Raw genomic sequence first — 70,842 nt, forward strand, 5'->3', positions numbered from 1 at the left:
GCAGCCTTTTCACACATAAATCCATGGTATGCTCACATCTTGAATAGTGTGTGCAGTCCTGGTCGCCCCATCTCAAAAAAGATATATTGGAGTTGGAAAAGGTACAGAGAAGGGCTACTAAAATGATTAGGCATATGGAACAGCTTCCATATGAGGAGAGATTTAAAAGACTGGGGGACTTTCAGGCTTAGACTAGACTACTACGGGGTGGATATAAAATCTTGACTGGTGTGGAGAAAGTGAAAAGCTCCCTCACATAACACAAGAACTGGGGGTCACCCACTGACATTAATAGGCAGCAGGTTTAAAAAAAACCAAAAGGAAGTCTTCACACAACATACAGTCAATATGTGGAACTTTTTGCCAGGGGCTGTTGTGAAGGTCAAAACTAGAACAGGATTTAAAAAAAAGAACTAGATAAGTTCATGGAGGATATGTCCATTAATGTCTATTAGCCAGGATGGGCAGGGATGCAACACTGTGCTCTGAGAGCCTCTGTTTGCCCGAAGCTGGGAGTGGACGACAGGGGATGGATCACTCAATAATTGCCCTGTTCTGTTAATTCCCTTTGAAGTACCTGGCACTGGCCACTGGCAGAAGACAGAATACTGGGCTAGATGGACTATTGGTCTGATGCAATATGGCCATTCTTATGTAAAAAATAATTATAATATAATAAAAATGGTTAGTACAGAAACTCCAAACACCAGCCAAAATTGATCACTTGGGCAACACAGTTCTGTCTGCTGGATACCTAGGCAGAGTAGGGGAGTTCATGTAAATACAATCTGGTCCTGAAGCCTTCCCCCAACCCGTCTCATCATTGGCTGTCAGGGAGACCTCATTCAAACTGTGACAGTGTACCCCATAAGGCTTCATGGGAATATGCTTATGAATGTATATATGATATAACTGGAATATGTTTTATGCTACATATGCCATGTAACATATCTATGTAAAGGTTATGATCTACTGAATACATTCCTCCTATTTGTATGCTGTAACAAAGTTCCTCCTCTATCTTGGTGGGTCCTGCACTTATTGGCAGATTTTCTTGCCTCAGATATTCACCATGTGGGTTGGGGAACAGCCCAGAGACCTTCCCCTCTGGAAGAACCCACAGTCCAGGTCAATTGGGAGGTTTGGGGGGGGAACCCAGGCCCGCCCTCTACTCCAGATTCCAGCCCAGGGCCCTGTGGACTGCAGCTGTCTATAGTGCCTCCTGTAACAGCTGCATGATAGCTACAACTCCCTGGGCTACTTCCCCATGGCCTCCTCCAAACACCTTCCTTTTCTCACCACAGGACCTCCCTCCTGGTGTCTAATAACACTTGTGCACCTCAGTCCTCCAGCAGCACACTCTCAGCTCCTTACACCTCTTGCTCCCAGCTCCTCACACTCACACCACAAACTGAAGTGAGCTCCTTTTAAAACCCAGGTGCCCTGATTAGCCTGCCTTACTTGATTCTAGCAGCTTCTTCTTAATTGGCTCCAGGTGTCCAAATTAGCCTGCCTGCCTTAACTGGTTCTAGCAGGTTCCTGATTACTCTAGTGCAGCCCCTGCTCTGGTCACTCAGGGAACAGAAAACTACTCATCCAGTGACCAATATATTTGCCCTCTATCAGACTCCTGTACCCCACTGGTCTGGGTCTGTCACAATGCATGTATCATTTTTGTACTTGAAGTTAGGAATATTGGCTGTATACTTGCTTGATTTCTATCGAGAAAGGAATGTGCAAATTAAGTGCCCAATCAAGAACCACTTAAGCCAACAATGAACTCAAAGACGCCAATCCACATCGGAGCTTTCCCAGAAATGTGGCTTGGCTGGTAAGAAACTCAGTCATGAATGGACATGTGACTTGCCCATGTGACTCCAAAATTCCATCTTGGAGCTGGACTCTGCATAGGAGAGAGGAGGGGGTCTCCACCCACAAGAGACAGTCTACTTAAACCCCTGGGAGACTCCTCCATTTGGTCTTCAGCTGGCTAAAGAGATAGCCTCTCCACCTCCAATAATACCTGAAAGAAACTGGAACAAAGGACAGTAACTACAGGGGATGTGATTGATTGCTGGACCCAGACTAGAAGGAGGCTGGTCTGTAAAAGGAAGCTTACTGGAATTCCTCTAAGGATGAGGTTTTATCTGTATTCAGTTTTCTTAGACATAGACTTGTGTGTTTTATTTTATTTTACTTGGTAATTCACTTTGTTCTGTCTGCTATTACTTGGAACCACTTAAATCCTACTTTATGTATTTAATAAAATCACTTTTTACTTCTTAATTAACCCAGAGTATATATTAATACCTGGGGGGGCAAACAGCTGTGCATATCTCTCTATCAGTGTTATAGAGGGTGAACAATTTATGAGTTTACCCTGTTGTAAGCTGCTTTCAGTTAAGTCTGCAGCTTTGGGGCATGTAGTTCAGACCCTGGGTCTGTGTTGGCACAGACTGGCATGTCTGGCTCAACAAGACAGGGTGCTGGAGTCCCATGCTGGAAGGGAAAGCAGGGGCAGAAGTAGTCTTGGCATATCAGTTGGCAGTTCCCAAGGGCGTTTCTGTGATCCAACCCATCACACAGACCTTGCTTATAAATCATAATTTTAAATTCTAAGGTTGGCCAACATTGCCAAAACCAATGCGCCAACACTGTCAGAAAAAACAACAGCTGTGTGAGGAAGCTTGTTTTCGTTCATACGTTTTAAACCTATTATACTTTTTCAAGTACAAGTATTTTATCATACATTGTATATGCTTTTAAAGTGTGTATTAATATTTCAATTTAAATTCAAATTTCCAACCAATGACAAAATTGGCAACACTGTTGTAACTAGTTGACCACTGGCGGCGGAGTGGGGGGTGGTGTTGAGGAAATTCAGGGCAGGGAGTGTACAGTCCCCTCGGGGGATGTAGGGAAGTGTACAGCCCCCTCGGTTTCACTGAGTTAAGTCACGTCACCTGTTGCAGCACCTCAGTAGGTTACATCAAAGAGGAGCTGCAGTGACTAGACCAGGGGTTGGCAACCGACGGCATGCATGCCAAAGGCAGCACGCGAGCTGATTTTTAGTGGCACTCTGCTGCCAGCCAGAGTCCCGGCCGCCAGCCCCGCTCAGTCCACTGCCTGGATGAACGGAACCCTCGGCCAGCTGCGGGCTGAGCAGGGCCAGCAGCTGGGACTCCAGCTGGCAGGAGCCGACAGACAGAGCCCCAGACCGGCAGCAGGCTGAGCCACTCAGCCCGCTGATGGTCTGGGGTCCTGGCCGCTGGCCCCACTCAGCCTGCTGACAGTCTGGGGTTCCGGCTGCCAGCCCCTTGCCAGTCGGGGTCCCGGCCACTGGCCCAGCTCAGCCCACTGCCAGCCTGGGATACCAGGTGCCAGCTCTGCTCGCCTCGCTGCACTATTATTTACTTTACATACAATAATAGTTTAGTTATATAATATAGACCTATAGAGAGAGAACTTCTAAAAATGTTAAAATGTATTACTGGGACATGAAACCTTAAATTACAGTGAATAAATGAAGACTTGGCACCCCACTTCTGAAAGGTTGCTGACCCCTGGACTAGGCATTCTGATGCCTGTGCCTTTAAGAACCCTGCCCTGGGAAGCTGATGTTGAGAGGTACTGTCTGAGGGAGGTGAAATAAAAAAGCCCCTCTGCTCCCCCTACCCTATTTTTTGCCAAACACTGGTGTCTCAGTCCACTGGGGTAACTGTTACCCCTTCTTCCCCTGCCTGTGCTGGGGTTTTACCCTCTGGCAATGCCTCACACCTGGACTTAACTCCATCTCCCTCCCTGATTTTGCCTTCAGCCCCTATCCTAACCCTGCTTCCAGCTACTTAACCCCCCCAACCAGTCAATTTTCACCCCCTGCTCAGACCCTCCTCTGATTTGCTAGGGTTACCGTATCTCATAAATAATAAGAGGACCCTCCACAGGCCCTGGCCCCGCCCATTTCCCCACCCCCTAGCCCCGCCCCAACTCCGCCCCTTCCCTGCCCTAACTCCGCCCCCTCCTCCCTCCCACTCCCAGCCAGGGGGAAAGGGCTGCCCCAGCACTACCGGCTTCAGGGTTTGCCGGGCAGCCCCCAGACCCTGCGCCCCCAGCCAGCGCTTCCCCAGCGCAGCTGGAGCCTGGGAGGGGAAGCGCCCAGCCGGGGCGCAGGGGCTGGAGGCTGCCCAGCAAACCGTGAAGCCGGTAGCGCTTGGGCTTTGGGCAGCCCCTATGCCTCCGGACCCTGCGCCCTCAGCCGGGCATTTCCCCTCCCGGGCTCCGGCGGCGCAGGGGCTGCCCGAAGCCGGTAGCGCTCGGGCAGCCTGGCTCTTAAACAGAGCCGAAGAATCGGGGAGGAGCAGAACCGCCGCGGCTGGAGGCTCTGCTCCTCTTTGGCTCTGTTTAAGAGCCGGGCTGCCCGAGAGCTACCGGCTTCGGGCAGCCCCCGTGCCTCCAGACCCTGCGCCCCCAGCCGGGCACATCCCCACCCGGGCTCCGGCGGCGCAGGGTCCGAAGGCAAGGGGGCTGCCCGAAGCCGGTAGCGCTCGGGCAGCCCGGCTCTTAAACAGAGCCGAAGAGTCGGGGAGGAGCAGAGCCGCCATTTTCCCGGACATGTTCGGCTTTTTAGCAATTCCCCCCGGACGGGGGTTTGACTGCCGAAAAGCCGGACATGTCCGGGAAAAAGAGTACGTATGGTAACCCTAGATTTGCTCCCTTTGCCCCTTTTTAACCCCTGTAAAAAGCAGTCAGCAGAATCTTATAGCTAATAAGGGCAGGGTGAAGGGCAGCGGCTTCAGCAGATGTTTCTGAGCATGCTCAGTTTGTGTGACCATGCCAAAAAAAAAAACCCTCTGCTTCCCACATCTTATTATTATTATTATTATTATTTTATTATTATTGCAAACACTGGTGTCTCACTCCACCGGGGTAACTGTTACCCCCTCTGCTCCTACTTGTGGCAGGGTTTTACCCTCTGGCAATGCCTCACTCCTGGGCTTAACGCCATCTCCCTCCACCCCACCCCACCCCGATTTTGCCTTCAGCCCCTATCCTAACCCTGCTTCCAGCTACTTGACCTCCCTGACCAGTCAATTTTCTCCCCCTGCTCAGACCCTGGCCACCCCCACCCCTCTGATTTGCCCCCTTTTTAACCCCTGTAAAAAGCAGTCAGCAGAATCTTAAGGCTAATCAGTGCAAGTGAAGGGCAGCGGCTTCAGGAGGTGTCACTGAGCATGCGTACAGGAAGCACTTTCTACAAGGGTCAGGAGGCGGTGCGCGCGGAATTTAACTTGTGTTGCCTTCTGTGAGCGGAGGGCCTTGCAGATGGCGGCGGAGCTGCGGACGCCTGAGCAAGGACCGAAGCCCTGGGAAAGATCGGTCCTGGACTCGGGTTACGGCTCCAGCATCCACCAGCGTTCGCAGCGCCCGCTGGACTCGCCTGAGGCGGGCGAGGTTGTGGTGGAAAAGTTCTCGCTCTCCGGAGCCGAGTGCGAGTCGGGCCCCAATAGCCCCGAAGCGGCCGCCTCGGACTCGGGCCGCAGTGGACACGTAGTTACGTCCGGCTGCAGCCTCCTGGCGAAGGATGAGGAGCCTGGAGTGCGGGTGGCTTCACCGGAACAGCGTAGCGCGGCTGGTGCCTGTCCGCCGGTGACACGTTGCGGTGAGTAGGGGGAAGGCAGCAGCTCCTTGGGGGTGACTTTCCAGCCGCCCCCCCATCCTGGTGCTGGCGGGTCTGTGGGTGGGTGTCCCGCGTGGGGAGGGCACGGGGATTCGTACAGGGTCCCCCTCGAGGACCGTCCCAGCTTAAATGGCTGGGAGTTCAATAGCTTTAAAAAACCTAGTTCTAGGAGGAGCTGCCCCTTGAAATGCCTTTAAATCTTTTCTACTTCAAACAAGGGTTTTTTCTGCTCCTGTCCTGGCTTGGAGCCTACTGCACTATGGGTACAGCTACACAGCAACACCCCCCAGCATCTACTCTTAGAGCTCCAGTCAACTGACTCAGGCTTGCTCAGCTCACACTGTGGGGCTAAAAATAGCAGTATCGATATTGGGCTAGATTCCTGGCTCCCAGACCCTCCCCACTTGCTGGGTTTCAGCCTGAGCCCAAATGTCTACATTGCTATTTTTAGCCCCACAGGACAAGCTGCAGTTAGTTGACCCAGGCTCTTAGACTTGCTGCCATGGGTCTTTTTTTTTTTTTTTTTTTGCTGTGTAGATGTACCCATGCAGACCTTCTGACTCAGGTCCATGACTTGACCTGTATCCACACTGTAAAATGACAGGGCCTGAACCCAAGTCATAGTGGGACTTGGGCTAAGACCCACCCCCTGGATGGGTCCTAGGACTCAGGTCCTGAGTGCTTGCTGAGGTGAGTCAGACAGGTGTGTGTGTAGATGGTAGGGAGGTTTGGGTTCAAACCTGAGTTTGTGCCCTGGTTTACAGTGGAGTGTGTGTGTGTATGTATGTATGTGTGTGTGTATATGTATATATATGTCTCATCAGCAAGGGAGAAACAGACTGTCAAAGGAGATATGTACAAAGTTATGGCAAATGCACAAAAAATCTGAAAAAATAGGGGGTTTTCTTCTAATCTCTGAATTCTAGTAGTTCTAATAGTAGACAAAATAATTCAGAGATGTATGAAACTCCAGTCCTGTAAATTGTTCCATGCAAGCATGGAACTTGGACAACTAGTAACTAATAGCTGAATCTACTTTTGAACTTTTTAAATGACTAGATTTCAACTAATGGTGTTTCTTTTTAAACAACAAAAAGACTGGTTTAGTGCTTCAATCTGGGAATTTATCCTTACAAGGCCGATGTTCTGTTCCTGGCTCTGCCACTGATCGAGGCCTTGTCTATACTGCAAATGCTTTGCCAATATAACTGTTCTGGTATAGACTGGCAGAGCCTGCTAGTGTAGATGCAGGATATGCCAATAGAAGATTTTTTGCCACTACCATAGTGGCACCTCCATGCATGATGTTAGCTCTCTTCTGTCAGCACAGCTGGGTCTGTGATGCGGGTTTTGCTGGCATACTTGTGTCTGCTGGGGAGGAGGATTCACATCCCTGACCTCATAGCTAGGCTGACAAAACCTAGTAGTGTAGGCCTGGCCTCACGATAGTGATCCTGGGAAAGTGCCTACGGGTATGTCAAGGGTATGTCTACACTGCAATCAGGAGATGTGATTGCAGCACTTCTTTCTCAAGCTAGCTTTGCTATAGTATGGCAGCTCAAAGCCAAGCAGTCTCTGATCTGGATGAGTGATGTAGAAGAAGTTTCTTATAGAGGGAGCAGCTTGTTCCCATTCTGCACATTGCAGCATGATATCCTCTACCAAGCAGATGGTTGGTAATATTGTGAAGATTGGTCTTCTGCTGATGTGTTGTGGCGAGGCACCTCCCATATATTTAAATCGCCATATCTCTGTTTACCCATATTTGCTTCACATGGATGTTGTAGGCCTTAAAGAGATGGTGTCTACCTGAAACTTAATCAGTTTCAAAAAAAGACTTTAAAAGTAGTTTCTGGTCCCACACTTAATCTTGAGTCCCCATGATAGTGTCTCTAACTTTACAGTTACAGTTTTCTGTTTTTAAAATGTTTTCTCTTGCTCTCTGAAAGTAACACAGGCACTGACTGACAATGAAGAGTGCTATCCCATGAATAAAATACATTGAAAAATAGAAGTAACTAAATTCTTCTTTAATTTTTCACTTATAATCATCATTGGGATTACTTGTCACAATGTTCAAACAACAATGCCACTGTTTAAAGTAGATGTAGTCATTTTAACTCCTTAAGTGCTTTGAGAACTTCCAATGGAACGTAATGTAGAAAGGCAAGGCAATCATAAGCATTATATTCAGTATAATAAGACTGGGTGCTAACTCTTCTGATTTCAGGTCAGTGCTCCAACATCGTCTGGAAAGTAATAACTGGTGTACTGGCTGTGGTTATTTTGGTGTTGCTTCTGACAGGTAAGGGCTTTAGAATAAGAGGAGAACATATCCTTGGACATTTTCATCTTCTGGCTTGTTTATAGAACTGTGGGAGTGAAACTAATGCAAATGCAGAAGGCTTAGATTCTCCCTTGCATCCTTGGTCAAAACTCCTGATGATACATTAAGTAATATATAGCACTTGCATGACACTTCATGGTTATCGGACGCACTTTTAAAATCTGAACACCTATCTCATGTTAAGTATTGGTATTTCCATTTTATTCAAGCTTTCCAACCTTATGTTTGTTCTACCCCATACTCAATTCACTAAAGTATGTTGATTTTTTTGAGATCTCTAAATTCTTACTGTAGCAGTTCCCTGTTAATTTGTATTGTGTGCTCACTCTCAGGAGAGTTCAAATTTGGCATTTTCTTTTCTTTTGTATACTTCTTTCTAAACAGCGACAGAATTCAAATTGGTTTATCAGTTCATGATCCAAAATATTTAAAGTATTCTAGATCCAACTTGAATTACTATATTTTCTTTCTCTGAAATTCCCCTCATTAGTTTAATTGGATTCAGTAGTCGTTTTGTCCCCTCTAACTGTTTTATAGTGTTCTGTGTGCAGCTAACCAGAAAGGATTGAAAACTACAAAGTTACAAGGTCTGGTAACTGATATAAAATCCTGAATCACTCACAGAAGTCACAGAATATCAGGATGGAAGGGACCTCAGGAGGTCATCTAGTCCAACCCCCTGCTCAAAGCAGGACCAATCCCCAACGGCCCCCTCAAGGATTGAACTCACAACCCTGGGTTTAATAGCTCAAACCACTAAGCTATCCCTCCCCCCCCAAAATGCCTAGAAAACAATGATAGTCTAAGAAACCAATCAAGTCACAGTTCTGCGGTCTGATAGCTTAGAAAACCAGCAAGGCTAGAGAGTTCTGCTATGTATTTTTAGGGTCGTGCCCATTATTAGCAAATGCATAAGTGGTACAATAAAGATGGAAAAAGGTTCAAAATATAAAGGAGAGAGATAAAACAGAAATGTATTAATAAAAAAAAGTCAAAAGGGCTAGGTAGACATGACACATTTTAGCCATTTGATAGCTTCAGGGTCATCAGTATGGAGTATGAAAAGTCCTCCTGATAGACCAGCAGAAGATGAACAGCCATTCAGTAGATGTATGGCGTCTCCATGTGCACCTCAGCTTCACAGATGGCTGTTCCTGAGTCCCCAGATGTGATCGTTTCCTGCACTTCACCCTGCATCTGAACTGGTTGAGCTTGCCTCAGAGATAGCATGGCAGCTCAAAGCCAGGCAGTTTCTGATCTGGATGTGTGATGTGGAAGGAGTTTCTTACAAAGGGAGCAACTTAGGCCTTGGCTACACTTGCAGATGTACAGCGCTGTGAGTTAAACCTGACTTCGTACAGCTGAGTAGGGATAGCGCTGCAGTCTGTCCACACTGACAGCTGCCCAGCACACTGTCGTGGCCACATTTGCAGCATTTGCTGCGCCATTGGGAGCGGTGCATTATGGGCAGCTATCCCACAGAGCACCTCTTCCCATTCTGGCGCTGTGGGTTGTGGGAAGGGGGCGTGGGTGCAGGGCATTCTGGATCCTGTCCCAATGTCCCGTGATGCATCGCTTCGCATCCCAGAAATCCCTTTGTTTCTGTCCACCTTTGGCGCCATCTTTCAACGGTTTCTGTGCAGCGCAATCTGTCTGCGGGAAATGGAGCCCGAACTGCTGAAGCGTATGCTGACTTATCTCGCCAGCACGTCACGTTTGGCTGTCAAACTATTCCTTAAGCTCTAAAGTGACAATGAGAGTGAGGAGTCCAATGATGCTATCAAGCCGTGTAACGTGTACGACACAAAATTGCTTGTGGCATTCACGGACATGCTCAGCACCGTGGAACGCCGCTTTTGGGCTTGGGGAAACAAGCACCGAGTGGTGGGATCACATCGTCATGGAAGTCTGGGATGAGGAGCAGTGGCTGCAGAACTTTCGGATGAGAAAAGCCACTTTCATGGGACTGTGTGAGGAGCTCACCCCCACCCTGCGGCGCAAGGACACGAGATTGAGAGCTGCCCTGCCAGTGGAGAAGCGGGTGACTATTGCAGTCTGGAAGCTGGCAACTCCAGACAGCTACCGGTCGGTCACAAACCAGTTTGGAGTGGGAAAGTCGACCGTTGGAATCGTGTTGATGCAAGTTTGCAGGGCCATTAATCGCATCCTACTTAGAAGAACCGTGACTCTGGGTAACGTGCAGGACATAGTGGATGGCTTTGCACAAATGGGGTTCCCTAACTGTGGAGGGGTGATAGATGGGACACACATTCCTATTCTGGCACCACCCCACCTAGGATCCGAGTATGTTAATTGGAAGGTGTATTTCTCTATGGTTCTCCAGGCGCTTGTGGATCACCGTGGGAGTTTCATTGACATTAACACAGGCTGGCCCGGAAAGGTGCATGACGCACGCATCTTTCGGAACACTTGGCTATTCAGGAAGATGCAGGCCGGGACTTTTTTCCCAGACCAGAAGATCATGGTAGGGGAAGTTGAAATGCCCATTGTGATCCTTGGAGACCCCGCTTACCTGTTAATGCCGTGGCTCATGAAACCCTACACAGGGAGCCTGGACAGCAGCAAGGAACGGTTCAACTACAGGCTGAGCCGGTGCCGAATGACTGTGGAGTGTATCTTTCGCCATTTAAAGGCCCGCTGGCGATCTCTGGGAAGCTGGACTTGGCCGAAAACAGTATCCCCGCGGTTATATCCGAATGCTGTGCCCTCCATAATATTTGTGAAGGGAAGGGTGAAAGCTTCACTCAGCCATGGACCTCTGAGTTTCAACATCTGGAGGCTGAATTTGCACAGCCAGAGAGCAGGGCTATTACAGGGGCCCAGCCCGGGGCTGCAAGGATTAGGGATGCCTTGAGGGAGCAATTTGAGGCTGAAAACCAGCAGTGATATCTGGTGCCCTGCAGGGGAGTGAAGTGCAGTAGTTCCAATCTTTAGGAATCAGTGTTTGCTAAGCAGACTTGCAGTGCCTGTTCATTTCCTGGGCTAAGGAGTCTTTTACTTTATGCAATAATAAAGAATGTTTTCAAAGCCAAAAAATCCATGTATTGAAAAGAAACAAAGGGGTGGAGTGGGGAACAGTACAATCACAGATTCGCCTATGTCCTGTTTGGTGTGCTGTGCAGTGAGTGCTGCACTTCAGGATAGCTATACTGCATGGTGATGGGGGCTAAGTGCAGAGGGTAAGGGTCGTGGTTTTCAGGGCTGGGTGGTAAAGATACTGGTGTTGGAGGCAGCTGGTGGCGTGAAGAACACGGAAGTTGGGGAAAATGGGTTGGAGGTGATAGTGGGGCACAATGGAAAGAGTTTTGGGACAAGGGCTGTAGGCTGGGGGGGGCGGCATTTGCGTTACTGCTCCTTCTGCATGGCTACGAGCTCCTGGATAGCGTCTGTTTGGCGCTCCAGGATGCTTATGAGCCTATCAGTGCTTTGCTGCCAGTGCTCCATGCTTTGCTGCTGGTGCGCTGCGTTTTCCTGGCGGATCCTGCTTTTTCTTTCCCTCCAGTTCTGTGCTTTCTCATTCTCTTTAATATGTTGCCGCATCACTTCTTGCAGCATGTCGTCTTTGCTTTTTTGCGGTCTCTTCCTGAGTCTTTGCAGTCTCTGAGCAGGTGATAAGAGGGACGGCTGAGGTCTCAAGTTTGATGCAGCTGTATAGGCAAAATGCAACATTTAACAGAGGCAGCATTGTTTATATCAGACAGAGTAATGATTTCCTCCGCACTTAAGGAGTAGAAAACACACAGGGTCTACACAATTGCATAATTTTCCCGTCTGAAACAGAGCACACGCATCCCACGGGAGCCTCAAAATGGTGAGTAAGGGGGACTGATTGTTTCAGGGCTGCACTGTCCTCTGGGTTTCTGTGCCTTGGGGAGAGCCAACAGCTTCAGGGGGCACCTACACTGAACAGTTAACCCCAAGTATTGCATCCAGCTCTTTGTAGAATCGGCAGGTCGTGGGGGGAGCACCCGAGCGGCCATTTGCGTCGCGGGCTTTGCGGTAGGCACTCCGCAGCTCCTTCACTTTAATCCTGCACTGCAAAGCATCCCGGTCATGGCCCCTTTCCATCATGTCCTTTGATACCTTCCCGAAGGTATTGTAATTCCTATGACTGGAGCGCAGCTGGGACTGTATAGCTTCCTCCCCCCCAAACACTGATGAGGTCCAGCAACTCGCCATTGCTCCATGCTGGGGCTGCTTGGCGCATAGAGACATGTTCACCTGGAAAGATTCGCTGATAGCACGCCACGCCATGCTGGGCTGAGCAAACAGGAAGGGGATTTTTAAAATTCCCAGGGAATGTAAAGGGTGGGTCACATGGTTGGCCACCTGAGGCCAGGGCAGTAGAGTTTGAACTGATGACCAGAGTGGCTAGAACAGGCATTGTGGGATACTGCCGAATACTTCTGGAGGCCAGTCACAGCGCATTGGGCAGCCACACTGGCGCCGCAGCGGCAGCGCAATACATGCTATTCCTCTCGGGGGATGTGGAGTACATGCAGCGCTGCAGCCACGGAGACACAGCGCTGCAAATGCCTTGCCAGTGTGGACGGGGAGTGAGCTACAGCGCTGGGGGTGGCATTACAGCGCTGTAACTCGCAAGTGTAGCCAAGGCCTTATTCCCATTCTGCTCACCACAGTGTGATAGCATCTGCTGGGGAGATGGTTGATAAAGTAGTACAGATTAGTGTTCTGCTGATGAGTTGTGACAAGGTGCCTCCCACATATCTTTGAAAAGTGGCAGTTGTGGTGTCAAAGAGGGGTTTTGCTGCAATATAATGCCTGAATTAGGTGATGGAATATTTGAAAGGACGGGCAGCCACTCTGTACTGGTTGGTCTCATAGCCCTTTTTTGGTTCTCATTGTCTGATTCAATTGCACATTAACTAGCGTTGTGCAGGGAGAGCTTAACCACACCGAAGCACAATATTCTCCAGCTGAGTAGCAGTACTGTACTATATAAACAGCATATGTTAATGGAAAGCCGGAAACAAATGTTGTATGCCATCACTGTAGATACAAGCCTTTAAATCACACGATTCATTAATATAATCCCTTTTCTTCCTAGTTCTCAATTCTGAACTGATTTTAGTAGCTGCTATGTCAAATTATCAGAGCTGGTAACCAAAGCATTATGCTACATGAAAGCAACTGGGAATTGCAGTGGAGGTATGTGGGTATGACTATGGCCTTGGCTACACTGGCAATTCACAGCGCTGCAACTTGCTGCCCTCAGGGGTGTGAAAAAACACCCCCCCGAGCGCAGCGAGTACAGCGCTGTACAGCGCCAGTGTAATCCGAGCCTGCAGCGCTGCACGGTCCCTCGCAGCCCTGCAAGCTATTCCCCTCGGAGAGGTGGAGTACATACAGCGCTGTGAGAGCTCTCTTGCAGCACTGGTGGCGCGACTACACTCGCGCTTCACAGCGCTGCCGCGGCAGTACTGTGAAGTCCCGTGTGTAGCCAAGGCCTGAGATCGGAATTTGGTCCCTGTCTCTTGCTTCATTTTTTTTCAGTGTATTCGCTTTTCTGTCCCATCTGATGCTTTCTTTTGTAACACTTTGTTTCTTTTCTTTCCTTTCATTAGCTACTTTTTTTCTCTCTCACGTTACTCTTTACTCTCCACTGTGCTTCTTCATTTTTTCCCCCCTTCTAGCTTTAGAGGTAAACTGCAAAATTAAAATAAGGGGTATGGGCACTTTATTCCCTGCTGCATTATGATTTATAGAGAAGGACTGAGATTATTTTTAAATAAAGGGGTTTGTTCTGCTTGTTTTTTTTTTTTTTTTTTTTTGTTGGTTTGTTTTTTTAAATTAAAACTTCAGATCTTACCTTCTCGGGAAAACACTGAACTCTAGGCATAAGATACGTTGCCAGAGGAATAACTTAAAAAAAAAAAAAAATTTCTAGGTTTTTATATGTCATAAGAAACTAAAGACCACTTCCCCACCCTTTTCTTTGCATGTCACCTTTAACCAGTTTTTCCTGTCCTCTTTCCCTCCATTCCTGTCCCTTCTTCCTCACTCCATGCTCCCTCCTCCTCCTCCTCTACTGCAAATGTTGTGTTCAGAGGAAAACCAAAAGCTGCTTTCCTTCTCCTTTAGTCTGTGAGGACACAAGTCAAGACTTAGCTGCAGTTCCAGGTTGTCAAATGCAGCATTTTGTTCTTTCTGCATCCTGTGTGCAGCACAGAGGGAATGACTGTCACTTAACTGCCAGCAGAGAGCAGCACTGCTACTAGCTTCAGAAGGAGAAGAGGGAGCACTATGCCACTGACTTGCTGTCTTCTCACCTTAGGGAAAATGACTTGCCCTTCTGTCTCAATTTCCCTATCTACAAAATAGAGATAATATTCGCCCACCTGCCTAGGGTTGTGAAGATTAATTAATATATGCACAGTGCTTTGAACATATAAAGCACTATTTATTAAAAAAAAAAAAAAAAAAAGCTAAGTATTCTGAAAAATTAGGCACTCTTATTCTGGAATAAGAACATCCACACATGGAGTTAATCAGGAATAGCTATTTTGGAATAACTCCCTGTGAAGACAATGTCCTATCTGGATTTTTGAAGCTATCACAAACTAGTGCTTTACAGCCTATAGAGAGAGGAATCCCTTCTCCCACCAGGGAAATGCAGCTATCGTATGTGGCAGCTGTTTAACAATACACAGCAACATTGCAGAAAATTTGGGACAGAAAGTGGGTCTATCTTTTTATGGTTTTCATAGCATACCTTATCACTGGGGTAGCAGAGCCCCTAGTGAAGAACATTGTGTCCTTTTGAAATTGCAAGACAAAGGTAGGTTGGTTGCAGTAGGTACCTATTCCAATTTAGTTTGTCCAGAACAACTGGCACTCTAAAACTTCAGCTGGAATTTCAATGATACTCAGACTAAGGTTTAGTGATATTCAGCTGTTCTGCTCTATCTCAGCAACCTGTAATATGATGGCTAAGGAGAATATAACATGTCTTAGAATGTGACTATGTTGTTTGCCTTATGTCTCCCAGGAACTCTCTCTCCAAAGGTCAGGCAGTGTCCGGAAGACTGGATAGGTTTTGGAGGGAACTGTTATTACTTTTCCACTGATACAAAGAGCTGGGATGACAGTAAGGAGTACTGCGCCTCACATGGCGCAACACTTCCTGTGATAAAAGAGAAACTGCAACTGGTGAGAATGTGAAACTATTTTACCTGTTTTAACAAACATCCCATTACTGACTTATCTTCTGTACCCAATGAAGTCTGTTCTGGAGGTTTCCTATATTGATTATTTATACAGCAATATAAATGTCTGTGGGAGAATTATAGACAAGACAATGGTAAACTAATGGTAAAATATTACATTATCATCCTCTAGAGATAGAGGGGGTGGGGAATGTTTCAGAAAGTCAGTGTGTGGCACGTCAGAGAGAGGATTAATAGGTAATTGGGATGGACCATTTATCTTCAGTCACTAGTAAAATAATGGAACAAATATTCAGAGGAGAAAATATGTTAAGCTGGGGCCCTATTCTTCCACTGCAGGATATGAATAATTCCACTTGAAATCAAGGACTTATGGGACAATTGGGGCTCAGAGTGGAGCCAATAGTAATAGAATGAACATAAAAAAGAAAGTGGAGATTGAATATTTGGGTATGGGGTATAATAGGATATGAAATAGTTTTCCCCAAGGGAAATGATGGCAACCCCATTGCTTGGAAACCTCAAAACTAGAGTTGACAAAACACTAGAAAATGAACTATAGGGAATAGTCCTTCACTGGACCTTTGGAGATGCAGTAAATGACCTAATAGTGTTTACGGGATCAGTCAACCAAGAAAATCTTTGTTATTTAAAGGGTGAGTGCCTGCTGAAAATCTGTTCTTAGCCACTGGGCTTTTCCATGTATTTATCTCCTTCCCATGCATTGGTGATAAAATGACAATCAAAGTTTATTGTGCAGACAAGAGATAAGTATGGGCAATGGGATGCAAATTTAGGAATAATGGCAGTTGAATAGGGTAAGTAAGAGGAATTTGTGGAGATGTGCAGGAAAGAATGGTAGTGAGAGACCTGAAGCTGGGGCTTTCCGAGGACTTTTAGAATAAACTGGTGACTATGTGGAAACAATCTCATTAGCCTCTCTGTTGATAGAAATGACATGTCTTTTTGTGAATTAGGGTGGAAGTTAGTTCCATACTGTGCAAGTCTTCCCCTTCAAAATAGATCTTTTTAATTCCATCTGTAGAGACCATGCCGGCCTTCAAAGACTGCATTTATCCCTAGTTGAGCTGACACGTTTTTATCTACAAGCCCTATAAAATACTGAAAAGAGTAAGGAGGAAGCAAATGGATTTCAATAGAAATCTCCTTTGGATTTAAGATTAGGAACAGAAAGAAGTTAATCCGCTGTCTTTTTTTAATAAGTAGACTACTTCGTTTGAAATACCACTTCTTCAAGTCATAATGCCAATAATCAATACATAATGAATAAGTCTGTGAGTCTTTCATGGAGGTCACAGATTCCGTGAATTTCCAGGACCTCCGGGACTTCCACAGTGGCCGATGTGGCTGATCCCAGAGCCGCTGGTCCCAGGGACTGCCTGAGCAGCGGCCCCAGGGCCTCAGAGTAGTGGGTGGCTGGTGGCAGTCAGCCCCTGCCGCTGGAGCAGGGACCAGCCATTGGCCCCCAGGACCCCCAGAGCAGCTACGGTTTAGTTATGGGTATTTGTAGTAAAAGTCACGGACAGGTCACAGGCTGCGAATTTTTGTTTATTGCCCGTGACCTGTCTATGACTTTTTTACTAAAAATACCCTTGACTAAACCTTAGTCTTACTCATGAACCTAGAGTAGGATTTGTGAGGGAGTGTCATTCCCCCAGGGATCCATAGCAGTGAGGTTGGGGGGAAATATTCCATGTTGACAGTGGCTTCTTGGATGATTGAATAGCATCCAGTGAGTTTTTTTGCTGCCATAGTTGACACGCTTTCCCCCCCCCTCCCCCCGCCCGATCCCCAGTAAAAATAGTAAGTTTATTAGCAGCTTACACAGGGAAATGCAGAGACTTAACTTGGTATTGGTTGACTCCTGCTTTGTAAATGTTCATGCACGTCTTTTTGTCAACTGCCTGGAATCTAGTTTTCTTAAGTATATTCATGTATTGAGGCCTGGGGTCCCTTTTTCCCCAAAGGAATAATTGTTTTGATGGTAATGAGTAAGGTTTTTTTTTTGTTTGTTTTGTTTTTTTTTAATTCAAATCAACAGTGAAAGCTTCTATTCCTGTCCTGTGTAGAGCAAATTGCATAAGAGGGAAGGTTCAGTTTAGGATGGGCCACGAAGAAAAATATTTTCTGCTATTCTCAATTACAGGAGAACATCAAACGCTTGAGACAGAACCATTACTACTGGATTGGGCTAAGAAAGGAAGCAGCAGGATGGCAGTGGGACGATGGATCTCTATTTACTAATGATGTGTATGTTTTTCAGCTGTAACTAGAAACGTGGTGGGGGGTATTGGCATATGTCTGAAATCAGAAAGAAAATGAGTTGCTGTCAAAGCAGAGTTGAGAGAAGTTGTATGTGATTATTTTTAATTCACCAAGACATTTAACTTCTGCAACAGCAAAAAATAGGTTGTTTGCTGATTCCTTCTGTCTTTAGTTGCATAAATCTGGAGCTGTAGAAATTATTGGTGATCCTGGCTTTTCACAAACATTTATCTTCAGAATGGAAGTGATTCATTTCCATTTATTTTTTTCTTCTCCCTAGCATCCAATTGGAAAATGAAGACGCAAAGCTGAAGTGTTCCTTCCTAAACAGTGACAAAATTGTTACTGTAGATTGCACATCTTCAAGACGCTGGATCTGTGTCAAAGAGTCCAAATGAGTCGTCTTCATCTCCAGTGAAGTTAGTAGTGCAAGGTACAAACATAATCTGATTTTTTTCCAGTGGAGTTTATTACAACTTGCTATAAATTCTAACAGGAGTTTTTAGAGAAATGTAGTAGATGGAGCTCTCCTGAATTATAAGATCTAAAGTGCTGTGATTGGAGGCCTGTTGCAAGGTGCATCGGGGTATGCCTATGGCTGATGTGCCATGACAAGCAAAATCCGGCTCCTGTGGACATCTGCGCTTATTTATTTGTGTGTGTGTGTGTGTGTGTATGTATATATATATATATATGTGTGTGTGTATATATATATATATATATATATATATATATACATACACACACACATACGTATGTGTTATGATAATGTTCAAAGTCAAGATCTGGATTATGCTAGATGCTGTATAAACTCATAAGAAGACATTGTCCTGAAGAGTCAGCACCCAAAATTGTGTTAATATGTTATAGGTCATTGAGGGCTAGTATGAATGACGTACGCGTGACATAAATGCGTGTGTTACAAGTTAGCAGCTGAAGCAAGAACTTTAAGGTCAAGAACTATTAGAACTCTTTGTGCAAAAACAATCTTATGCTCTGAGAAAATTACGGAAAATCATCAGAAAAGGAAATAACACCAGCTGGACTGATATAAAATTGTATAAGAATTGGAGGAAATGGCATGCCTTGGATCATGGCGGCCCACCCAGGATTGTCTCTTTGCAGTTGTGTGGGTAGAAGGCCTAATAAACAAAGGCAAAGACCTGATGATGTGACGGAATGGACTATGAACGGATGCCTATTTTTTCTGCAAATCGGAGTCGTTTATTGATCCAGTCTACTGTGTGGATATGGATATGATTTTTGCAGGCTCCCCACATCCTATGAGCTTATCCTGATGGAAGGATCTTCGACTGGCGATCGGGAGCATTCTGACCTTTGGACTCTGGTATAGAACATTTGGGGTGTGAATGTGGAGTGAGAGAGGTTTGTTTTGTAATCACTGAAGAGCATTTAGAGTATTCTATACCAACACTGTGTCCGGTATCTGCTTGCCCCACATCTTGTAGGGAGACCTCTATTGTGGGTCTAATGCTTAGGCAATTTACAGACACACAAAAAGAGATTACATTGTTTAAAAAAACAAACCCCAGGGGGAAGAGAGAGTCTCAGCATTTTGTTAACAGAAAAAAGTCTGTCTGGATTTTTTTCTTAATTTCTAACACTGACAAGGGATTAAGGGGAAAATAACTTTGTATTGTGAACAGCATTTTATGTAAATTAATTTTCACTCTTTTCCCAGCAATTTGTGTGGATTTTTCCGACAGCAACAGGGAGAAGAACTTTTTACTTTTTTTTTTTTTTTTTTAATTGACTAGATTTCAAGTTCCTATTACCCACTTCAATTCAGTACATTTCAGAGGTTTGGTTGTTTTTTTTTTTTTTTTTAAATGTACTTGAATCTACAGCAGGATTCCCAATTTACCACAGACACAAGAGTCTTGCTGCAGAATTCAGCTCCCACTTGCTGGGCCTTCCTTAAGTTATAATTGGTTTTCTGGAGCATTTCATGTTAAGTGCTATATCATGGCTGTTTTAAGGCAGTGGTTCTAAACTTCTATACAATTATCCTATATGAAAACAGAAACAATTTTCAAGATCCTCTTCCCATCTAGCCATAAAGAAGGGGAAGGTGGTTGCAACCCCCTGAAACTTGTTTGTGACCTGACAAAGGTTACAGCTCCCAGGTTGAAAACCCATTATCTCCGGTATCTGCCATTATCAATCTGTGTAGCCAGGGGTGAGTTCCAGTGCCATAGCAAGATATCTTGAATCTATTGTTATAATTTTTACTAATTGTTTGTTCTTTGTTCAACGTTAGATTTCTGGGTTATTTGCCAGACACACTTCGGAAGCCATGATCATGCTCCTCTGACAAGCTGGAAAATCAGTCTTAAATCTGAAAAGCCTACAACTCTAATTTGCCTAAAATCCCAAATTGCACATTAAGGCCACCTGAAAATAGATGTAGTAAGGTGTTGAGGACCTCATATTCCACTGAAGGTACCTGGCAGTATTAGACACTTCTAAACAGTTGGATACTTGAAGTTTGTATATTGTAGTGTACATGATCTAGTTTAAAAAAAGTTACAAGTTTTTCAATGTATTAATTATTTTTAATTCAGAATATGAAGCGTCTTTCAGAACAGGGATCGACAAATGGAATTATTTTAATCAAAGATTATCAGTCAGATTAATACAGGAAAAGACACATTTTACCACCTCCTATACTACACGATAGATAAGCCTAAAGGGAGTTCTAATCTGGTCATAATTAATAACATCTGTGACAACTGACAGCTCTTAATGAGTTAAACATCTTTTATTGGGTCCTTAATTTCAGTCATTACAAAAAACATTTGCTATAACAAGTACCTCTTATTAATCACAGAACGTAATTAGAGTGTAGGCATCCCTTATCAGTCACCCAGTCTTATTTGTAACATACTTTTGTAGACACTTATTAGTTTGAGGGGTCTTTTCCTTAGACATTTAGATTCCCACAAGCTTGGAGACACCAGCAATAATGAGATACAGCCCAATACTCAATCACTGGAAATTCCTGAACACAAGTCATTCACAGGCTAAGCACCAATAGTCTTTGCTAAATCCCAGAGTATCTTTGAATTCTAATATAAAAGATTCTGGGGGAATAGTTAATATGGAAATGAATTAATATACAAGAAAAAGAGGACTAAAAAGATTAATATTTACCAACAAGTAGTTGTATATAAAACTCAGCTATACAATGTCTTTGTATATATATTTTTTGTCTGTCTATGTCTTGTGTCTCTTGCTCTCTGTATATGTTTTATCATAACTGAGAAATTAACACAAATATCTTCTGCAATTTTTCTGATCCTATTCATGCTTTCTTGGAGGGCATGTGTGACGCTCTGTACCTCGGGGGAACACCCTAAACCCCCGTGTTCATCTTTATAAAATGATTGTGCAGTATCCAATGCAAAGTTTGTCATGTTGGGTATCTTCAGAAGGCTCATGATGCACTGAGCATGGTTGTTATAGTAATTGTTGCAGTAATGTTACATGAAATTATAACCTACATGTAGTTATGAGGCTGAAAATGTATTTCATGTGTACTACCAATGTATGGTTCTTCCATTCGGCCTGCCAGCAGCCCTGCGAATGTTTACAAAGTGCATGGCGGCCATAGCAGGTTCAGGTTTACCCTTATTTCATGACTAGTTGGTCAGGGGCCGGACAGGGCTCAAGAGGAGTCCAGCCAGGGGTGAAAATAACTTAAAGGACTCACCAGTACACTGGAGTCCTGAGCAGGGGACGGGGCCTCAAACGGAAGAGGCGGGCCCTTTAAATCGAGTTTTCTGGCTGCGATAGTGGGGGCTGGGAGCCCCAGGCCCTTTAAATCACTACCAGAGCGGTAGCGGCTGGGAACCCTGGGGCTCTGGCGGTGATTTAAAGGGCCCTGGGCTCTGCTGGGGTAGTGGCAGCCTGGGCCCTTTAAATTGTCACCAGAGCCTTGCTGCCAGAGCCCCGGAGTAGTGGCAGTGGCTGGGAGCCCTAGGGCTCTGACAGCGATTTAAAGGGCCAGGAACTCCTCTACGGTAGCAGTGGCTGGGAGCCCCGAGCCCTTTAAATCACCGCCAGAGCCCCAGGGCTCCCAGCTGCCACCGCTACCCCGGGGCTCCAGCAGCAGGGCTCTGGCCACTGCCAGGAGCCCCAAGCCTTTTAAATAGCTGGCCTGGGGAAGCTGCCCCCTGCCGGTACGGTTGGTGGTATACTTGCTCTTGCTGGTACATGTCACAGAGGAAGAGCACGGCTTGTACCCTGCCGGTCAGTGCAGTGCTTTCTACCCCCAAGGATACCTGAAAAAAACTGGAACAAAGGACAGTAATTACAGGGAGTGTGATTGATTGCTGGACCCAGACTAGAAGGAGGCTGGTCTGTAAAAGGAAGCTTACTGGAATTCCTCTAAGGATGAGGTTTTATCTGGATTCAGTTTTCTTAGACATAGACTTGCGTATTTTATTTTATTTTACTTGGTAATTCACTTTGTTCTGTCTGCTATTACTTGGAACCACTTAAATCCTACTTTCTGTATTTAATAAAATCACTTTTTACTTAATACATACTCTGGGTTAATTAATAATACCTGGGGGGAAAAACAGCTGTGCATATCTCTCTATCGGTGTTGTAAACTCATAAATTGTTCACCCTTTATCCTATATAAGCTTTATACAGGGTAAAACGGATTTATTTAGTGTTTAGACCCCACTGGGAGTTGGGCATCTGAGTGTTAAAGACAGGAACACTTCTGTAAGCTGCTTTCAATTAAGTCTGCAGCTTTGGGGTGCACAGACCTAGGCCCTGGCCAATGGGAGCTGTGGGGACAGCACTGTACTGTACTACCTTGGGGCTCAAGGCTTCAGCTGCAGGGTGGCAGGGGGGTGGTCAGGGCTCCAGACTTCTGACCCTCGGGAGCACCAGGGCTTTAGAGGGGGGGAGTGCTGGGGCTTGGGGTTTCAGCCCCACAGCTCTGTTCCTGACTTTAGCCCCGCGGGGGGCACCAGGGCTTGGGGCTTTAGCTACGGGGGGAGTGACAGTTTCAGCCCCAGCACTCCCCCTGTAGCTAAAGCCCAGAGCCCTGGTCTCCCCCCTGCCCCCTGAAGTAGGGAGTGGACCATGGGAAGCCCTGAGCCCTAGCAATCCCCACAAGGCTGAAACTGGGAGTGGAGCTGCGGTGCTAGCGCTCCCTTCACATCTAAAGTGCTGAGCTCCGGTGCTCCCACAGGGCAGAAGCCCTGAGCCCGGGTGCCCAAGAGTCAGAAGCCCCAACTCTGTTCCCGCCCCCCCCCACTGCCTGGAGCCCTGACCCCCTTCTCTCCCCCTGCAGCCTCCCAACCCCCCCAATGTGGCTGAAGACCATAACCTCTTCTTCAAAGTTACGGAACATTTCAGAGTTACGGACAACCTCCATTCCCGAGGTATCTGTAACTCCGAGGTTCTCACTGTATTAACTTTTTACCCACTTTTAACTTTTAGGCACCCCTAGAACGTCGGCGCCCCTAGGCACATGTCTCCTGTGCCTAAATGGAAATCCGTCTGTCTAGCCTGGCTAAGGGCTTGATCCTCTACAAAGTGCTGAGCACTCTGACCCCAATCCAGCAAGTCACTTAAGTATATGGTTAATTTTAAGCGCTGGAGTAGTGCCATGCCCTAAGTGACCAGGTCCTGATCCTGTGGACAAGCACTTGCTTAAAGTTAAGCATCCAACTAGGGTTGCCAGGCGTCCGGTTTTCGACCAAAACGCCCTTTTGAAAAGGGACATTCGTGGCCCTGGTCAGCACTGCTGACTGGGCCACTAAAGGTCCAGTCAGCGGCACAGTGGGGCTAAGGCAGGATCCCTGCCTGCCCTGGCTCCGTGGCTCCCAGAAGCAACCAGCATATCTCTCCAGCTCTTAGGCACAGGGGCAGACAGAAAAGTTCTGTGCACCGCCCTCGCCCACAGGCGCTATCCCCGCAGCTCCCATTGGCCGTGGTTCCCAGACCAAGGCAAGCGCAAGGGTGTTCGGTTTTCTGTAATCAGAACGTTGGCAGCCCTACACCCAACTAACACCACAGGCCTAGGCACCTTCTTCAAATTAAAAAAGTGCCTGTTTGCAGGATTTGAGAGATGTGAACAGTAAAGAAGGGGGGGGGGGGTATTTAGGGTGGGACCAGAAGGCTCCCATTCTGAATCTTTCTCCGCACATGTCACCGAGGAAGAGCACGGCTTGTACCCTGCCGGTCAGTGCAGTGCTCTGCTTCAGGACTCACTCTCTGCTTGGCTCCAACAGGAGCACAGAACAAGCTTGTTGGCTTCACAGCAGCAATGAAAACACCCACCAAACAAGTGCAGGGCAGATCTGCCTGTGGCTGAGCCCACATGTCACACAGGCTAACTTGGTTCTACCGGTATAGATGCTACTGCACCCTTTGCAGCCACTCCCTCTCCCCCTCCCCCAAATTACACCGATCCACCCTGCACATTCAGCACTATGGAATCAAAACTCACCTATCTTAAGGCTGTACTTAAATATCTGAAGCCCGCACGCACACAAAGGAAGTTGGTCAGGCAGCAGCCAACCTCTGAACGTGTGCACGGGAGTTCACAGTGGTTGGATTTGGAAGCGGAGGCTCATTTGAAGCAAAAACAACGAGGAGTCCGGTGGTACCTTGAAGACTAACAGATTTATTTGGGCATAAGCTTTCATGGGTAAAAAACCCACTGATGCAGATGCAGTCTTGTGGATACAGACTAACACAACTACCCCTCTGACATGTGAAGCAAAGAAACCACTGACTCAAACAGGTCAAATCAAAATGCAAGGCAGCCGACCAACCCCGCCTGCTGGCTTTCACACATTAGTTATGTCGGTGGTATGTGTTCTGCAGACTCGCCAGCTCACAGCCAGCCACGCATCCCACGCAGCACCTTCCTGCTGTACTGCCCCCAGAGCACCCCGCACACAGAACACTCAGCAACCGCACCTGCATCGCGCCGCGTGACAGCCCAGCTCTGACTCTAGGCAAACAATGCCCCAGGGCGCTCGTGAGAAAGATCGCGCCCAGGAGCTTGCGAGCTAACCCCCTCTTCGCATGGGACTGAAATTCTCCCCAGGGGGAGAACTACCATAAAGTCTATAGCACTGCAGCCTCAACCTGTTCTTCAGCTCCTTGCTGAAAGGAGCCTTCTCCCTCACACTCGCCCCAGCTTTAGAACTTCTTGTCTTTAATGGTTCACCTATCAGACACTTTCCAAGAAGGATGGTTTTGTGCTTAAGGGGCAGGCATAGGCAAAGGCAGGCCTAGGGTCTGTTTCCACTTCTAACAGTGGCCTCATTTTTCCTACCTCAAGCAGGAGCTGTAGGGTTCCTGTTACATATGCCACATAGTCACATTATACGAAAATCCTTTGTTCTTTCTTTTTTGTTATAAAAACAAGCCCTATCTTTCAGGCATGCACTAAGCTGTCCTCTGAACTCAAATACAAGCATCCTGTGTGGTTTACTTTGGCTTAAGTTCATAAGTGACCAGTCTCTCACTGCTCCTTCCTTCCTACTAACTTTCCATGGTTGCTTTTGCTGTGACAGTAAGGGTTGTTTGTTTCTCTTGGTTTCACTCTGCAAAAGAGGCTAGAGATGGAAGAGGGGGAGGATGGTTACACAGCCCTACGCTTCAAAGGAAGAAGGAAAAGATCAAATGGAGGTAAGAATAACATCTCCAGACTTTATTTCTGTGCCATGTACCACCAGATAATTTGATTTAGCGCAGTGGTTCTGAACCAGGGGTCTTGGGCCTCCTGGGGGGCTGCAAGCAGGTTTCAGAGGGTCTGGCCTGCCAAGCAGAGCTACCATTAGACTCCCTGGGGCCCAAGGCAGAAAGCTGAAGCCCCACAGCCACTGCATGGGACTGAAGCCAGGGGCCCTGAGCCCCACCACCCAGGGCTGAAGCCGAAGCACTGTAGCTTCACGGGAGCTCCTGTGGCGTGGAGCCCCAGGCAATTGCCCTGCTTGCTATCCCCTATGGCTATGGCGTTTATATGCAGAAAAACAGTTGTTGTGGCACAGGTGGGCCATGGAGTTTTTATAGCATGTTGGCGGGGCCTCAGAAAGAAAAAAGTTGAGAACCCAGGTTTTAACAGCTAGAGCAGGAAACTGGGAGTCAGGACTAGAACTGGGCAAAATTTTTTGGACAGTTTATTTGATGAAAAATACAGTTTTGGCTGACCCAAAAGTATGTGCAAATTTGGTACAAATAATATTGGCCGTTCACAAAACAGTGGAGGTTGTGGTGCTGCTGCAAGCCCCCCAACCTTTAGCCTGGGGGTGGGATGCAGGTGATCTGGCTTTGAATCCGTGCTCTGGAACAAAGCCAGAACACCCTTTATTGAGTCACCAAAAATTAAAAAAAATCAAATCCGGTTCAATTCAACCTAAACCAATTTTTTCCCGTGTGTTTTTTTTTTTTTAACTGCCACCAAACCAAAAGATCAGTTATTTGTGCAGCTCTAGTCAGAACTGCTTGAGTACATCTACATGGCAAGCAGAAACCCACAGCAGCGGGTCTGGGTCTAAAGACTTGGGTTCGCAGGGCTCATGCCACCAGTGCAAAAATAGCTGTGTAGATGTTCAGGCTTAGGCTGGAGCTTAGGCTCTTTCTACACAGCTATTTTTAGCAGTATAGCGTGAACCTGAGTCCATAGACCCAGGCTCTCAGACTTGCTGCCGCATGTTTCTGCTTGCTGTGTAGACGTACCCAGGAGCGGCGCCAGGGTTTTTGCCGCCCTAGGTGGGGGGTCCTTCTGGTCTTCGGGGCACTTCGGCGGCGGGTCCTAGAGCGCGGAAGGACCCCCTGCCGCAGAATTGCCGCCGAAGTCCCGGAGCACGGAAGGACCCCCCGCCGCAGAATTGCCGCTAAGGGCGGCAAAATGCCGCACCCCAAATTCTGGCACCCTAGGCAACCGCCTAGGTCACCTAAATGGAAGCGCCGGCCCTGGACGTACCTCTTGGGTCTTTATCCAACTCTGCCAGTGGCTTGCGGCATGACCTCCAGTTAAGCATGCTATTTAAACTTTCTGTACCTCAGTTTCCCCATCTGTAAAATGTACTTGTTTCTGGATGTGGTGAAGCTTAATATTTATAAAACGTTTTGAGACCCTTCAATCAAAAGTGCTATAAGGGTGCATAGGCATATTTATTTTCAGTATATTTTTATTTAATGAGATTTGAAAATGCCATAACCACAGATAGATTAGAATACTTTGAACAGGGAGGGCATGAGTCCTCTTTCACTCATATGACAGTGGAGTTACTCCTGATTTACACCAGAATAAGTGAGAGGAGAGTCGGGCCAAGAGTCTTAACAGTCTTACAGGAGCCCCATTTGCACATCAGATAATATCTAATATGCCTAGCCTATACCGGCTGCTTTTGTAAACACTTTTGAAGAGAATGACTAGGTAACCACTTTTCCCTGGCACAATTGAAGCCACTGATAGGATTTGTCACCCTTCCACGGGTTACTCTTTGATACATTAATATTTAATAATAATTAATACATGTTATTTATAAAGTCATTATATCAGGAAGCCATCACAAAATGGTGCCTTAACCCACAAGTTCCTGCCCATTTATGTAAACATCAGCTAAAGCTCCACAGAGAGAGAGAGAGAGAGAGAGAGAGCGTGCGGGCGTGTGCTATCCCAGTGCAGCAAAACAGAAATGTGATCCTTAAAAAATAGAGAAAAAAATTACTTTAGGGCAATTAATAACCCAAAGCTAATTACATCTTTCGCTGTTCTCTTAGGAGTGTGGTCATCTAGCAAATATTTGGGGAGGGGTTTACAGAAGGAAAGGACTGCAACTCAGTGGCTCTCAACCTTTCCAGACTACTGTACCCCTTTCAGGAGTCTGATTTGTCTTGCGTACCCTCAAGTTTCAATTCACTTAAAAACTACTTGCTTACAAAATCAGACATAATAATACAAAAGTGTCACAGCATGCTATTATTGACAAATTGCTTACTTTCTCATTTTTACCATATAATTATAAAATAAACCAACTGGAATATAAGTGTTGTACTTCCATTTCAGTGTATAGTATATAGCACAGTATAAACAAGTCATTGTCTGGATGAAATTTAAATTTGTACTGACTTCTCTAGTGCTTTTTAGGTAGCCTGCTGTAAAACTAGGCAAATATCTAGATGAGTTGATGTACCCCCTGGAAGACCTCTGTGTACCTATGGTTGAGAACCACTGCTGTAACTTATCTGATCTCTGTGTAAAATGGAAGCAAGTGTATTTGTATCACAGACCTAGAGCATGTAGAGTAAGAATTTAGAGGGTGAGGTGTGACTGAATGATTTGGGAGTAGTGGGAAATACGTTGCAATTATTTTTACCTCTAAAGCACAAGCTGCCATGCAGCTCCACCTCAGTGGATTGAATGACTCAAGGAGATAGCATACAGAAACTTTTATCTCTAGGGCACAGTTTACATCCACTCTCAGGTCATGGGGAATGGGTTAAATAGAGCCTTCACCTCTGCAGAAGTCATCTTTTCCAATGTTGCCCTATGCATGTGGAGATTGAGTAATTCAGGGGGGCTGAAAGGGGACACTGAGCCACTCAGCTTTAGGTGCCATCAGTTCCTATCTATTCTATGCAGGTCAGTAGTGAGTGATCAGAATTCATTCCCATCTGCCATCCGTTCAGTGCATTGTGTGAAATTATTTAGGGTTGCAGTCTAATACCTGATTGGACAATTGTCCACATCACAAAACCCACTCCCATGGCTGGAATTGCTTACCTTTAATTGGCTATCTCCCAAGGAATGGATGGGTTACACAGATCGAATTCCCTACTCAGCCCTGGAAGAGGGATCACGATCAAGTCACTTTGATGGGGGGGCTGATGTGTTGGAAACTTGTACTGCCATTGCTCATACTATACCTGTTTGGAGAGAGATACAAAGAGCTTCAGGTTCCTGGACTCACAACCCAGCACTTTTCACCAACACTGTATTCACTGAAAGTAAACCAACAAAGAACAAAATAGAGCTAGAAATGTCCTCTTTCTCCAACCAGGAGGCTGGTACAAGCTCATTGACTATGGGAGGCTTGATGGTATAGATTCATAGTTCAAAATACTTAGTCCATAGATTCATAGATTGTAAGGCTAGAAGGGACCACTGGGATCATTTGGACTGATCTGTATAACACAGGCCATATAACTTCCCTAAACGAATTCCTGTTTGAGCTAAACAGGAATTCATTTTTCCTCTGATGCTTCAGAGGAGATTGAAACATCCACAATGCCCCATGTGAAGCACCATTCCATTATATATACCATGAAAGGAAATTTCTTCCTGACCCCCAGGGAGTAGTTTATGCCCTGAAGCACTAGGAATGAGGGAAATATGTCACCCTTGTAGAGTCACTGCAGATGCCATTCTTATATTTTAATTCCTACAGAGCTATTTGCCTCAGTAGTAACCCAGGTCAGTGCCTTCAACTGGGCAATTCTAACTTTCTTTCCTTTCAAGTGCCCCCCTTGCCTTCTGTTATGGGTTAGGATGAATAAAAGTGCCCAGCTGGCCTTTGCCTTTGTGGGTCTCTTCCTGTTTCTAACCAGGTGTCGGCAACCTTCGCACGCACCCATCAGAGTAATCCGCTGGTGGGCCATAAGACATTTTGTTTACGTTGACCATCCGCAGGCATGGCCCCCCGCAGCTCTCAGTGGCTGCGGTTTGCCGTTCCTGGCCAATGAGAGTTGCGGAAAGCAGTGGGCCGCAGGAACGTGCTGGCTGCTGCTTCCCACAGCTCCTATTGGCTGGGAACGGCAAACCTCGGCCACTGGGAGCTGTGGGGGCTGTGCCTGCGGACAGGCAACGTAAACAAAATGTCTCACGGACCACCACCGGATTACCCTGATGGGCCACATGCCGAAGGTTGCCGACCCCTGATTCTAAACTATGCTAACAGCTCCTTCCGTGTTTGCAGCTTCTTCCAGGTCTTCTCCATTTTGCCATCCCTTGACCATATCCCTAGGAGTAGCGGTGATCATTCTGCTTGGGACTGTGACAGGTTTGGCTGTTCTGAGTAAGTTCTGGCTCCTTGTTTCAAAGCCAAGAAGGGGAGGGTAAGTTCAACAATGGGTGAGACATGCCATTTTTATGATCACATCTTCCATCCCTAATCCATCTGCACTGCATATTACACTGGAAACACAACAGCGAGAGATTTCTAGCGCTCAGCCATTTTAATTGATGGAAGGAAAACAGAACCCATTGAAGTGGGAAAGAGTTTGCATTTAGAAAAGCTTGGCATCTTCATTCACTGCTCCTGCTACTTGTCCATTTGGCCAGATGAGACAAGTGTAAAGCAATGATTGAGGCATAAAAGCAAACCTCTGCCACAGGCAATTCGGAGAGACAATCAGGCCATCTGTGGCAAAAAAAGGGCAATATTAGATGGGCCTCATTTTTCCTCTATCAGCTCATCACAGAGTGACACTGCCCTTAGGAGTGAGCAGGGCCAGTGCCTCTGTGACTCATCAGCTGTCTCCCAGTTGTTTTAAAAAAACATAAGAACAGCCATACTGGGTCAGACCAAAGGTCCATCTAGCCCAGTATCCTGTCTGCTGACAGTGGCCAATGCCAGATGCTTCAGAGGGAATGAACAGAACAGGTAATCATCAAGTGACTGTGATCCATCCTCTGTCGCCCATTCCAAGCTTCTGGCAAACAGGGGTTAGGGGCACCATCCCAAAAGAGGGCACCTGGTCTGAGAGGGAGAGAAACCTGGTGAGTCAGAGCTCCCAGAGAGCAGGAGATGGGAGGAGTTGTCTGGTAGAGCCTGTAGGGAGCAGAGAGCTCTCTGCAGGCCTTCCCTGGAAAAAGGTGGGAATTATTAGGAAGGCAGTGGAGGGGCTGGCTAGCTGACTTTCCTGAGCTAGACCAACAAACCAGGAGAGAGCTTAAGGCTGAGGGCAGCAGAGGGAGATGCCTGCTGGCTCGTGGAGCCAGAGACCTGAAGCCGAAGGAACAGAGAGGGCAGAAGGCTGGGAGAGAGGCATGGTGAGAGATGCCAGAGCCTGTGGTGAGGGACGGTGATTGATTTGATGTTGGAAATATGATTATGGGACTTGGGTTATGGGTTGTGTGCATGGGACTTTGGTAATTAACCCTGCAAGGACTATGGTTGTACTCAAAGATGGTTTGGACTATTTACTGGGGACTCTGAGAAAGGGGAAACTGAGGTAGGTGTGCCTCTCATGCTGTGGCTTGCTGTAGAAGGGCACTCCAAGCGAGGTTGCGTGTGACACAGCTACTCATTTTGCTTAATCCATTACATGTATTTATATCTCTGTGTGTTTTCTATTTAAGTCTTTCAAGGCTCTAGTCTCAGCTGCCTCAACAGTGCCCAGAATTTATCTGAGGAACTCAGTGGAAACAACCAGAATACGTCCGATGACCTTCACAGAAGTACTGTGATGATGCTGGGCAAATTAAAGGAACATTTTTGTGGGGAGGTAGAGAGTGGGAAAGCAGGTAACAGCCTCATGTGATATTCTCCTTCCTGTGCATCACTGAAGCATGCAGAGACCTGTATCTTTATTAATAATAGTTCATAGTTTTATGACTGCAGGCATTTATAAAGCCCTAATCACTGTAGTACCTTGTTGCACTTTGAATAATTTAGAGCAGGTTTAGAAACAACATTTCCCCCTCTCCCCAAATAGACAGTAAATACACCATCGCCCTCTGCAGCACCAAACTGGCTACCCAAAAAGGACATGGGGTGGACCACCTAGCGGCCTGAATGGCATTCCCAGAACCTGCACTTCCTATAAAGTCTGAACAGAGAGATGGATCTTACATCACACTTCAAATGGAGCCAGGCTCAGATCAGATATTTTTTCTAGCAGAAGTGAATTCCAGAGGTGAGGACAGGAACATCCTATCTATGGTGCCCAGGAGTAGCCCCCCTCAGGCAGGCGGCAGGAGCATTCCTGCTGAGCATAGGTGCAGTGACTGGACAGAGAGAGAGAGAGAGAGGTGGGTCCTAGAAACCGCTTTATAGGTGATGATCAATGCTTTGATGTCTTGGCACCTCAGGAAGAGAAAGGAGCATGGGTATAATAAGCTGCTGTTGCTCTGCACCCTTCAGAAAGCGGGCAGCTGCATTCTGTATTAGGTGAAGCATCTAGCTGGTTTTTCAGGGAGTCCCCAGGTAGTGTGTGTTCCTGCAGTCTAGCCTTGAGTAGACACAGGCAGGGATTGCCATGTCAAGTTCCACATCTGAGAAGAAAGGATGGTCTGTGAAAGAGAGAGGGAGCTGGATAATGAGAGGGAAAAAGGAGGGTGGAGATACTCCATTGATCTCATTATAGGACTCTTTCTTTACCCTGTAGAACATGCCCAGTGTGAGTACTGTCCACTTGGATGGGTTCTGCGCCACGGGAAATGCTACTACTTCTCAGAGAAGAAAAAAAACTGGAGTGATAGCGAGAAGTACTGCAACTCACAGGCAGGCAGCCTGGCTGTGATTGACAATGGGGAGGAGAAGGTGAGAAAACACCTCATTCACACTTCTAATGGAGAAAGGGAGAGCAATCCAACAAGGAACATAAGAAATACCATACCAGAAGGAAGTCAAATGTAGCTCACTTCCTGCCACAGAGGGTCAGACCATTGTATGGTCTGTATCAAGCTCCTGACACACCAGACATGACCAGGAGTCCATTTGTCCAGGGTCTCTTCATCTACTGCACCATTGATCTGATCCAGTAGTGGTGTAGTAGATGAAAAGACCCTGGACAAATGGACTCCTGGTCATGTCTGGTGTATCTAATCCATTATTCTCTCTCAGCTTTCGCCATAGTGGAACAGACCAAAGGCTCATCTAGCCCTGTATTTTGTCTCTGACAATGGTCAGTGCGAGATACTGGTGGGATGTATATCCACAATGCCCTGTTGTTATACTGGGGGATGAGGGAATTGCTTCCTTGAAAGTCTGTCTTCTCTGATTTTTTCACTGCGGGTCCTGTTGTGACAACTTTTGCCTGCTTAGAAAATTACCATGGAAAGTAGGTTGTTATTTTCAATTAAAAAAACTTTATAAATGGGTGTGAAAGAATCAGAGACTGGATTAGCCTAAACCAAAAAGACCACATTGATATAATCCAAGGACTGTTGAAATTATACTTGTTAAAACATTATGTGGTGCCAGATATTAATGAATTAAAAGTGGTATGTCAGTTATTAGGCCTAATTGCTGAACAAAATGATGAGGGATGGACTATCCCACCCACCATTCCTTTTGTGAGTCCTTAAAGAAAAAGACTTTGGGGGAGAATGGAGTGAGTTTCACCATCATGGCTGCCATCCCCACCACCTCCTGGGGTCCGTGGGCCTCCATTACCCTAACCTGAGGGTATGCCTGCACAGGGATAAAAACCCACGGCTGACCTGGGCTTGGGCTCCAGGGCTGACAAATTACTACGTAGATGTTTGGGCTCAGTCTGTGAGAGTGGAGGGACCCAGAGCACAGGCTCCAGCCTGAACCCAAACATCTACAGAGCAATTTTTAGCCCCATGGTCCAAGCCCCGCCAGTCTGAGGCAGCTTCTGTGGATCTTTTATCCCTATGTAGACATACCCTGAGAGATGTCCTGACCAGACTAGACCAGAGAGTGGTACCCAGATGACATTGCCACCTGTACCAGCTCCATCTGAATCTCAAATACCACCTGGGATGAAATGGGATCTCCTTTAACAGTAGCAGAATCCACTCCAGCTCATTTCAACTAACCTTCTCTTTTGCCCAAAAAAGACAGCTATCACCATCTTTAATAGCATCTAAGAGGGTGTCAGACAAGTGGATTTTCCTTCTAAACCTCTCTCCAGATAAAAGGAAAGAGAATAGAAAATGTTGTTAAATTAAAAGGTTTAATTAAATACTTTACATTTCAAATGATTTAACTGTTTTTCCTTCTCTTCTGTATCTTTTAATAAAAGGTTACAAGGATTTTTAATTGTGTATTTGCCATGGCACTAAGTAGGCTGATGTCTCTGTATGCCAAATCATGGACCTTTGTTTAACACGGTTTAATACTGGACAGTGAGTGGGTTATGCTAACACTTTTAGCCCATATATTCCATGTAAATTAATACAACAGTCCGGGGAGGCTGTATTGCGTGAGATGCTTTGTTTTCTTTTGTATGTTTTGTGAGCACTGTCGCCCATCCTGGAAAGTGTCTCCATTGTAGCCACCTTTCTTGAACTGTATTAATGCTCTTATTTTGAAAACCAATTGGGTTTAATTTTTGTAACTATTGAGCCCTGGATCCTCTCTTCTCTGTGCAGGGAAGTGAGATTATGCCAATAAGGCACCAGGTCACTTCACAAGCTAACCAGAGTCCCTTCACAATATCCTACTTCTGTCTGAGGACAAAGTACAATAATAGAGAGCTTTCTATCCAAAGCATATTAGCGTCAAAGAATCCTGGAAAGGCCTTATTATTATTTATTATTTATTATTATTAGGCTGCACTTAGTCCAGTGCCCACACCCCACTAGCCAGTGCAGTATTATTCCTTGCAACATATGCTCACTGTTGCTCTTTAACTCATTTCTTTAGAAGTTTCTAGATATGGTGGTTCAACCACTTCCCAGGGAACTGTTATGTATTCACAAGGGGAAGTGAGTGTTACACCCAATTGATATGGGCTCAGAAAGAATAGTCTTGCAGTTAACACACAGGTCGGGGGGAGTCAGGAGACCTGGATTCTATTCCTACTCTTGTCACAAGCTTGTATGACTTTTCAAATTACCTAAACTCTTTTTGGGTCAAATTCACCTATGTTCAGAAGGTCAGAAACAGTGTCTAAGCACCACTTAGTGGCATTCACTGACCTGCTGCACAGGGTGAATTTCACTCTTTGTACCTTAATTTCACCATTTTTAAAATGGGGATAATAAGACTTAGCTGATATTTATAAAGAATCATAGAATCATAGAATATCAGGGTTGGAAGGGACCTCAGGAGTTCATCTAGTCCAACCCCCTGCTCAAAGCAGGACCAATTCCCAACTAAATCATCCCAGCCAGGGCTTTGTCAAGCCGGGTCTTAAAAACCTCCAAGGAAGGAGATTCCACCACCTCCCTGGGTAACGCATTCCAGTGCTTCACCACCCTCCTAGTGAAATAGTGTTTCCTAATATCCAACCTAGACCTCCCCCACTGCAACTTGAGACCATTGCTCCTTGTTCTGTCATCTGCCACCACTGAGAACAGCCAAGCTCCATCCTCTTTGGAACCCCCCTTCAGATAGTTGAAAGCAGCTATCAAATCCCCCCTCATTCTTCTCTTCTGGAGACTAAACAATCCCAGTTCCCTCAGCCTCTCCTCATAAGTCATGTGCTCCAGACCCCTACTCATTTTTGTTGCCCTCCGCTGGACTCTTTCCAATTTTTCCACATCCTCCTTGTAGTGTGGGGCCCAAAACTGGACACAGGACTCCAGATGAGGCCTCACCAATGTTGAATAAAGGGGAATGATCACGTTCCTCGATCTGCTGGCAATGCCCCTACTTATACAGCCCAAAATGCCGTTAGCCTTCTGGGCAACTAGAGCACACTGTTGACTCATATCCAGCTTCTCGTCCACTGTGACCCCTAGGTCCTTTTCTGCAGAATTGCTACTTAGCCATTTGGTCCCTAGTCTGTATCAGTGCATAGGATTCTTCCATCCCAAGTGCAGGACTCTGCATTTGTCCTTGTTGAACCTCATCAGGTTTTTTTTGGCCCAATTCTCTAATTTGTCTAGGTCCCTCTGTATCCGATCCCTACCCTCCAGTGTATCTACCACGCCTCCCAAACTTGCTGAGAGTGCAGTCCACACCATCCTCCAGATCATTAATAAAGATATTAAACAAAACTGGCCCCAGGACCGACCCTTGGGGCACTCCGCTTGAAACCGGCTGCCAACTAGACATGGAGCCATTGATCACTACCTGTTGAGCCCGACTAGCTAGCCAGCTTTCTATCCACCTTACAGTCCATTCATCCAGCCCATACTTCTTTAACTTGGTGGCAAGAATACTGTGGGAGACCGTATCAAAAGCTTTGCTAAAGTCAAGGAATAACACATCCACTGCTTTCCCCTCATCCACAGAGTCAGTTATCTCATCATAGAAGGCAATTAGGTTAGTCAGGCACGTCTTCCCCTTGGTGAATCCATGCTGACTGTTCCTGATCACTTTCCTCTCCTCTAAGTGTTTCATAATTGATTCCTTGAGGACCTGCTCCATGATTTTTCCAGGGCCTGAGGTGAGGCTGATTGGCCTGTAGTTCCCCGGATCCTCCTTCTTCCCTTTTTTAAAGATGGGCACTACATTAGCCTTTTTCCAGTCATCCGGGACCTCCCCCGATCACCATGAGTTTTCAAAGATGATGGCTAATGGCTCCGCAATGACATCTGCCAACTCCTTTAGCACCCTCGGATGCAGCACATCCGGCCCCATGGATTTGTGCTCATCCAGTTTTTCTAAATAGTCCCGAACCACTTCTTTCTCCACAGAGGGCTGGTCACCTCCTCCCCATACTGTGCTGCCCAGTCCAGCAGTCTGGGAGCTGACTTTGTTTGTGAAGACAGAGGCAAAAAAAGCATTGAGTACATTAGCTTTTTCCACATCCTCTGTGACTAGGTTGCCTCCCTCATTCAGTAATGGGCCCACACTTTCCTTGATTTTCTTCTTGTTGCTAACATACTTGAAGAAACCCTTCTTGTTATTCTTAACATCTCTTGCTAGCTGCAACTCCAAGTGCTATTTGGCCTTCCTGATTTTACTCTTGCATGCCTGAGCAATATTTGTATACTCCTCCATGGTCATTTGTCCAATCTTCCACTTCTTGTAAGCTTCTTTTTTGCGTTTAAGGTCAGCAAGGATTTCACTGTTAAGCCAAGCTGGTCGCCTGCCATATTTACTATTCTTTCTACACATCAGGATGGTTTGTTCCTGCAACCGCAATAAGGATTCTTTAAAATACAGCCAGCTCTCCTGGACCCCTTTTGCCCTTCATGTTATTCTCCCAGGGGATCCTGCCCATCCGTTCCCTGAGGGTGTCAAAGTCTGCTTTTCTGAAGTCCAGGATCCGTATCCTGCTGCTCTCCTTTCTTCCTTGTGTCAGGATCCTGAACTCGACCATCTCATGGTCACTGCCTCCCAGGTTCCCATCCACTTTTGCTTTCCCTACTAATTCTTCCCTGTTTGTGAGCAGCAGGTCAAGAAAAGCTCTGCTCCTAGTTGGTTCCTCCAGCACTTGCACCAGGAAATTGTCCCCTACACTTTCCAAGAGCTCTAGAACAGTGCTTCTCAAAGCCGGTCTGCCGCTTGTGCAGGGAAAGCCCCTGGCGGGTCGGGCTGGTTTGTTTACCTGCCGTGTCCGCAGGTTCGGCCGATCGCAGCTCCCACTGGCCGCTGTTCGCTGCTCCAGGCCAATGGGGGCTGTGGGAAGTGCGGCCAGCACATCCCTCGGCCCGCGCTGCTTCCCGCAGCCCCCATTGGCCTGGAGCGGCGAACCACAGCCAGTGGGAGCCACAATCGGCCGAACCTGCCGACGCGGCAGGTAAACAAACTGCCCCAGACTGCCAGGGGTTTTCCCTGCACAAGCGGCGGCCCAACTTTGAGAAGCACTGCTCTAGAATGAAAGGTGTCATGAAACTGCACATTATTATTATTATTATTATATTTTATTTATGGATTATTTCCCATCAGAGCATTGGGACAACTGGTTACACGTTTTTCTTTCTTTTGCCTTCATTAATATTATCCTGTCAATCTGATTCAGTTTTGGTCTTGTGTCTTCCAGACCTTTATTATGAACAGGATGAAGATGGAAAAAGGCTACTACTGGCTAGGACTCAGTAAGGGGAAGGACAGATGGTTGTGGGTGACTGGTGCTGGATTACCAGCAGAGATGTATGTTGAATCCATTCCCTTTTATTATTATTAATTATTATTATTATTATTATTTATTAATTTAAAACTATTTGGATCAAATAAGGATTCTATTGTTTATGCAACGTCTTTACTGCACTAAACAAAAAGATCATAGGTCTGAAGAGACCCCTGGCCCATCTAGTCTGGTATTCTGTCTGTGGCAGACAAGGCCGTCCTTAGGATTTATGGAGCCCTATGCAGTATTATTAAACTGGTGCCCCTATGCCTGATTGCAGCCTCGGCTCACATGTGTATTTTAGATAAAGATGGTCTTTTGAAGGATTTATTTAAAAAACTATATGTCTGAAGATTGAAGCATTTAAGGCTAAAGATGAATACTCAGATTGTGCATCTAAAAATCTATGCAAGGATTTTTTAGAGATGTGATTTTATAATCTTCAGCAACACACTAATGAAATATTTGTAAAGACAATTTTAAACTAAGGTCCTGTAGACTAACATATTCTGAATAAAGAACAGGAGTACTTGTGGCACCTTAGAGACTAACAAATTTATTTCTGCATAAGCTTTCGTGGGCTACAGCCCACTTCTTCAGATGCATAGAGTGAAACACACAGACAGAAGATATTTATACATGCAGAGAACATGAAAAGGTGGAAGTACGCATACCAATTGTAAGAGGCCAATCAATTGAGATGAGCTATCAGTAGCAGCAGAAGAAAAAACTTTGAAGTGATAATCGAGATGACCCATAGAAGGTGTGAATAAATATTACAGTCATGCACAACTGTTTTTTCAGTAAATTCAGAAACTGACAGTATATACCTGGGGGTTGGCAAATGCCTGTTAAATGGCATCATTACCACTTGAATGGCTCTTTAACAGTTTCAGTGTTGTGCTAATAGGTCTGGCAGGCTGGAGGCTTTTTCACTTTTAAGTACTAGATCCCCTCGGAAGGAAGACTCACCAGGCTGCAGCAGCCAGCTGTGGTGGGAGCCTGCAGGAAGGGTCAAATTAGAACAGGGATAGGAAGAGGCGGGAGGGTCGACACTAAGATCCTAAGGACAGCCCTGGTGGCAGAAGGCAGTACTTGATGCTTTTGAAGAAGGTGAAAGTCCCGCAGAATGCAATCCTATGTTCAACGTTGCACAACTGGAGCAGGGGTCTGAGCATGGGAGAAATTCCTTCTGTCCCCTACAGGTGATCATTTCATGCCCTGAAACAAGATATTGAGCTACAGCTACTGTTACTGCTCATGAAATTATGCTATCTCTTTTAAAACCAGATGCATCCGACGAAGTGGGTATTCACCCACGAAAGCTCATGCTCCAATATGTCTGTTAGTCTATAAGGTACCACAGGACTCTTTGCTGCTTTTACAGATCCAGACTAACATGGCTACCCCTCTGATACCCTATTTAATTAATTAATCTACCTGTTTTATACTGCTGCCCACCACTGTAGTATCTGGGGCCAGATTTGTAATGGTATGTAGGTGCTTAAAGATGTAGGTAGGCACCTAGTCAGAATTTCAAAAGTGCCTAGGCACCTACTTCCCATTGACGTGAATGAAATTGGGTGCATAGATGCCTAGTGGGATTTTCAGAAGCACCTATCTGCATCTTTAGGTGCCAAATACCTTTAGAAATCTGACCATCAGTGCCTTCCTTGTAAGACCTATACCAAGAGCAAAGTCCCTCGTGGACTTCATAGAGTTGGCACTTCTCCCTTTTGGGAGTTAAAACTCTGCTTAGGCTTGGGGTATGGGTTTTGTTTTACATTTTGTTAATTTCCTATTTTTGGTTGGTCAGTAGGTGGAGGTTTAAGGGGTCAGTGTTTTGAGTGTTATTCTTACTGTAGAAAGGCTTTTTCAAAGAGGAAAGTTTTGCAGCATTTCCTTAACAGCCAGTCTCTTGATTTGCCTAGTCTCCTCTGGAAGATTGTTCCACAGCCACATCCCGTTGGCTCAGAATACTTTGTGCCCAGCTGTCACGTGCTTTGTTCTGGGATTTGTGACTGCATTGTCCCAGAGGGGGACAGCGATCTCAGCAGTTCATAGACCAAAATTTGATCTTTGATGGAAGCTAGGGCTTAATTCACTAATTGCTTTCAAAAATAGTACCAAGGCCATAAACTGACAGCTGAGGAGGAGCCAGGGAGGGGCTTGAATACAGGCCAGATGTACCCACAACTGCCTAAACCATGGAGAGGGGAGGCAGCCACATTCTGTACCAAACTGGAGCCTGTACATTCTCTTCACATTCAGCTATAGATACAGTGAACTACAGTAACCTGGACTAGATGCGACAAATGCATGGCTCACTATTGCCAGGTCCTCATCTGGAAGGAAGGAACTAGTAAGCTAACAGTGAAAGGGGGCAGTTTCAGATACTAATGCTTCTTGGATCCAAGCTTAGTAAGGAGTCCAACTGCCCCCCGAGCTTTTTTACCACTTTGAAGAATGGAGGCTGAGTGCCTTCATTAGAGGTGGTGACAGTGTCTCGACTAGTTCTTCAAAGCATTTTCCCTCTCCAGCCAGCATCACTTGGGTCTTGCCTGCGTTCAGCTTAAGCCAGTTGCTCTTCATCCAAGAGCTGATCTCTTGTAGACATTTTGACATTTTAGGAGTGGCCATGGTTGCATCAGTTGATATCACATCCCCATCTTAGTCTCTTCCTTCTCAAGATTATACCAGTTTGGATCAGTACTTTCTGCCCACTTATTATTTGTAGTATCGTAGCACCTAGGAGCCCTAGTCTGGACCAGGGCCCCACAGTACAAACATTGTACAAACATTGAACAAAAAAGTGGTCGCTGTCCCAAAGAGCTTACAGTCTTAAAATTCCTCCTGTAGTTTGACTTGGAAACAGGATTCTTCATTTCCTTTCCTAACCTGTTGTGTAGAGGTGCTTGGGTTTGTTCTAGATAAAGAAAACATATTGGGCCTTTGCCAAAAGTGGCCTGAAAGGGTTCTGTTTTTTGTTTTGTATTTTATTTTAAATCCCCCCCCCCCCCGCCACACACACACATTAGAAATTCAGGTCTTGTCTATCCTCTCTTAACTGAGAGACTCCGTGGACAATGGAAGAACTAGTAGGTTTATGACATCACAAATACCAAAAGCGTGAAACTTGAATAACTGAGGTGGGGGCAGGGCAGAGCAGGAAATCCTTAACCAGACTTTTTAAAACTGTTTGCTTTTTTCTGTTAATATCTATTTAACTCAAATGGTTGGGAGGAAAGCTCTCTTAGTGAAAGCTGTTATTAACATACCCAACTAACACTTCACTGGAGTAAAATCTGCTTCTCTGACACTCTCTTCCATTAGGCTTCATGTTACTGGCAGCAGTGGCAGTCATAGCTGTGTTGTTTGTGGCATGGACGAGATTCTGGCCGAGAGCTGTTTCAACCCCAACAAATGGATCTGTGAGAAAGCCACCATGGAATTTCCAACTGTGAAGAGAGCCTCACTGGATTGAAATCCCCTCACTGGTCCCAACAAAAGCTTGGTATAAATAGGGCGAGGAGCACTGTTACACCAAATACAAATGTAATACTTTGGACACAACGTAAGATTTGAGGCTAAAAGACTGAATAGGCCAGAGATTGAACTTCTCTTTTCCCTTGAGCTAGTCCCCCACAGGAGAATCCCTAAAGGTGTATGTAATGCAGTGATTCCCAGCCAGTGTGCTGTCAGGCCCAAACAGCTGTGCCTGGAATTTTTTGAAAAACTACATGAGAACAAGGGGGAAAGCCGCCTTCTGATTGGCCATCTGCCTCACTGCCCCGCCTTGTCCCGGGATGGAGCAACCAATCAGAGCTTCCTCTCTTCCCTCCTCCTATCTTGTGTGAGCAATGGATCAGCTCTTCTGCCCCTCCCCTTCTCTCCTGCAGCTGCCAGCTGGAGGTGAGGGAAAGCACTCCTGGAGATCGAGGTATACCATGGCAGAGAAAAGGTTGGGAACCACTGATATAATGTACAAGGGAGAGGGGGGGGGGGGGGGGAAGTTAGAAAATCTTGACTGAAGATGGAACCTATGCCAAAGCCTAGCTACCCAAGCTAAGAATCTTCAGGTTAATGTCTCCTACAGCATCTTTGTAGAACTATTGGTCTAGTCAACATCACATCCGTAATACTATATATTCCCAAGCTCCTTTCCAAGCAGCAGCAGCAGCGTCTGTAGCCACCCAGGCACCTTTCACCTCTCTGGCTTGTACAGAAAAATTGAATTGTATATTCCATAATTTTTCTTCCCTCTCAAAGCTTTGGGGCACAATCTGTTTCTACCCCTCCCTCCCATTGCAGGGCCTGCCAATGAACATTTCCCCTTTGTTTGAGCGGAATTCCATTTATATTTGCTGTTCAGGACCACTAACTTTTTATTTGACTGAAATAGCCAAGTACACAGGCTGTTTGTTTCAGGGAGGTCTTGTGGTGAGATCTAAGAATCAGGAGCTGGAGAGCTGGCTTCTCATCCTGGCTATGGCACTGATTTCCGTATGGCCTTGGGTCTCTCTCTGCCATAGTTTCCTGATACCTGAAACTGGAATAATGATACTTCCCTACCTCAGAGGAGTGTTGTGAGGCTTAAGTCAGAAATGGCTGCGAAGCACTCAGATACTACAGTGATGAGTGCCATAAACAGCATCCATCTGTAATTATTTTGCTCTGGAAGGGTGGTAGCTATTATTCATACAGGGCTCTGTATAAAAATTGTGAATTCTCATAAAACAAAATTGCTGTTCATTTCTCATGCACACACAAAGTATTCTTTGCAACCAGTAACATATGGGTTGAGATCCTTTGTATTAGACTGTGGAATCCATATCACTCAACCTACGACAACCCAAAATGAGGGGCATGAAAAAAATCATTCATGCAGGAAGTTTAGAATGCTGTGGGATTTGTTCCTTTTGGGTAAATACCGCTTTCTATAACCGCAGGGCAATGATTCTGTATTCCAGATGTAAGCAATTTTTCAACCATGAAAATGAGGAGACACCAGGTTTTGAGTTGTGCCAGAATGTTCCAGAATGCCGTTCTGTCACTTTTTTGCGGTGGAGTTGAGTTTGGCAGTGCACTGGGGTTGGTTGCCTCTCACTAGCTCACTCCATCCCAAGCCAGGGAAAGGTGCTTTGACGGATGCACTGGGGACTCGGCCAGAGATCCATGCTGCTGATAGATTGCCAGTGCCAGCAGGGAGCCTGTAGTGGTGTCACAGGACAGTTTTTCTACATTTTTCCCATGGCAAACAGATTTCTAGGATCCCTGCATATGACTCATACTACTTCTATAGTGCAAACATCATTTAGAACAGCGTTTGTGGGTTGGGACCCCAAAGTGGGTCTGTGACAGCACCCCCCATAAGGCTTTATGGAAATATGCTTATGAAGATACGGCTCTATGAGCTGTGGTGCAAGTGAAGTATCTGTTCTGTGCTACATATGCCATGTAACATATCTATATAAAGGTTATGATCTACTGAATCTATTAATCCTATTTGTATGCATGTATCATTTTTGTACTCAAAGTTATGAATATTGGCCATGTACTGGCTTGATTTCTAAATAACCTTAGTAGAGCATTTGGTCAGTTCCTGGAGAAAGGATTTCACAAAGTTAATTGCCCAATCAGGAAGCACTTGAGGAACAATGCATCTTGGAATGCTCCAGTCCACATAAGAAGTCTTCCTGGAGACATTCAAGATACCATGTGGGCAATGGCTTCTGCCTGTAAAAACTGTGAGTCATGCATGGACATGTGACTTCCCTAGGTGACTCCAGAACTCCATGTTGGAGCTGGACTTTGCATAGGAGAGCGGAGGGGGTCTCCACCCACAAGAGAAAGTCTATTTAAGCCCATGGGAGACCTCTCCATTTGGTCTTCAGAGAGAACCTCTCCACCCCCAAAGATACCTGAAAGAAACTGGAACAAAGGACAGTAACTGCAAGGGGTGTAAGTGATTGCTGGACCCAGACTAAAAGGAGATTAGTCTGTAAAGGAAGTAATTCACTTTGTTCTGTCTGTTACTACTTGGAACCACTGAAATTCTACTTTCTGTATTTAATAAAACCACTTTTTTACTTATTAATTAATCCAGAGTATGTATTAATACCTGGGGGTGAGGGGGCAAACAGCTGCGCATATCTCTCTATCAGTGTTACAGAGGGCAAACAATTTGAGTTTACCCTGTATAAGCTTTATACAGGGTATAACGGATTTATTTGGGTTTAGACCCCATTGGGAGTTGGGCATCTGAGTGTTAAAGATAAGAACAATTCTGTAAGCTGCTTTCAGCTAAGTCTGCAGCTTTGGGGCAAGTAATTCAGACCCTGGGGCTTTGTTGGAGCAGACGGGCATGTCTGGCTCAGCACGACAGGGCACTGGGGTCCTGCGCTGGCAGGGAAAGCAGGGGCAGAGGTGGCCTTGGCACATCAGGTGGCAGCTCCCAGGGGGTTTCTATGATTCAACCCATCACAGGGTTGCCACCCCATTTTAATGGGGTCGCCGGGACTGGCATTAAACTTGCTTGGGGCCTGGACCCGAAGCCCGAGCCCCACTGCCCTGGGCCAAAGAGCGCTGGGTTGTGGGGCTCAGGTTACAGCTCCCACTTGGGGCTTAAGCCCCTGGACTTCTGCTTTGGCCCCTCACCCTGGGTGGTGGGGCTCAGGCTTTTGCTGTGGCCCCCCACACAGGGCGGTGGGGTTCGGGGAGGTTCAGACTTCAGTCCCCCCTCCTGGGGTCATGTAGTAATTTTTCTTGTCAGAAAGGGGTTGTGATGCAATGAAGTTTGAAAACCCCTAATTTAGGGGGAAAAAAAACCCACAAAATAAATCCCATATTGTCTTTTAAATCTAGTGGATTTAGTCCATACATTTTGATTGTATAAGCATTCTATCTTCTTTAAGGCTTACACTAGAAAAAGAGACTTCATTCACGTGTAGAAAGAGAGTTTCTGAGTCACAAGGCACACAAATGTGCAGCTTCTAATTTGGGATAAAAAGCATATTAGATCATCTAGTCTGACCTTCTGTATATCACAGGCCACCAGCACCCATATACTAAACCCAACAACTGAAATTAGACCAAAGTATTACAGTCCACAGGAGTCTAAACTATTACGTGCCACAGGCAGAGAATAGGAGGGGCTGAGGTGCACCACTGCCCAAAGTCCCCACAATCATAGAGAAATGATGAAATGAGATACAGTAGACTCCTGTTTATCCAAAACCCTGTTCTCCTAATCTCTGCATTATCCCAGTCCCTTCCTAGTTCCCCAGCCTGAGGTATATGATTCAGAGGGCATGCATCTCAGGCTGGGGGACAAGGAAGGGATAGGGATAATGCAGAAGTTTGGATAACAGGGCAGAGACTCCCAGCTGGGGGGAGGGGGGGGGGGAAGAGAGAGAGAGAGAGAGAGAGAGTGTGTGTGTGTTTGTGTGTACACCACCCTGCTGCTGAATGGCTCCTGTTCTCTCAATCAGGGCTGGATTAGCCTTTTGTGGGCCTGGTGCCAAACATATTTGTGGGCCCCCATGGGTGAGGGGCCAGCTGGGGGAAATGGGGCATGGGGAAGGGGGGTCATGAGGAGGTCTGTGTGAGGGTGGGGACTGAGGGGGGGGGTCTCTTGTGTGAGGCTGGATGCAGTGGATCTCTCTGGGCTGGGCTGAGTGATTCCAGGGAGCTGTGGGGGAGGGGTGTTCTTTCTGTGGGGCTAGGCTGGTGGGGTTCCGGGCTGGGAGGTCCCAGGGAGTTGTATGTAGGGGGAGGGGCGGGCTGGGGGCAGTGGGTCTCTGTGGGGCTGGGCTGGAGGGGTCAGGTTGGGGGTCCCGGGGCAGGCCAGTCTCTCTCTCTTTCTGGGGCTGGGCTGAGGGCAGTGGGTCTCTGTGGGGCCAGGCTCAGGGGGTCCTGGGGAGCTGTGGGGGATGGTGCCAGGATGGGGCCGGTCTCTCTCTCCACAGGGCTGGACTGGGGGCAATGGGTCTCGGAGGGGGCGGGCTAGGGAGGTTTTAGGGGAGCCAGGCTATGGGGTTCTGGGGAGCTCTGTGTGTGGGAGGCATCCTGCAGGGATCTCTCTTTCTCTCTGTGGGGCTGACTGAGGCCCTGTCTGCGATGGAAGCAGCCGGGCATGGCTCTGCCTCCCGTCCGGCCAGGAGGAGGGACCCGCCACCAAGACGCTGGGGCTGGAGCCATGTCTTTATGGGCCCCTTCCAAGTGTGGGGGCCCAGCACTGTAAACCCGATACTGCTCTCAATGATCTAAACACCATATTATCCAAATGAAATCTGTGACCCTCATGCTATTCGGATAATAAGTAGCATACTGTATACCCCGCTAACTCTGGCAAGTGACCTCTACCCACAAACTGCAGAGGAAGGTGAAAAAATGCCAGGGTCACCGCCAGTCTGACCCGGGGGGAAATTCCTTCTTGTCCCCACATACGGTGATCAATTAAACCCTGAGCATGTGAGCAAGAATGAGCCAGTGAGAATTTTTGGTGTCACCTCAGAGCATTGGTCCACTCTGTCCAATGTCCCATCTTCAGCCATGGAAATTTCTAATGCCTCAGAGGAAGAAGACCAACCCCACCCCCTCCACAGAATACATTATAAGGAGGGGAGGGGAATTCCTTCCTGACCCCTGCAGATGGTTGTCTGAAGCCCTGAAGCATGAGCTTTTAGGAACATAAGAAATAAACCAGAAGTGAGCTCCAAGGCTGTTGAGCCCTGTTCCCTACCATCACAAGCAACCCCATCATTCAATCGCACTCTCTCTTAAAGCTAATTAAATTGTTTGCCCTCACAACTCTTATAGGAAGCTATTCTAGAACCTCACTTCTCTGATGACAAGAAGTCTCCTCCTAATTTCGAACCTGAATTTGTTCATGGCCAGTTTATATCCATTTGTTCTTGTGCCACATTATCCTTTAGCTTAAATAGCCCTTCACCCTTTGTGATATCTACCCCCTTGATGTATTTATAGACAGTAACCATATCTCCTCTCAGCCTTCTTTCTGCCAGACTAAACAAGCCAAGCTCTTCCAGTTTCCTCTCATAAGCCCTCCATTCCCCTGATCAGCCTAGTAGCTCTTCTTTGCACCTGTTCCAGTTTGAATTTATCTTTCTTGAACATGGGTGACCAGAATTGTAGACAGTGTTCCAGATGGGATCTCACTAGGGCCTTGAACAGTGGATTCATATTTCTGTATCTGTACTGGAAATGCCTCACCAAATACATCCTAGGATAGTTTTTGTCTTTTTATTTCTGAGACTTTAGGTTGTATTAGCTTCATACTTTTGCTTCACTGGGGACTTAGGCACCAAACTCTGTGAGGTGGTGGGGCTTAGCACACACCTCTATGGTTAGCATCCCCATTGGCAGCTCTCCACGTAGAGTGTTTGCTTTTGTGGATCCATCTCTGAGGTCTCTCTCTCCACATTCATTGTATACGGAGCTTAGGTACCTAACTCAGGATTTGTGAATCACAGGGGTATTCCTGTGACTTTCCTGGTGCTTAAAAACTAGCCGTTATGAAACTGATCATTGTAATGCCTCAGGGGTTGTCTACACTACGCAGCTTTTAGTGACAAGGCTGTGTCAACACAGCGTTGTTGCTAAAAGTCAGCATGTGTGAACGCTCTCTATCGGTATTTTGTCAGCACTTTTGCCAACAAAATACTTCCAGGCCCGCGAGTGGCCCTGCCGACAAAGCCTCGTTCACAATGCTACTTGCCTCCGCAAAACTTTAGTCTTTCATGGGGTGGGGAGAGGGAAGGGGAAGGCTGGGGCTTTTTTAAGTACCTGTGAAAGACAAAAATTTTGTCCACAACACAATGTCACAGTGTAAACAAGCCTTAAGTCCCTTTGTGAATCTAGCCCTTGGCTTTTTTTCTCACTGCTAAGAAAGGTGACATTTGTTTTGTTTAGCATGGGCTAACACTAATGTTTGGCTCTCTATTGAGATTAAAAACACAGTGAGGACAGGGCCGTTTGGTTTTAGCAGGAGGAAAAGGCATAAGAAAATAGAATAAAATCAGGGGGTAAGATGCTTATATGTTTGTGCAAAAGTGGAGAAGTACAAATTTTGTTTTGAAAACTTGATGTTTTCAAATAGACTCATAGACTCATAGACTTTAAGGTCAGAAGGGACCATTATGATCATCTAGTCTGACCTCCCGCATGATGCAGGCCACAAAAGCTGACCCACCCACTCCTGGAATAATTCTCTCCCTTGACTCAGCTGTTGAAGTCCCCAAATCATGATTTAAAGACTTCAAGTCGCAGAGAATCCTCCAGCAAGCGACCCCTGCCCAGCAAGTGACCCCTGCCCCATGCTGCGGAGGAAGGCGAAAAACCTCCAGGGCCTCTGCCAATCTACCCTGGAGGAAAATTCCTTCCCGACCCCAAATATGGTGATCAGCTGAACCCCGAGCATGCGGGCAAGATTCTCCAGCCAGACCCTCCGGAAAAAGTTCTCTGTAGTAGAAAAAGTTCTCCTCCCATTGGGAGGAGAGGGCCTGGGACCCCCTGGCCACCTGCTGTCCCCAGGTGAGGGGCAGAGCTCAGGCTGCTGTTCCCCTTGCAGGCAGGGTGCGGGGAGGTTTTTCCCTGTGCGCTCAACTCCCTTGCCCCACCTGGGAAGGAGCCTGGCCACAGATCAGTGGGGGTGGGGAGGGGTGTTTTGAATCAGGGGAATATTCTGTCCCGAACTGCAAGCACTTCTGGTGAGTGGGGAAGGGGCTCAGAGACCAGCTTCTCTGTGGCCTGGACAGGTCCCCTCTGGCTCTGCCATGCTCTGTCCTCCTGTGAGAAATGTCACTGGCCCAAACGCCAGAGCTCATGGCCCTCTGCTCTTTGGCCCAAATGGCTGAAGTTTTTCAGCCACTCTGGAGAAATTCCCCCTCCAAAACTTCCAGCTCAGGGCAAATGCTTGAAGCAGAGCAGGGCCAAGCCTTCCTGCCCTTCTGCCCCAGGCGCTCACTTCATGGGCAATCAGCCACCTAGGGCTGGTCTACACTAGAAATGTCTATGTGCATAGTTACCTCTCTCAGGGGTATGAAAAAACCACCCCCCTGAGCGACGTAAGGGTTGCAGGCATAAGCACTCAAGTGCACAGCGATATGTTGGCACCCGCTGACAGCTACCGCTACTCATTGAGCTGGTTTTATTATGTCGACAGGTGATTTCTCTCCCCTCAGCATAATGTGGCTACACGAGCGCTCTTAGAGCGACATAGCTGTATTGGTACAGCTGTGCCACTGTAAGACTGTAAATGTAAACATTCTCTTAGGCACCCACTTTTGAAAATGTTGACAATTCAAAGTCCTTATCTGACCTTTCTGGAATTCACCGATCACCACCTATCACTTTAGCAAAGAATTGTAAGGTCTTCAGGGCAGGGACTGCCTACTACTGTGTTTGTACGCTGCTGAGCACAGTGGGGCCTCATTCTTGGTTTGTCCTCAGGCACTACTGCAATAAACATGATTATTATTAATAATAATATGAGAACTGACAAACCTGTGAGGGGAACAATGACTTGTAAAAGATTGAGGCTTGAGAGAAGCAACCAAGCTGTTCTACTGAGCACATCTATTAAAAGGAGAATGGAAATAGAGAAAGTTTTACAAAAGGTGTTGAGACTCAGGACGCATTGAGTGGGGTGGGGATGATAAATCTCAGAATCTGCAAACAGGCCTTGATTCTGTGGGTGTGGAGTGATGGTGTGAGAGTATAAACACAAAGCAAACAGATGAGCTAGGTCCCCCTCTTGAGAGTGCTGCAGCTTGGCTGCCAATTACTCTAATCCTAGTAGTAAGAGTGAGATCTCAGGCTCCAATACCGCAATGAGCTTCACACATGCAGACTCCTGCACCCTCATGGAGCCAGAATCTCTTCAGTGGGCCTAGAGGGAAATGGAAGATAGATGGAACAAGGTGTGGGTGGGACTGAAGAGACCTGGGCTTACTACCAGAAAGTAATATTTAATCATTTTTTCCCCAGCAGTGCTAATGAGGTGCTTAGCTATATGCTCCTCTCTTCCGCTCTGGTCCTGCAAGCACCTCTTCACAAGTGGAACTTTATACCCATAAAGAGCTGCTTGTTGGCTCAGGGCATAAATCACACAGAGACAATACAGTTCAGGCATTTGCTTGTCTGGTGGGCTTTTAAAAAAATCTATATTCTAAATTTGGTCAGGCCAGATTTGGAATTTTGGTTTGGTCTAACTCTAGTTTCCATAGAAAAACAAAGCGGTTTTGAATGCTGATAACTGGACATGAAAAAATTCTATCTTCAGAGGCTCCCTAAAATCTTGCATTTTGTCTCAAGCTGTATTAATACTTTTAAAAGAGTTTAGAATAGTATGTACAGTATGATGCTACTGCTATAGAATGAGCTGAGGGGTGAAAACATTATCTGATACTTCTTTCAATACCTCTTCCTGAAAGCCCCATGGTTTTATTGTAAAGAAAATATTTTAATGGGGAAAGAGCATTTGACTGGTACAAGGGGAGGGAGGAAATCCCAAGCACAAGAGGTGGCATGGAAATAGACATGGAAAAAAGAATAGGAAAAGGTTCAAAGAGGGTTTCAGGAGGAAAGGTATATCAGCATATAGTAAGAACTTTGACATTCCAAATTCCCTTTTTGTTCAAACCAAAACCCTATTCCATAATTTCCCCAAGATTTGTGAAGGACAGAATTCAAAATCACAACCCACATTCAGAGCTGAATTTTGTAAATGTCCCCTAGTTTTATAAAGGGACAAACCAACATTGTGGAGGTGAACACTTTTGAAAACATTAGCATGTTTGAAATCCACATTAAATTTTTACATCTTGAGCTTGACTGTAATGGAAACTATGAGAAAACAATATAAAAAAATCTGTAATCCAAAAAATAAAAATAAATTCTTTCTGTTACAGTAGTCCAGTGGCAAAGTATCAGTACTAAAGATTCCAGCAAAATTCCAAGGGTAAAAACCTGGCCCTGTTGAAGTCAATAAGAGTTTTGCCATTAATTTCATGCCGGGGGAGGGGGATGAGAGAGATTTCACCACAAATGTTCAGGCTTTGCTGTTATTGAGATTAGTTACATTTAAAAAGAAAAATAAACTAACCTGCCAATAAGGATGCTAAGAAAAAAGCCAGCCTAATAATCTTTAATCCACAGCGATTGTTAAAGACACATGTCATGCTGTCCTTAATTGTGAGTATTTTCTAAGAATTAATATACTTATTGATGTCATATTAGTGTTCACAGTAGTCATGTAGTATGTTAATACATTGGATTTGTGCCCATTCTTCTTACTTGATTCTTGCTTACCAATAGTTACTCTTCATCATTACCAAAAATAACAATTAAATAAAAATGTTACTCGAGACCACGTGATTGTTGAAGTTGCTTCTGGAGGTAGTTGCTTTTTCCCCCATCTGGACTTTTGTTTCCTATGGGATTTATTTGCAATCTACCGGATGAGGATCTGAGGGGAGTTTGCCAGATCTGGGGCTGCATCATTCAGCACATCTGGAAGTGGTTTATGGGGCTCTTTCACTACGCCAGTGCAATGTCTGGATTCTGAGCAGCTTCTCAGAGGCAGAAAAAGGAAAGAAAAACCAGCACCGCTCCAAAGTACACTTGAAGGATTTGAAAAAGGATTCCCAATTTAAAAGCATTACTGTGGCCCTTTAAGGCTCATGTACCTAGGATTTCCAAGGGGAGTCATGGGCAAGGCAGTTTTGGCATGAGCGCTTGCAGTTTTGGGTGAGCTAGGAACCAAGTGTTGTCGCCCTGCAATTCTTCTGGAGAAAGAAGCCCTGAGTGCTGTGCTGCGTTTGAAAGGTAAAGACTAATTAAACAGGAAATATCTAAACAGTAATGTCACTGTTTCATATGCAGCTTTCCCTGCTGCCGCCCCTCATTTTGTTATATGATCTGGCAATTGTGTCTAGGGACGTCAGATTCCAGTAATCCGCGTTTAGGAAAACTAGGGGTAAATGTTTGCAGAGTAACAAGTCGAGTTCCTTTCTTTCTTGAAAAGCTACAAAATGCAGATATTAAGAATCTTTTCAAATATTGAACTAAAAGTTTTGTTATATATGAGTCTTTCCAGGTTTGGATTTTAAAGATTAAAAACTTGGAGCAATTTGGACTGTTTTAATTATGTCTGGAGCTAGTGTAGGGTTCTGACAGGCCAGCTGCACATCGCAGTGACTGCAAGTTACATTTACAGTTTGGGACAAATTCTGTAAGATCCTATTGAAATCAATGACAAAACTGCCATTGATTTCACTGAGGCCAGGATTTCACCCCAGGAGTGAGAATTTTGTCCACTTACAAAAATTACTGATTCAAATTTCCAGACTAGAAAGGAAACAATATTTGTGTTCTGTGCACAGGAGAAGATATTTCTAAAGGCAAAGCTCTTCTCTTGACTGATCACCTGATCTACTTACATATGTAAATCAAGGGGGTTCTGTGCATATGGAGAGAGCAGAATATTGGAATCTAAATAAACAGTGCAGATCTGATAAGAATTTAGCCCTAAGATAACTATTCCCTTACACTATGTTTTTTAATCTGTCTTTTTCAAACCAGTCGCAATATTTACATGCATGCAGACTGTTCTGTTTATGTGTTCTGTTTAGAATTTAACTTGTCAATCAAAATTGGAGACTGACTCGAGATCTTTCCGTAAACTCAGAATTAACCAATAAGACATAACTGTATTTTGTGACTCAGCTTTCAAGAATTCATACCACTCTAGCCTCCTCTCCCTTCTCAATGAATCAAAATGAATTATATTTAAAAACAATAAACATAATATCTGTATCTCCAGGCATGAAAATATGGAAAAAAGGGGGTTGAGATGCCAGGAACAGCTACAGTGCTAGAGGGAGAAATGTCACACACGTACATTGTTTTCTTTTTTGCCTGTGGTGCTGTGTAGTTCTTGTTTGTTTTAATTTTTGATATCTTATCTCATGTCTTCAATAACTTGTTTCCTGAAGTTTCAGTTTGCTTTCCTAGGTTTACAGGCCTCAGGCGATTGGAATGTAAAAAGAAATTCCCCTTAAACATATTGCTCCAGATTAGGACTGACCCTCCATAGGTGTAGTAGAGCGGCCAGAAGGCTAGCAGTGCTTGGGAGCCTGAGGAATGTGGGCTGGCTAGCATCAAAGGCAGCTCTTATTAGGGGCAGGAGAAAGGCCTTGTGCTCCCTGTACACAACTAATCATCCTTTTTGTTTCCAAATGTGTGCCTAGTGTGGTATTTTATTTTTAAAAAGAACTGTTTACAAGGGATTTTTTTAAAGGCCTATGTCCAGGGAAGAAAAAAAATAAGTAATATTATTTTTTTAAAATGATGCAACATAACATCTGTATGATGAGCCCATCATTAAAATCAGTGGGAGTTGTGACAGGTCTGAATTTGGACCCATAAATTTAAAAATAAATCATAATCTGCTTTTTACTATTAAAATTTTCTAAACTCGTACCGCTTAAAGTACAAAGGAAAAAGTAATTTGGCTTCTAAAATACAAGGAAATGTGGGATTTTCCCATAAATGTCCATTAAGGGAATTTAATACTTTCCTCAGAGGCATCTGATCCTGGCCACTTTCAGCGCTTGACTACAATGATAGTTTTAAGGAAACTTCTAGTTGCTCCAGCACTATAGATGATGTGGTTAAAATGCTCGTGGCCAGTCTTCACCAATGCTCTCCCCTTGTTGCTACAACCTGTTGAATTATGCTGTCCCCTGGTTGCTGCGACCAGTGAAATTACACTGATGTTATAGCAGTGGGGGAAGAGTTCCCTACAATTGTCAGTGCAGACACAGCCCAAGACAGAGACAGGATTCTAGGCTAGATAGCTCCTTTGTCTTATTTAGTATGGCAATATCTATGTTGCTGTGTGTTTGATTATAACAAGATCTAGAAATGGCATTTTGGTGTTTACATTTGTTGTTCTGCTGTATGGGGAGTCAAGGATAATTTCAATGGATTAAAATACCTACAGATGCATTTTGTAAACACATTGTATACTTGCATATGTTTTATTTTCTGTTTTACATTAAGAAAAATCTGTGTTATAAAATGTAAGTATTGCTGATATAAGTGACTGTACTGAGTTTATCGAAACATTAATTGTTTTGCTATAGTTATATAGCTTTGAAACTGGTTCATGTATTTAAAACATTTTTGCTTTTTAAATTCTGGTTTATATAAGATCATAAATTGTTGCCCAAAACATTGCAAATGTAATATGTTTTCATGAAAAGCTTTGCAAAGTTAGGATCCAATCCTGCTTCCATTCAAGTCAAAGGCAAAACCTAATGGTGCAAAATTGGGCCCATAAAATACTAAAGAAATATTCATCACTGTGTTTATAACTTCTCTCTTTCTCTCTCTCTCTTTTTTTTTTAACTACAGATTGCAGTTCTTAACCAAAGGAACATATGGCTCTGTTAAGGAAAAGTAAGAAAGATTCAGAACATTTCAATATCAAATTGATTCACATATTTTTTTAAACAGCTAGATAAAGATCATGTAAAAATTTTACAGGAGATTGCATAGGAGGGTTGCATGCTAATTTATTACTCCAATTCTGCAAAGCACTTAAACCATTCCTAACTTTAAGTTTATGATGAGCAACCCCTTCCCTGCTCAGCAAAGCACTTAAGCATGTGCTTAACCCCATTGAAGTCAATGGGAATACTCATGTACTTTGCTGTATTAAAGGCTATAATGACAGCATCTAATCCTGACACATGCTTAGCACCTGCAAATTCCATTGAAGTTAATAGGCCAGATTCAGAAATGACATGTATGTTGTATCCACCACTCCAGGTATTAACAAACTTTAACAGAACTTTATTTACAGTGGAGGTCTCTTTTCCAAGCTGTAGCTGCACACCTTGTAACTCTCCCAGTCTTGTCAACTCCTCCCCCTCCTTCCTGTTTCCTGTCCTTTCAGACTCCCAACAGCCAGTGCTCCCAGTTCCAATAATCACATGCAGCATCTAAACACCACAATGTAATGTGGTGTAAATTAGAAGTTAGTAAAAGTGGGTGAGTCTAAATTGTTGTAATTTATATACTGAGTGTCTGGTAGTAGATCCAAGAGGGAGTAAATTAAACTGTGTGGAAGAGGCTAGTTTAACATACATCTTTCTTACATTTTCCTTTTATGTGTTTTCCTGTTACCTGCCTCTCTTCTAGTCTTCGGTGTGGAAATTATACAAATATAGACTTTCTTATATCTGCTCACCGATGTGTAACTTGCATCATCTTGCACATCACTTCTGAATTTGAATCAATGGAGAAAATCTTGAGAGGTGCCACTCTGTGTTGGCGTGATTGACACTGAGAACAGTGAGGCTGTAGAATGGCTTCTCATCAGGTTCACAGTTAGGTCCGTTGAAGTTATAGAAGCTCTTGCATGTAAGCACTTCCTCCTCCTATACCCGTTTGCAGATCCTGATCCTTCTGTCTTCCTCATGGAGGAGCCATGGAAGCTACTGCAGTGCTGAGGCAATATTAAACCGTATGAAGCACTATGTAAGAGCAATCCAGGGACTGAGGCTCACTCTGAGCCCTCCAAAAAGTGGATGGTTGGGAGTTTGAAGGGGCTATGCTAGCTCCCAAATTCCAGTTTTCTTGGAACACAGAGACCCTCAATGTGGATGAGTCCTTCGCTTTCTTGGCTAACAGCTCTGTTGTGATGCTATCAGTTGGTTCCATAGGCCGATTGTTTCCCTTGTTGTCAGTCAGCTGGTGAGTATCTGCTCTCCATCTCCCATGCAGGAACATCTTGAGAGGCACTGCCTTCCACTTGACATCACTTATCAATATAGCAGAGGGGATGGAGTCTTGGAATTCTGCCTCTGGAGGAATGGATGGATCTTTTTGGGTATGGAGCTGCTCCGTGGCCACTATTGAGAAGGAGGGTTCCATACTCAAGACATGATTAATGCCTTTGGGTGCTGAGTTTAGCTTTCCTGCAGAACTCTGGTGGATTTTATGCCTTCTCAGCACCCAGGGCTGGCTCCAGGGTTTTGGCCGCCCCAAGCAGCCAAAACAAAACAAAACAAAACAAAACAAAACAAAACAAAACAAAAAGCCACGATCGCGATCTGCAGTGGCAATTCGGTGGGAGGTTCTTCGCTCCAAGCAGGAGTGAGGGACCGTCCACCGAATTGCCGCCAAACAGCTGGATCTGCCGCCCCTCTCCGAAGTGGCCGCCCCAAGCACCTGCTTGGTAAGCTGGTGCCTGGAGCCGGCCCTGTCAGCACCACAGTTAGGATTTGGCCCAATGGGATTCAGGGTTCTCAATACCTCTCAGGATCAGGCTAAAGTTAGTCAGACTATGCCCTCACTAGCTCCATGCAACCCCACTGAAGTCAATGGGTGAGATCCTCAGCTGGTGTAACAAGCATAGCTCCACTGACATTCTTGATCTATGCTAATTTAACCCAGCTGACGATCTTGCTCAAAAGATTTGTACAGGTGTAACTGAGGGCGGAATTCTATGTTCTATGTTTTTTGTATATTTTGCCCATTCTGAGAACATTTATGATGCTACATAACTAACAAAATAGAACTGAAGATGACATTCGGCAAGTTCATTGATGATGATGATGATGCTTATTTACCCTTAGCATTTCCAGTAACATCCTACTCAGTCAGGGGTGATTTATGTTAGACTGCTTAAGCATTCAGTCCAAAGCAGACTCTGGTAGAAGCTGAAAAATCCAAATATACAGTAAGGCATTTGCTTTTCACATGCTTTGATTTTGCTAAGTAAAGTACTTGGATCAAAATATTTATACCTTTGCAAATATTTTGGAACATGCAGTTTCTGTGGCATGCCGAGTTTGTTTTTGTAATGCTTTTAGAGTTATCCTCAAATAGACCTTGAATAGCTGAACTATTTCATTGAAATGATCTAAAATGCTTCACTGTTTGAAGGTCTACCCAAAGGGGTTTTGGGTAAAGGAAAGGGACAGGTAGGGTTAATTCTGAAATCCTTTGGCAATTGGAGGACCACAGGGTAGCCAGAAAAAAAGTTCCAAAATCACTTTACGTCTTTTTATACGTCTCTTACACATTTTAAAATCAGTACATTCAATTATACAAATAAAGAAAAACTGTGCACTTCTTCATTACCCTCTAGATATGTGTATTAGACTTCCAAGTGACCTCAGAATCATATTCTCTTCCTCATCCTTCCACTTTCATCCCCCTCCCTGTGTGGTCAATTCCTCCTTAGCTTAGGACCTAATTCTTCAAAGAGTTATTACTGAATGTAGTGCTTATTACCACATATACCCCAGGCTGCATTACCTTTTCCAAGCAATGTCCGCTGGGGATAGGGTGACCAGAGTCCTGATTTTGGGGGCTTTTTCTTATATAGGCACCTAAAGTCCCCCACCCCCTGTCCTGATTTTTTACACTTGCTATCTGGTCACCCTAGCTGGGGATGATGGACAGCACCCTGTCCCCCGCCTGCCTGCTGCTCCCTCTGCCCACCTAGTTCCACCCATGTTTGGGCCATAAAAAGCATTTTTTGAGGGGTAGAAGAACTGTGAGGTCAGTATCACAAAGGTGGCTGAACCACTATTCTGTGTGGGATAGAGGATGCTCATAATGGTATGAAGTGTATAATACCCCACGTTGGGGATGGAAACAGTTTGCAGCATCACTATAGAAAGTGTGCATAAGACCAATCCCCACCAAGCCTGTATCTTGCTGTCTGTAACTATGATGAAAATGGATTTGTCTCAAATACAAAAGCAGTTAAGGAGAAAATGGGGATAGAACCTATGGCTGCCAACCATTTTCAACAGGTAATTTTCCTAGGGTAAGCAGCCCTTGAATAATAGGCTTAATGATTTAACAGTTTTCCTATTTTGGAAGTACTTGCAAGCAGAACATCCTTGAAAACCAAAACATCTGGAAAGAGCTGACCACAGATTTCTGATTATACTGGACACGGGCTACAGTGCGAATTTCTAAATAAATCTTACAAGCAGTTTCTGTTTTTAATTCGGTCAAATAGCAAGTGAGATGAGATTTTCAAAACAAATACAGGAATACAGTAAATGGCAAATATGTAGCTGGTAACATAAAAATACAGGTATTTGAGCAATTAGCATTAGTTTTTATATTAACTTTTAACCAGTTGTCCTCTTTATTTCAGTTAATCAGATCTTATTATTCCTACTTCTTTTGACCATCTGTGTCATTCTGTATAATAAAGTTCACAAGGTGCCATCTACATTAAATAATGAAACAAGTAAGTAGCTCATTATTTTATTCTGTTCAGATTTCATGGTAACTGAGCACTGGTTTCTGTTCCTGCTGTAGGATAAATAGGAATTTATAACAGAATCACTTGTGTTATTTTGATGTAATCTAGGACACAGAACTTTTAATTTCTAGATCAGCTGATTTGAATAATACCAGGTCAGTAGTGGCTAAGAATCTCCATTGTGATTCAGGGCCTGATCCAACTCTCCTTGAGGCCAAAGAGAATTCTTCCGTTGACATCAATGGGAGCTGGGTCACATCCTCAATTTTTTGCAGAGCCTAACAGAGAAGTCAATTGGTAACAACCATGAGGATGTGTTTTAATGATGGGAATCTGCCTGCTTGGGAATAGACTGAGACCACTAGTTCATTTCCAACAGGCCATCAAACAGAGGCAGCAGGTAATAGCCAACCTGAGCCAGCCAACCACTGACTAAGGACTTGTCTACACCAGAAAGTTTTTCTGCTTTAACTGTACTGGGTCCAATTATACTGGTGTAAAATGTAGGGAATAAACTGTACCAGTATAAGCCACTTTTATATGGCATAACTGCTTTCACACTAGGGATTTTACCAGTATAACTATGTTGATTTGTAAAATCCCACTCCTAAATGACATAGTTACACCAGTAAAACTTTTAAGTGCAGATCAGACGTTAGGGGTGAAAGACTTCATATCGTAGTCCAGGTCTAAACTACAGACTTCTGCTGGCATAAGTCAGGGTGTGAAAAGGTGTGATTCTTGAGCAGTGTTTCTCAAACTGGAGTCGCCGCTTGTGTAGGGAAAGCCCCTGGTGGGCCGCCCCTGCGCTGCTCCCAGCAGCTCCCATTGGCCCGGAGCAGCGAACCACGGCCAGTGAGTACCGCGATCGGACGGACATGCGGACGGGGCAGGTAAACAAACCGGCCCGGCCCGCCAGGGGCTTTCCCTACACAAGCGGCAACCCCAGTTTGAGAAACACTGTTCTTGAGCAACATAGGTGTGTTGGCAGAAGCCCCTAGTGTGGACACAGTTATATTGGGAAAACCATGTTTTTAGAAGTATAGCTTGTTTAACTGGTGGGAGGTGATTATAGTGTACAAAGCACAGCTGCATCCACACAAGGAGAGCTTTGACGGTGTGGTATATTCCTACATCAATAAAGCACTTCTAGTGAAGACTTAGTCCTAGTATTTATTTTGGTATTTATGTGCACTAGTGTCAGTACTGTTAATCGTGTTCCCCAGCTCTTCACCCCTTACCAGCTTCCTGAACATTGTAACACTTTTGCTCTGTTTCTAGTTTATACAATTCAGAGACTAGGTCTGTTATAAAATGGCGCTGAATTCTGTACACTAATTTGGGTTTTTGCTATATGCAGTTGATTTGGAGAGTCCTGAGGAAATGGAAGAAGAAATTCCAGTGGTGATATGTGCTGCTGCGGGTAGAATGGGTGCAGCGGTAGCAGCAATCAGTAGCATCTACAGCAACACCGATGCTAATGTTTTGTTCTACATAGTTGGCCTAAAGAACACAATTCCACATATCAGGTAATAGTATTTACCAAAAATTATTCATTCTGCTGCTTAGTTAGGGCCTAGGGTGACCAGATGTCCCGATTTTATAGGAACAGTCCCGATTTTTTTTTTTCTTATATAGGCTCCTATTACCCCCCAACCCCCTGTCCTGATTTTTCACATTTGCTGTCTGGTCACCCTAGTTAGGGCCAGATTGTTACTGGGCTTTGCATTGGTGCACAGGGATTGGGGGAGGGCCCAGGGAGTCATTCCTCCCCCCTGTGCAAAGGCCATCACAGTCACAGATCCTGCAGTCCCCTGGGTACAGGGATTGCTGCCTGCTAGGGGCACCAGCCACCCCAGAAGGGGATTAATCTAGCCAGGTGATGGCCACAGCCCCGCACCAACCAGCAGCAGAAGGGAGGCCATGCTGCAAGATGGTACAGTGTGTGTGTTTCTCCTGCACAATCCTTCCTGAAGCTGCCTCTGGGAAAACGTGGCTTTGCACTGCTCCATAATTCAGGGCTGTGCCTTCAACTTCAGAGGAGAAGAACAGATAGAGTGGGGCTAACATAGAAAAAAGGAGAGGTAAAGGTTATAAATATGGGGTTCAACCATGGTCATACAAAATTGTAGATATTGTTTAAAGTGGGGTGAGTTGAACCCAGGTGCAGACCACGGAGGAATGAGTCCATCAATGTAGGGACCATCTCAATGAAACAAACTCATTCAGGAGTCTCTCTCTTTAGCATATTTATATAGCCTTCATTACTTTAGTTTCTTTACAATCTTTAATGTATTTGTGCTCCCAACATATCTATGAGGTAGAGAAGCACTGTTAACACCATTTTACACTGAGATCCAGAGCCTCAAAAGTATTTGGGCTTCTAACTTCCTTTGAAATCAATGGAAGATAGGATTCTAAGTACCTTGGAGGAACTGGGCCACATAGAATAAGTGACTTGCTCAGGATGACACAGAAAGTCTGTAGTGGACCAGGGATTCGAACCCAGGTCTAATAAGATCATTAAAAGGTGCAAATACCTGTCAAAATGAGGCTCAAGAAGAGAATCTCCTATAGAGCTGGTCAAAAAATGGAGTAAAAAGTTATGAAAAAAATTATTAAAAAATGTATTTTTTTTCATTGAAAGTTTTTTGTGTTTTGTTTTAAAACCAGTAGTCTTAAATATAGCCAGGGCATGTGCCATTAATCATAGAATATCAGGGTTGGAAGGGACCTCAGGAGGTCATCTAGTTCAACCCCCTGCTCGAAGCAGGACCAATCCCCAGACAGATTTTTGCCCCAGATCCCTAAATGGCCCCCTCATGGATTGAACTCACAACCCTGGGTTTAGCAGGCCAATGCTCAAACCAGCACTTTGACGTTTCATACTGATGGTCTCTGTGGTTTTCTGTAACACACTTTTATCATTTCTCTTTCATCTCAGAAAATGGATTGAAAATTCCAAACTGAAAGAAATAAAGTATAAAACTGTGGAGTTCAACCCTATGGTACTAAAAGGAAAAATAAGACCAGATGCATCACGCCCTGAGTTACTCCAGCCTGTGAGTAAGCAAATACCATATATCACCAAAACAGAGCTGTCATAGTCTCCAAGATTTTAATGCACATTGAAGACTTCAAATCTCCTCTGTGCTCTGCTCCTTCGTACAGAACCACTGGGGTATTAGAGGAGCCATACCAATTGGTAATAACGTTGGATGGTTTTCTTATTAGACTAGCACACTTCCTGTGGCAAGTGCTTCTACTCCACATTGTTGCTCTTTTGCTCTATCTCCTGAGGTACAACTCCCTTTATATGTTGTAGGAGATCCTTCCAGGTGGATGATCTGACTTGATTAAACCCTGGTCTGACCTGATTAAATCTAGGCCAGGCCATATACTTGGGCTAGCCAGTGGAGAGACCAAACTTAACTAGCACTTTAGAGAGCCATAAAAATAACACTTCTGTAGAGATGTGATCAGAATAATTAGTGTTACTGCCTTGCCCGCCAAGACTGTAACTCCTAACAGATTACATTTTTTTCTTACACATCACTCAGGCCTTGGCTACAGTGGCGCTGTACAGCGCTGCAACTCGCTGCGCTCAGGGGTGTGAAAACGCCCCCCCCCCCCCCCCCCGAGCGCAGCGAGTGCAGTGCAGTACAGCGCCAGTGTAATCAGCACCTGCAGCACTGCACGGTCCCTCGCTGCAAGCTATTCCCCTCAGAGCGGCAGCGCTGTGAATTGCCAAGTGTAGCCAAGGCCTCAGAAAAGGAACCAACGACTAAATGTTGAGACATCACTCATAGAGAGGAGATTGTTGCAGCAATGTCCCCGCTAATTTGCCCATCTTCCTGCATGGGACGTTATCTGTTTGAGAGCTTAACCCTGGGGTTTATTATTATAACTTCAAGAACTTAAACTCAGCTGCAACCCTGAGCTGACTGTGTTCTGCCCTCCCAGCGTAATTTAGAGCCTGAAGGCTACTCTAAATTACACTGGCTGCCTACAATTGCTATTGACTGATGTGAAAGACAAGGACTGCTAAAATGCAAGGACGCTGCAAACGTGTCCCCTTTCTAGGGTTGCCAACCCTCCAGGATTGTCCTGGAGTCTCCAGGAATTAAAGATTCATTTTCAATTAAAGATTATGTCGTGTGAAGAAACCTCCAGGAATACATCCAGCCAAAACTGGCAATCCTCGCTATGCTCTTTCCCTCTGCAATGCCCCCTGCTCCCGCAGAAGGAACTGTGTTAGTGTAGGATTTGCTATGCCAAGCCTATGCCACTGGAGGTGTCCCTTATGCTGGGGTGATTCTCCTGTGCCTAGCTATGCTGCCTTTAGGAAAGCTTTGTACTGAGAGTGCTGTGAAAAGCTGCTGCACTGCAGTGGAAGATCTGGGTAGCGTTGCCAGGTGTCTGGTTTTCGACCAGAACGCCCGGTCAAAAAGGGACCCTGGTGGCTCTGATTGGCACCGCCGACCAGGGCGTTAAAAGTCTGGTTGGTGGCACACCAGGGGCCCGGGGCTAAGGCAGGCTTCCTTGGAGCCATGGTTAGCACTGCCGGGACCACCCCTGCACCCCAACCTCCTGCCCCCAGCCCAGAGTCCCCTCCTGCACCCAGATCCCTCATCCCCGGCCCCACCCCAGTGCCTGCACCCCCAGCCGGAGCCCTCACCCCCTCCCACCCCCCCCCCCCCGCACCCCAACCCCTTGCTCCAGCCCAGAGCCCCTTCCTGCGCCAAGCCCCTCATCCCCCGGCCCAACCCCCAGCCAGAGCCCACACTCCCTCCTGCACTCTGAACCCCTCAGCCCAGCCTGGAGCCCCCTCCTGCACCCCAAACCCCTCATCCCCGGCCCCACCCCAAAGCCTGCATCCCCAGCCGGAGTCATCACCACCTCCCGCACCCCAACCTCCTGCCCCAGCCCAGTGAAAGTGAGTGAGGGTGGGGAAGAGCGAGCGACGGAGGGAGGGGGGATGAAGCAAGCGGGGTTGGGACCTCAGAGAAGGCACGGGGCATGAGCAGGGCCTCAGAGAAGAAGTGGGGTAGGGGCGTTTGGTTTTGTGTTATTAGAAGGTTGGCAACCCTAGATCTGGGCCATTGTGAATAAATATTGACTACCGGGCCTATTACATTTTTAAAGTTAAAGTGGCAGGATAAATCTCTGAATGTAAACACCCAAGCAGACTGAGTCTAATTCCGGGAGAAAGGTTATCTTCTGGGACTTCTCTAACATTATTTTGTGGCATTGTGGGACAGATGCATGCATGTTTTGTCAGCATTGACTTCATCTGAGTTATACCAAGGAAGAATATGGACCCCATGTGCTTTAGAATAATCCCAACATTTGACAGAGAATCTACAGTTAATATTTACAAAGTTTTTGGGAGAAAGCCTGGCCCCTCTGAAGTCATTGGGAGGAATTTCCCATTGACTTCAGTGGGGCCAGCATGACATTGTCTTAAAGAAAATATGGAGGCAAGTTTAAAATTGTGGCAATCAGTAAATGGTAGTTGGACAATGTACAGTGATGAGAGGACTAAGTCACGTTTGAATCCTGAAAAAGACATTCAAGATGACTGCATTAAGCCACTGTGCCACTTACAGTCTGTCATTTTGATTGTTTTTTATTAACAGCTGAACTTCATTCGATATTATCTCCCCCTGCTTATCCACAAACATGAGAAAGTCATATATTTGGATGATGATGTGATTGTGCAAGGTAAGCGGTCATCCAAAAATTCTTGGAACGTAGCAGAAGTTTGCAGCAGGAAGTTCAACTGCTTTATTGCTCACCAGGAAAGATGAGCTCTATTTAAAATTGAGGATGTGGCCTGGAGTATACTACACTTATGACAGCTTCACACTCACCCTTACATAGTATTTAACAAAGGAAAATCAAAGGGACAATTTCTACTTTTGGATGTTTGATCCTGATCATAGGTGTGTGGGTGACATTCAGTGTTTATTGCATCTGATCAGTTGCTGTGCATGAGTGTCCAAGGCAATTCCAATAAGCGTGGTTTCACGAGAACAGGCAGCAATACTCCTCTCTAAACAGGACTTGACGTTTCCTATTTTGTTTGGTCAATGTGAAGCTGACCTTGACTCCCCACAAATGCTAGCATCCTTATCCCAAATAACTGCTTATTCTTGAGAGAGAAGAATTTACTCAAATCAGGTTGTAAAAGACCCTAGATCCTGTTGTTCTGAGCACCCTCAATTCCTATTTATATCTATGGGAGCTAAGGGCACTCAGCACCTCACAGAATCAGGCTTATTGATATTAGTATCTTATGGTTAATAAAGACAAATCAGAAAACAATTCAAGTGCTGGAAAATCCCTCCATGCCCATACAGCAAAAGCTAAGTAGAGGCACAGTTATCTTTTCAGATGGATTTCTCAGTCTGTTCATTCCTTTCTTTGCCACTTTCTCTGTTCTTTCTTCCTGCTAGTGTTGATGTCTTCTCTTGCTTTATCGTTTTTTCCCCTTCAGCATTCTTCCACATCCCTGTTATTTTGATAGCACCTTTCATCCAAGGATCTCAGAAGCACTTTGCAAATGTTAATTAATTAAGCCTTATGAAACCCTTATGCAGTAGGGTGTCCAAGGACATTGGGTCAAGTTAATCCCTGGAGTAACACCTTTGAAGTCAGTGGAATTACAACAGCAAAGGGTTTGGTTCATTTAGTTTTCAACAGCTTTTCTGCAGTTTTTCTTGCCTTCAGATGTAGATTTCAGAGCAGCAATACTTAAAAGGGTACTGTTGACCACTTTTTAAAGTTGGATTTGTTTTCTTTGCCTTCCCTTCACTTTCAATAAGCTTGATAATGCAATTTCTTCCACATTATACTATCTGGGGAAAAAATAGATTTCCCCCTCACTTACATACACCTTTCCAATGGAGTCAAAATCTCTGCCTTTTTTTTTATCATCAGTGATGTTAGCAGGAATATTAAACACCGTGGAACAAATTCTGAAGTCTTTGCCTAGTCAAATCTCCCTTTGAAATGAATAGGAGTTTTGCAGAGGAAACACTGAACATGGATTTCAGGATTTAGCTCTATGGAAAGAGTATTTGTTAGCTAAGCGCTTTCTGCAAAGCAACAAGAGGTGCACACACTGAATTTTGGTGTGTCACACCAAAAACACTGCTTTTGATTTTCTTGTTGTTTTGTTTTACATCTCACAAAACAGAAGCTGTTTAGAATCTAGAGGAAATTCCTTCCCAGATCATAACAATTTTAAGGTAGGTCAGTTTTGAACCATAAATAGGTTAACAGTGTCCCTTTAATTCAAACACTGTACCATTGTGGGACATGAATCCTATTTCAGGTTTTCAAACAAATTGGTGAGTTGTCCCTACAAGATGATGTAGTTCCTGCTCATTTCCAGGATTTGTATTACCTCATGCTAATATTGCTTTATTCGGGTTTCCTAGCAAATGAAAACAGAATTACTTCATCATTAATACAGCCAGGAGCACTGTGAACATTTTAGCTGCTGGTGTTAGCCTATGAATATTATGAGCCCACTTTTCAAACAGCGAGGCCTAGTATCTTAATAAGATATAGCGAAATAATGCCCTAAGGAGAAAATCTGCTCCCCTGAACAAAAACCCAGGTAAAAGGGCATTGTGCAGGGGACCAAAGTGGGATGTAAGGGGAAGGGGATACAGTCCCCCATCCAGAGGCAAGGTACAGACATGCACATCTATGCAACCAGGCTACAGCTCATGTCTCATGTTTGGACCTTCAAATCAGCATATAGGCACATAAAGTATAGATGAATACATGCAAACATAGGATTTTGACTTCTAGTTATGGGACCCATGTTTGAAACCAATGTCCATAGAGCAAAATTCTGCCTTCCTTACGTCCAGGCCATCCCTTGAAAGTGGTAGGGTTGTACCAGTGTAACGGAGAACAGAGATTGTCCTAAACAGTCTGAAAGACAGATCCATGGCAATGAAACAAACCCATTCTTAAACTCCCAATTCTGTATTCTCAGGTGACATCCAGGAACTGTACGACACAAAGCTAGCTCCAGGCCATGCTGCAGCTTTTTCAGATGACTGTGATTTGCCTTCTACTCATGAAATGGTGAGAAGTGTAGGAATGCAGGTAAGATGTTAGTTTTAAATTCAGATTGTTGATGGATTTTTACATACAAATTTAACATGATTTTCTTCATCCCCAAATGAAAGTTTTCTCAGGGTAAAGTAGGATTTAGGTACATAGTTTAGTAAGGGGAATTGTTTCCTGTAATCATCTCAAGATGTGCTGTCTCCTGATTCTTTTGCAGTATGTTTTGTATTTTACTAAACTCTTCTTGTTTCGGTAGGGCACTTGTGCAACATATTTAGAAAAGAGTATTGATAGGATTGATATTAGACTTTCTGATAACTGAGAGGGAGTGAGGGTTGAACTTGGTGGGCTGCTCAAAATATATTGTTTGAAAACCAAATCCGGAGTGGTACGGAGCATCTGCAACTGCCATTAAAGTCCAGTAGCCTTACGATAACCACACTGGTTTTACGCTAGATCACCTACAGTAAGGTGAAGAGGAGTGGGCCAAAAGACAAAGCCCTGTAGGATTCCCATGGAAATATCGCTAACACATAATGATTAGAATATCCTGTCCTTTAGCCTTGTGCCTCACACTGAAGTCAAGGCAGGTAATAATAATCTAGAAATCCAGTTCTCAGAGCTTATTGTTCAATGCCTATGTATTCTGCATGTGCATGAGGTAGATACAGCTGCATCTAAACATATCTAGACATAAATTAGATTTACAGTAGACATCTATATATAATTTTCCCTCTTTCTAGAACACATACATGGGATATCTGGACTACCGGAAGCAAACAATTAGAGATCTTGGCATCAGCCCCAGTACCTGTTCCTTTAATCCTGGTGTAATTGTGGCTAATATGACAGAATGGAAGCACCAGCGGATTACAAAGCAATTAGAAAAATGGATGCAAAGAAATGTAGAGTATGTACAGATATCGAAGTCTTCACTTTATCCTGACTGAATGTGCTGTTTAAAGTTGAATTTTCTGTTCATTTTTCAAAGGTCCATTATTTAAGATGTGCTTCCCTTCACAGATCGTAATGCAAAATAGCTGTTTGTTGCACAATTTCCACCTGTTCTAATCCAGCTGCAGTCACGAACAACAGAAAGTGACCACTTGGGACTCTGCAGTCTTGCGCTGACTCAGCAAGCCAGGCCTAATCCTGAGAGGTGCTGAGCACATGCAGTTTTCATTGTGGGTGATCAGCCCCATTCAGGATCAGGCTGTTTATGGGCAGAGCTGATCTCTCCTTCTTGCAGTGGGATCAGGGTGGAAAGAAACTCTCTGCCCTCGCTTGGGGCACTATAAGCTGCAATGTCAGCAATACTGGAAAGGGGGCACTTTTTTTACATAACCCAAGAACCATTTCTTAAACACCAACAAAAAACCCATTTTTTTTCCTAAAAAGATAAGCCATAATTTACATAAACCGCTGAAAATCAGAAAAAGACCCAACCCCAAGAAGCTGTAAAAGTGGCAACTTTTCTATGAGAAGTCATGGGGGTCGGGGACTTTATGGCATTGTCTTTAAAAAACAATGTATGGTCAATGACATGAGTCTATTCACAAAGTAGTTGTAGTATCAATCCATTGTCAGCGTGTGTTGGTAACTTGAATATCATCTGCTGTACTCTGCACAGGGTAAGTCAAACTGCAGTAAAGCAGAGCTGAAATGAAAATGGATCATACTGTTGGTCACTTGTCAGTTTTCTGCTACCCTGGGAAAGCAAATGAGAGCTGGGGAAGGAAGCACACAGATCTAGGGGAGGAAGAATAATATCCCAGGACCAACAGCTACAACTGCATTGCATATGAACGGAAGAGGAATGCAGACAGCAGCCTTCCCCAGTTCCCTCATTTGGCCTAGCACTTGATTTTATTTCTTTTTAATGCTTAGAAGAATACCCATGAACACTACAGCAAATTGCTGCAAAGATATAACAAAGGGATTTTACATTTTAAAGTGCACACACATTCTCTGTACCTGGAGTTTGAGCCCACAATAAAAACAACTCTTCCCGGTCTCATGTGGACTACCTTTTGCATCTGTAAATTCTATGCCAGTCCTTTTGACTTTAGGCACTTCCGAACAGGGGTTGGCTTCATTTTAGGTCAGGTTCTGCCACGCTCCGACTGAGTAGCCCCTCATTCTGAGAGGAATCCCAATGATTTCTTTTCTGCCACCATGAGGCGTCCCATTGATTTTGCTGGGACTACTTACAGAGTAAGGTACTACTCAGCATGAGTAAGAGTGGTAGACTTTGGCAAGATTTCTCGTACAGCACCAAACATTGTCCACAATTAGAAGGAAAAAAACCCTATAAGTGTTGGAATGCCAGTAAAAAGGTGCATATTTAAAATTAGGTAAAGAAGTAGCGTTTGTCTATACAAAGCAGATTTTAATAGTAAATTAGCCAGAGCATTAGTATTTATTGCTTTTGCCTTCTGGTTTTGTAGTAAAGTTCCTTTTCATTTCAGGACTCTTTTTTGCCTTTTCACAGAGAAAACCTCTACAGCAGCACCCTTGGGGGAGGTGTGGCCACCTCTCCAATGCTCATTGTATTCCATGGAAAATATTCTACTATTAATCCCTTGTGGCATGTCCGACATCTTGGTAAGTATGTTTCATTTCAAAACACTCTGGGCTGGAACAAAATACAGATAAGATTTAAGGACCCTATGGATGATTTTGCTCATCCTCAGTACATTACCTTATGCCTCAGATCCCACGTCGCTGCTCTACACTCATTCCCCTTCCTTCCAGATTCAAAATTAGCCCTTTATCACTTTCCTTGTCCTACTACAGCTGTTTACTTGAAGCCGATCCTCCCTCCCCGTCTTCAAATTAACCACATTCCTGGAAGATATGCTTTAACCACCAAAGTTATTGGGCTCAATATGGGCTGAAATGTAACAACCAATGACATGCAGGAGGTCAGGCTAGGTGATCTGATGAGTCCTTCTGGTTTTAAACTCTACGAAACCAGGGGCTGAGAAGCAGTTGCAGGCTAAATAGAATATCAGAGTTGGAAGGGACCTCAAGAGGTCATCTAGTCCAACCCCCTGCTCAAAGCAGGACCAATTCCCAGCTAAATCATCCCAGCCAGGGCTTTGTCAAGCCGGGCCTTAAAAACCTCCAAGGAAGGAGACTCCACCACCTCCCTAGGTAACGCATTCCAGTGTTTCACCACCCTCCTAGTGAAATAGTTTTTCCTGATATCCAACCTGGACCTCCCCCACTGCAACTTGAGACCATTGCTCCTTGTTCTGTCATCTGCCACCACTGAGAACAGCCGAGCTCCATCCTCTTTGGAACCCCCCTTCAGGTAGTTGAAGGCTGCTATCAAATCCCCCCTCATTCTTCTCTTCTGGAGACTAAACAATCCCAGTTCTCTCAGCCTCTCCTCATAAGTCATGTGCTCCAGACCCCTAATCATTTTTGTTGCCCTCCGCTGGACTCTTTCCAATTTTTCCACATCCTTCTTGTAGTGTGGGGACCAAAACTGGACACAGTATTCCAGATGAGGCCTCACCAATGTCGAATAAAGGGGAACGATCACGTTCCTCGATCTGCTGGCAATGCCCCTACTTATACAGCCCAAAATGCCGTTAGCCTTCTTGGCAACAAGAGCACACTGTTGACTCATATCCAGCTTCTCGTCCACTGTGACCCCTAGGTCCTTTTCAGCAGAACTGCTACCTAGCCATTCGGTCCCTAGTCTGTAGCAGTGCATGGGATTCTTCCGTCCTAAGTGCAGGACTCTGCACTTGTCCTTGTTGAACCTCATCAGGTTTTTTTCTGCCCAATCCTCTAATTTGTCTAGGTCCCTCTGTATCCGATCCCTACCCTCTAGTGTATCTACCACGCCTCCTAGTTTAGTGTCATCTGCAAACTTGCTGAGAGTGCAGTCCACACCATCCTCCAGATCATTAATAAAGATATTAAACAAAACCGGCCCCAGGACCGACCCTTGGGGCACTCCACTTGAAACCGGCTGCCAACTAGACATGGAGCCATTGATCACTACCCGTTGAGCCCGACGATCTAGCCAGCTTTCTATCCACCTTACAGTCCATTCATCCAGCCCATACTTCTTTAACTTGGTGGCAAGAATACTGTGGGAGACAGTATCAAAAGCTTTGCTAAAGTCAAGAAATAACACATCCACTGCTTTCCCCTCATCCACAGAGCCAGTTATCTCATCATAGAAGGCAATTAGGTTAGTCAGGCACGACTTCCCCTTCGTGAATCCATGCTGACTGTTCCTGATCACTTTCCTCTCCTCTAAATGTTTCATAATTGATTCCTTGAGGACCTGCTCCATGATTTTTCCAGGGACTGAGGTGAGGCTGACTGGCCTGTAGTTCCCCGGATCCTCCTTCTTCCCTTTTTTAAAGATGGGCACTACATTAGCCTTTTTCCAGTCATCTGGGACCTCCCCCGATCGCCATGAGTTTTCAAAAATAATGGCTAATGGCTCTGCAATCTCACCCGCCAACTCCTTTAGCACCCTCGGATGCAGCGCATCCGGCCCCATGGACTTGTGCACGTCCAGTTTTTCTAAATAGTCCCGAACCACTTCTTTCTCCACAGAGGGTTGGCCACCTTCTCCCCATGCTGTACTGCCCAGTGCAGCAATCTGGGAGCTGACCTTGTGCGTGAAGACAGAGGCAAAAAAATCATTGAGTACATTAGCTTTTTCCACATCCTCGGTCACTAGGTTGCCTCCCTCATTCAGTAAGGGGCCCACACTTTCCTTGATTTTCTTCTTGTTGCTAACATACCTGAAGAAACCCTTCTTGTTACTCTTAACATCTCTTGCTAACTGCAACTCCAAGTGTGATTTGGCCTTCCTGATTTCACTCCTGCACGCCTGAGCAATATTTTTATACTCCTCCCTGGTCATTTGTCCAATCTTCCACTCCTTATAAGCCTCTTTTTTGCGTTTAAGATCAGCAAGGATTTCACTGTTTAGCCAAGC

General features: G+C 45.2%; 3 protein-coding genes across 4 annotated transcripts in view; all 3 read left to right on the forward strand.

Annotated features, from left to right (window-relative positions):
* Nucleotides 1-5,319: 5,319 nt before the first annotated feature.
* On the forward strand, nucleotides 5,320-22,041 carry LOC128830445 (C-type lectin domain family 2 member B-like). 2 transcript variants are annotated; one of them, XM_054016275.1, is made up of 6 exons: nucleotides 5,320-5,659; nucleotides 7,908-7,982; nucleotides 15,055-15,215; nucleotides 17,400-17,503; nucleotides 17,799-17,951; nucleotides 19,800-22,041. In XM_054016275.1, exons 1-5 carry the CDS (start codon nucleotides 5,323-5,325, stop codon nucleotides 17,914-17,916), a joined length of 795 nt encoding a protein of 264 aa, XP_053872250.1. In that variant the 5' UTR covers nucleotides 5,320-5,322; the 3' UTR covers nucleotides 17,917-17,951; nucleotides 19,800-22,041. The 2 variants fall into 2 exon arrangements, with proteins under 2 accessions (XP_053872250.1, XP_053872251.1); XM_054016276.1 differs by lacking the exons at nucleotides 17,400-17,503; nucleotides 19,800-22,041 and having other exon boundaries at nucleotides 17,799-17,899.
* A 3,096-nt stretch (nucleotides 22,042-25,137) lies between these two features.
* LOC128829037 (killer cell lectin-like receptor subfamily B member 1B allele C) lies at nucleotides 25,138-40,943 on the forward strand. The gene is made up of 5 exons (XM_054014578.1): nucleotides 25,138-25,204; nucleotides 30,885-31,049; nucleotides 31,913-32,067; nucleotides 37,373-37,482; nucleotides 40,793-40,943. Exons 1-5 carry the CDS (start codon nucleotides 25,138-25,140, stop codon nucleotides 40,941-40,943), a joined length of 648 nt encoding a protein of 215 aa, XP_053870553.1.
* Nucleotides 40,944-50,994: 10,051 nt separating this feature from the next.
* The window catches only part of GLT8D2 (glycosyltransferase 8 domain containing 2), a 25,079-nt gene continuing 5,231 nt past the window's right edge, over nucleotides 50,995-70,842 (forward strand). Inside the window, exons 1-9 of the mRNA XM_054033159.1 lie at nucleotides 50,995-51,307; nucleotides 53,900-53,944; nucleotides 57,669-57,764; nucleotides 59,140-59,308; nucleotides 60,724-60,841; nucleotides 63,419-63,503; nucleotides 65,794-65,906; nucleotides 66,614-66,780; nucleotides 68,362-68,474. Of these exons, the coding sequence (XP_053889134.1) occupies nucleotides 53,926-53,944; nucleotides 57,669-57,764; nucleotides 59,140-59,308; nucleotides 60,724-60,841; nucleotides 63,419-63,503; nucleotides 65,794-65,906; nucleotides 66,614-66,780; nucleotides 68,362-68,474 (880 nt within the window). The 5' untranslated portion in view covers nucleotides 50,995-51,307; nucleotides 53,900-53,925. The remainder of the gene's footprint in view (nucleotides 51,308-53,899; nucleotides 53,945-57,668; nucleotides 57,765-59,139; nucleotides 59,309-60,723; nucleotides 60,842-63,418; nucleotides 63,504-65,793; nucleotides 65,907-66,613; nucleotides 66,781-68,361; nucleotides 68,475-70,842) is intronic.

Source organism: Malaclemys terrapin, chromosome 1 (assembly GCF_027887155.1).
Source record: "Malaclemys terrapin pileata isolate rMalTer1 chromosome 1, rMalTer1.hap1, whole genome shotgun sequence".
NCBI classification, from domain to species: Eukaryota; Metazoa; Chordata; order Testudines; family Emydidae; genus Malaclemys; species Malaclemys terrapin.

Bases quoted from the DNA above. Each gene is read 5' to 3' on its own strand.
- LOC128830445 (XM_054016275.1), top strand. From the start codon at position 5,323: ATGGCGGCGGAGCTGCGGACGCCTGAGCAAGGACCGAAGCCCTGGGAA. The intron at 5,660-7,907 runs GTGAGTAGGGGG...TTCTGATTTCAG, and splicing joins TCCGCCGGTGACACGTTGCG to GTCAGTGCTCCAACATCGTC. The intron at 17,504-17,798 runs GTATGTTTTTCA...TCTTCTCCCTAG, and splicing joins TCTCTATTTACTAATGATGT to CATCCAATTGGAAAATGAAG.
- LOC128829037 (XM_054014578.1), top strand. From the start codon at position 25,138: ATGGAAGAGGGGGAGGATGGTTACACAGCCCTACGCTTCAAAGGAAGA. The intron at 31,050-31,912 runs GTAACAGCCTCA...TTTACCCTGTAG, and splicing joins GGTAGAGAGTGGGAAAGCAG to AACATGCCCAGTGTGAGTAC. The intron at 37,483-40,792 runs GTATGTTGAATC...CTCTTCCATTAG, and splicing joins GCTGGATTACCAGCAGAGAT to GCTTCATGTTACTGGCAGCA.